This window comes from Triticum aestivum, chromosome 3B, assembly GCF_018294505.1.
Source record: "Triticum aestivum cultivar Chinese Spring chromosome 3B, IWGSC CS RefSeq v2.1, whole genome shotgun sequence".
NCBI lineage: Eukaryota > Viridiplantae > Streptophyta > Magnoliopsida > Poales > Poaceae > Triticum > Triticum aestivum.
The window spans coordinates 564,131,582-564,203,670 of record NC_057801.1 but is presented as its reverse complement, the minus strand read 5'-3'; positions in this window follow the sequence as shown (position 1 = coordinate 564,203,670).

Genomic DNA, 72,089 nt, shown 5'->3' with positions numbered 1-72,089 from the left:
CCGCTCCGACCGCATCCGTGTCGCGCAATACTACCGCTCCTCTGGGGCGGTACTACCGCTCGGGGCACGGAAGTAAAATTTTACTTCCGCTCCGAGCATGGTACTACCATGTCATCACGGCGCGGTACTACCACGGCTGGAGCAGAAGTAAATTTTTACTTCCGCTGTGTGGTGAGGTACTCCTGTTGACCTCAAAGCTACCTTGTTGCAACTTCCCTATCTTATGTCTACTTGTTTCGCTTGTTTTGGGTGTGGTCTTTGCATTAATCCTTATTGTTTCTCTTGTGTGTTCTTGTGTTGTGTGTCATAGGTGGTGGCTCCAATGTCCGTTGCTCGAACCCAAGCCGTGACACGAGCTCGAAGCGTCTGCGCAATCGAGAGACACCAGAGTGTTCCAATACCCAACACCGCAATGTTAAGAAGACCGCCAACCAGTACAAGGAGCTAGCTCTTGGCATGGATGAGATGCCACTGTCTGAGTTAATCATTCAAGAATCAATCCCTATGTGAACCCTCGTGAGAATGTCAGAGGGAATGATTTGTTCTGGACCAAGCAGCAGAATCTCATATACATTGATGTGATCAAGTCCAAGCACAATCTCTATGTCCCAATGCAGTGGATTGACATGACTCATCTGAGGAAGAACCATGACTACTTTGGTGAGGCACTGGACTTGGTGGAGCAGTTTGGCATTGAGGACCTCATCACTTTCCATATGGACTTTGACCCGGAGCTCGTGGCACAGTTCTTTGCCTCCGTCCACTTTCACACGGATGGGGAGCAATCTTTGTATTTCGATGACCAATGGGAAGAAGTTGTCTGCCACTTGGAAGGAGTTCATGACGCTGTTGAATGTCTGTAATGATGGACCTGATGTGCCTGTTGGCGCCCGCCATCACGGCAATGCCGAGTCAGCCAACAAGGACAAGCTTTTGCCTTTCATGGTGGAGAAGAAGCATCCCAATGGCACTCAGACTTGGGTGCTCAACCCCTTCCTGGATGTCATGCACCGAATCTTCCACAACACTCTCATTCCTCGCGTCGGTGACAAAGATAAGGTGCGTGCTTACCTTGCGGATATGATGCTTCTATGTGAGGAGGCGCGTCAGCATGCTGCCCAGCCCCTGGACGTTTCTCATGTCATGTGGAATGAGCTCAGGTTTGTGGTCTTCAATCGCAAAGTTCCCATCTATGGTCCTTACCTGCACCATCTGATCTTGAAGACTTGGGACAAGATGTTTCCAGAGGAAGACTTCTCTGCACTCAACTGGATTCGCCACGAGCCTATTAAGCTGCGTCTGAAGAACAAGTGGGCCAATAACACCACCAGAGCTGAGGATGAGGCTACTAGGATGAATATGGATGAGGACGAGGTTGAGGAGGAGGAGGAGGAGGCTAAGGACAGTTCTGCTGGGTATGCTCCTCCATCTTCTGAGCCCTCTTGGGCTAAGAAGCTGAAGGCCAAGATGCAGACCCTATTCTGTATGCAGGCCAATGGCAGTACATGACCCATGTTGCTTCAAAGGAGAGTCGCCAGCGCGATAATAAGATCTTGAGGACCTTTGGCGAGATTGTGGAGAGTGGGTCTGAGGTGAACATCAGTCTGGAGGCTGACTGGATAGCCAAGCAGGGATATCAGTGGACCGAGTCTGAGGAAGAGACCATTCAAGCTGCAGAGTCTGATGAGGAGCATGTGGAGTGACCTTTGCAGCGGGTGCTACCACCTATGTTGTAGGTGTCCTCTCTGCCCTTTTGGTGTCTCGATGTCAAAGGGGAGAGAGTGTAGGATTTGCTTTTGTTCGTGTCTTTGCTTTCGTTTCGTTGGAACTTCATTTGTGTTGCTTTGGTTTGGATTGTGCTTGTGAGACCTGCTATTCTATCATATGGTGTAAGACATATGCACTCAAACTTAACTTATTGTCTATCCACTACAAAAAAAAGACACATCCGTGACATTTTGGGCCGAACGAATTTTTTTCTGTCATACATATGACACTTCTATGACGATAATTGTGACAAAACCAGGTATCATCATAGATGTGGTGGGCTCCTACTTCTATGACAAAAAATCATGACAGAAAATGGGCTTTTCGTCTTGGGCGGGTTGGAGATGCAGCTGCATGACATTCTTTGGGCCGTCCATGATGGAAAAAACCATGGTAGAAGCGAGGGGGAGGAAAATTTTGGGCAGTTCCCGATTACGGTGGAGGTCGGGGGCTGAGCAATGCACATTTCTCTCGTACACGTACGCACATGTGTGCGAGGCGTTGGCTCTAACAGAACCCGAGTGAGGTGTTGGGCTCTAACTGAACCCGAGCGATTGCACTGCAGGCTACGCGTTACTGAACCCGAGCGATTGATTCCTTCGCTATTGCTGCTGACTGAAGCCGATCGATGCTACCTCTCTGGATGAACAGTGAGCGTTGCGGGGGGGGGGGGGGGGGGTTGGATGAACAGTGAGCGGTGGGAGTGGATGAACAGGACCCGTGGTGTTGCCTCTGGATGAACAAGACCCCGTGGTGTGGAGGGCTGGATGAACAGGATGACCCCGTGGAGGGCTAGATGAACAGTAGACAGTGGAGGGGTGGATGAACAGTAGCCCATGGAGGGGTGGTTGAACAGGAGCCCGTGGAGAGGGGTGGTTGAACAGTAGCCGGTGGAGTAGCGCGCGGTGGAGGCTGGATGAACAGGAGCCCGTGGATGAACAATCACAGGTGGAGGCTAGAGGAGGTCGACGGTGGATGAACAGTAGCCCGTGGAGGCTGGATGAGGTCGACGATGGCGATGAACAGTATCCCATGGAGTCCCGTTTTGCGGTACGCCACACCCCTCCCGATGAACAGGACCCCCGTTTCGACCGTAGCGCTCCAACACAAGTCCGTTTCGTCCGTTTTGCGGTACGCCACACCCCTCCCGATCAATAGGAACCCCGTTTCGACCGTAGGAGGTCCGTTTCCTCCATTTTGCGGTACGCCACACCCCTCCCGATCAACAGGACCCCCTTTTCGACCGTAGGAGGTCCGTTTCGTCCGTTTTGTGGTACGCCACACCCCTCCCGATCAACAGGACCCCCGTTTCGACCGTAGGAGGTCCGTTTCCTCCGTTTTGCGGTACGCCAGACCCCTCCCGATGAACATGATCCTATTTCGAACGTGGCCGGTCGAACACAAGGCCGTTTCCTCTGCTCTGCGGTACGCCAGGCCTCGCTTCCATCGCCTGTTCCGTCCAAGCCCTCCCGATGAACACGACGGTGCATTCTGTTCCGACCCAGCCGGTCGGCTCCCCATGAACACGACGACGACGCTGTTTCTCCGTTCCGACCCAGCCAATGTACACGAGCCCTGGCCATACGTATATATGCGCGAGTAGGCGTTCGAGACCTCGCCCGTATGTACACATACGTGGCCGTATTTTCTTTCTTGCACACTGGCCGTTGTACGTACGTGTACGTGCTACGTGCGCGCCTCTACTACGACACGTTCACGCCTCTACTACGACACGTACGCGCCTCTACTACAACACGTGCGCGCCTCTACATCCACCAGTATATATGTGCGTACACGTTCGCGACCAGAATGACAATGCTACATACGCTTCGACCAGGTGGGTCCCGATTGTCAGGCACTTCCTTGCGTGCTAAGATGTAGCTGGTGGGTCCCAGCAGTTAGGGGGGCGAATCGTTTTTTTTCGGACGCACTTCCTTGCGTGCGAAGATGTAGCTGGTGTGTCCCAGCAGTCAGGGGGAAATGTTTTTTTCGCGAAATATGGTGGCCCGTCCGGTGGGTCCCCGCTGTCAGGTGGAGGAATAATTATTTTGCACGTAATAAGGAGGCACTTCCTTGTTGCGGTCGTGGACCCAGCTGTCAGCCTCTCCACGTACAGTCCACGTCCGATGGAAGCCATTCTTTGACCATGTTGACCATAACCACGTACTGTTTTTAATCCCGAAATTTCGAATCACATTCAAACTGATTTTAAAAATAAATGTATATCAATATAAAATCCAACAAATTCTCAACGCATAAAAATTAATGTAATTTAAAATCTCGAAATGAAAAAAATATATTTGAAACTAATTGTCGGTTTGATGTGTTTAAAAAATGTACAACCCATTTCTCATTACTGATGGGCCATTTTCCCGGCCAGCCGAATGAAAGCTCTCCTCGCCTTGAAAGATTTGCAGCCCAACAGGCCTGACAAAGCGACTTACTTGGCAAGTCACAAAAAAACTGGGCTGTGGCCGTGGACCCAGCTGTCGGCCTCTCCGCGTACAGTACTCTTTCGATGGAATGTCGTTGACCACATTGACCACGCCGCGCCGAGAGCACCAAGGCGGTGGACGACGGCGAGGCCTAGGAAGGGGACGACGCAGAGCCGGGGAAGACGCGGTAGTGGATGCCCATGTGAAGAGGAGTACGAGGGTTCACTGGTTCGGCTGCAGTGTGAGGCTGCCGTCGCCGCAGGGCTTGGCTAGCGGTGGGAGTAGTAGGGGGCGATGAGGCCTCAATGGCAGCACAGCCGACCACTAGAGGCAGGAGCAGGCGGTCTCCCCAGCGCTGGTTTGGGCGGCTGGTGCAAGAAGAGTAGCGATTGAAGAAGCAGTAGGACCGTTCAATTCAAATCCAACAGTTACTGCTGTGAGAATTGTTTGTTGACTAAGTTGACAAGCCCTGCATACGCGTCAATTTAGTAGGCCCACAGGTCAGCCTCCCAACCGGTGCGCCCTAGATGTCAGTGGGAGGAATCATTTTTTCGCGTAATAAGGAGGCAGTTGATTGCGTGCAGCCAGGCCAGCGGAGGGAGTAGGGTGGGCCGGGGAAGCTTGCACGGCATCATAGCGGGCCACAAGAGGAGGGAGCGGGCAGTCCCGCCGACGCTAGTTTAGGCGGCTGGAGTAGGAAGATCAGAGATTGAAGAAGCACGTCGGCCGTTGGATGGTCATCCAACAGTCACTGCTGCTAGAATCGTGTGTTCACTGACAAAGCCTTGCGTAAACAAGTCAACCTCAAAATCCGTGGCGTGTAAAGCCCATTTGCTATTATTTTTATAATTTTTACTCATTTTCTAATTCATATGGAATTTATTGCAGCCCGTTTTCCATTTTTAGAATTGCTGGCCATTTTCTGGTCAGTACCAGGGTAAAAAAATCAACTAAATATGTGGGAAATTTTGAGAATTCACAAATTTTTGCTGGGGAACGAAATATTCTTAATCCAAAAATTAATAGCCATACTAAAACAAATTTAAAAATAAATTAGTACTATGTCATGTTAAATCCAATGAAATACGTATAAGATATCAATGAAGAACAAAAACAAAAAAAGAAATTAATATCCCATTTGCTATAATTTTTTTTGGAATTTTCAACCCCTTTTGATATTACTTTTAACAGACATTGACCATACTCTTTGGCCAGGACGGAATGCATCCCTACTCGTCTTGAAAGATTTGCAGCCCAGTAATTCGGAGAAAACAAATAGGCCTAGCTTGGGTATACTTCAAAAAGAAATACTGGGTTACCTATTTTCCCAAAGAACTGGTGCATGAGCATTTAGCTTTATTTATTTATTTATTTATTTATTTATGTTTAGGGGACCATGAGCATGTACCTGGGCCGGATTTATGTGAGATCCTCCCTTCCAGTTAATTATGGGCTTCTCTATTGGGCCTTCATCAGTGGGCTGCATGTTATCAACAAGTGGAAAATGTGTTCTGTACGAAAAATAGTATGAGCTACGTACGGTACGGGGCACTAAAGGATCGAACCATGCAACGACTTCCAAAACATTGTGTTTTTCGTTCTAACAACACATTTATCCAATGAACAAACAAAATATACTACTGATTGTACATTGAAAACAGGAGCAACAACAACCAGGGCTGGGGGTGCAATAGAAGCAGTAAGCAGGCCAGAAGAGTGAAGACGCAGCTCTCTCTTCCAAACCAAACATCAGCCATCATTACAAAAGGGCTACCAAAAAAGAACAAGGGTATGCATCAAACTAAATAAAGATCCTACTACACAAGTGTACGCATCTAACTAACTGGCTCAGTTAGACGTTACTATTTATTAAGCTGTGGAGATTGGCTGACGGCTTGAACCAGATAGATGCCTGACGAGGGAAACTCCAGCCAGCAGGTCGAAGTCTGATACTTGCGACCCTCTCTCCTACTTTGGGCTGCAGAGCATGGCGGCACATATCAGGATATGATGCATGCAGAGACGCATGGTACGCTGTGTACACATATTTTGCCTGATGAACGAAACTGCGCTGCCATCATGATCCTTGCCGTCGGTTATCTCCTGGTTAATCGGATAATTCAGTCCGACAAAAAGAGAGCGTGTACCAAGGCTACTTACCAGCCTCCAGTCAAAAATTCCTGAAGGCCCAGAGAAGCTGGGATCCTCCTCAAAGACCTTGCAGTGAATGTGATTGTATTCCATGAAACAACACATCTGGTACGTGCGAACGATCATCAATCTTTCACCGTCGTCTGATCGAGCCAGGAACCACCTGCAACTGCCATGCCGCTTTTCTTTGAAAGGTTCTGGGATTAGGAAGGGTAGGGACACCAGGCGGCCTACAACATCATATCAAGTTGGAGTCAAATAAAAAGGGCTCTTGATTTAGTCAATCTTAAGAACAACATGTTATGAGCATGAATATTTTTTCAGTAAATGTTGGCAATAATATAAGCAAGCCATCATGATATCATAGGAAAGTAACATACTGCTGTAATAGCCGTTTGTAGCGATGACTGGAGTAGGCCAGCAATATGTCCAACCATAGAAGGAGTCAACAGCATAAATGAAGTCGTTGTGTTCAATGGCATCAGAGAACCATGGAGGATGTATGATCCTGCGATGGACGTGCAGATTTATCCACGTACCGCAGTGAGCTATCAGATAGGCGAGACCGCGGTTGAAGAACGCAATTAGCCTGAAGTCTTTATAATTCACAAATCTTGTGGGCACTCGGCAGATTACAACCTTGAGCAAATCAAACTTGGTATCATGTTGGCTACTGTAAGATTCCGAGTATTTCGGGCCGCGGTGCCAAAGCAGTGCAGTGTTAATCGAAGGAAGGGGGATCAATCGCCGGGTGTAGACCTCCACGAGCATCCAGCTGCCGCGACCGTCGACGAGCACCATCCAAGACGTGTTCATGCCGACCCAGTACATACCGTTAATGTAGTTGAGGCTGACGGGGATCGGATCGCAGTCAAGGGGGTTGATGCTCGCCACCCTACGATCGTTATGCTGCGTGACACGCCATTTCTGAAGATCAGGCGGCATCAACAAGCAAGGAGCTGGCTTAAATAGCTCCGGCCTGAGGGCTTTGAGTAAACTGTACAGCCCCGACGAGCACGCGGCGAGCGGCATGGTACTGAGATTGTCCACACGCGAAACAATGAGCTTGATTACCTTTGTGGGGAGCAAATTCCAGCCACTCTTTCGGCGGACGCTGCTCGGTTCTGCCATTGTTAGTGCTTGGGTTTCGGACAAGGGGGGGAGGCGCCTTGGCGGGGATGGAAGATTGGACGAGATTATGTGCGGACAAAGATGGAGAAGCGAATATGTGCTATGGGAAGTGGACAGGTGATGATGACTACAACACGCCTCTTGACTTACGAGACACATACCAGCAGCGTAGGGTCATGTCGATGCCAGATAACTTGCTTGAGTGATCACAGTACTGGTACTCCCTACAGTACCTACTACAGTACTATGCCCTAACTTGCTTGAGTGGAGTAGTAGAGTAGGACTCTGCTCTACTACTAGCACCGGAGGAGTAGTATATTCTAATCTAAAATAGTTACAAACTTCAATGCCTGAGCATGGAACGACTACAAACCGTGCTCAAAGACCGTGTCTACGTGGTGTTTGGACTTATATGCAAAAAAATAGCAAGATGCCCGTGCATTGCACGCCACACCATCATCACCAACTCGGTTTTTTCTCTACTCCTACTCCTATAAAAGACTCAGGGGTTGTTTAGATTGTGACTATCTTTTCCATATATTGCCACATGATTTTTGCCACAATTGCCACACTTGCCTTAGTTGAGTTGCTCAAATTGTTAGCCACACTTTGGCTTGCCTAAGGGAATCTTGCCACACTTTTTGTGTCTATAACATGTGGGGCTCACTGCTCATAAAAAAAATCTTTGCCTTAGGTGTGGCTAGAACCAAACACCTATCTAACTTGGCCAAACTTGCCTAAGATTAGGTGTGGCAAAGTGTGGCAAGGTGTGGCTAGGAACCAAACAACCCCTCAGTTGGTGATGATGGAGGCGAGGAGGCGTGTTCAGCCAGGCGTGCAGCGGACGGCGCAACACTATTCGATTTGTTATAAAAAACAAAGAAGAGTAGTAGATATAGAGACATAGGGAGGAGCACGAGGTTGTGGGAGATAAGGATGAACGAGGCAAGGCCTTATCTGTAAATGTGGAGAGAGGTGCGGGTATCTTTTGTAAAATTGTCATAGTTGGCTTTCTATCCGTCAGATATAGATCGGACGGTCTATATTACAAGATGGCAGGCATACCATCATCACCAACTCGGTTTTCTATAAGAGTATAAATAATATAGATATAGATATAGATAGATAGAGACTAGGGAGTACTAGTAAGGACACCATCTACTGCTTCGTGCACTACTCCTGCGCTCCATTCCGCGGCCGCAACGTCCCCTACAGCCACTCCCTCCTGCGCTACATTCGGCGGGCACTGTTGAAATTTGGGGAGCGCACTCTCGCGACTACTGGCAGCGACGACTTCACCGACGACGACTTCTTCCCCGACCTCGGAAACCTCTTCCTCAATGACATGGGCGACAACCTCAACGCCAACGGTGCTGCTCCCGTTGCACCGTATGTGTTTCTGTCCTTCCTGTTCAAAATCGTGGTAGAATTCATGTTTCTACTCTGTATCCTACTACTATGCTAGTCCACATGATTAGTTTCATCTCTGTTATAGCCGTCATGATTTATTTTGTGCTTATTAGGATTAAATCTTGTAGTAACTTGCTCATATATTCAACTGGCACAACGTCCCCTACAGCCACTCCCATTTCATGGACGGCCTGGTCGATGCCTCCAAGGAGCCCTTCGTCCACTGCTATGAGTGCCCGATGCCGTTTTCTGGCTCACCGGTGGACATGGTGCATCACCTCACGGATGCGTGCAGAGGTCACTACTGGCCCTTGGCGGAGAACATCAAGTATGAGACATGCTACCCATTCACCATGCCGGAGTCGCTGGAGGATCACCGCCGCCTGCTAGTCTCGGAGGAGGACGGCAGCGTCTTCCTCTTGATCGTGGGCACCGGCGAGGCCCGCGCAGGCTGCCGCCCCATCTCTGTAATGTGCGTCAGGGACGACGCCGCTGACGCTGACACTGACATGAGGCCGATGTACGGGTGCGTGGTCAGTGTTACTACCCCTCCGGGTCGCGTGGGCGGCGACACCGGCCTCATCGAACGGACTTGGACTCTGGGGAGCTGGGACTATCCCGCCAATGTGGACTTGGAAAACCCATGGCATCCTTTACCCGCCGACGCGGTGCACGGGGACTCCAAGGAGGTTTACCTGGACATAGGCATTATCAAGTTAAGTGTTGATCATTAGTCTTCGCTCAATGTAATCCGCTGTCTAAGCATGTGGAGACTTCCATGCAGGATCTTGCTCTATTGGAGTATCGCGCATGAATAAAAGTGCATTTGTTTATGGTTTAGTCTAGAATCTTCCATGTATGAATTTTTACTACAGTACTGGTGAAAGACTTACGATGAACCATTTCTTACATCTCCTCTGCCCCCTTGCAAGTCATCCTGATTTAATCCCTCCGTCTAGGTGTATAAGGGCATGGTTAATATAACTTAATAGTATAGCCAACTGTTGACTATAAGAAAGTGCCATGTCATCTGTAGCCAACATGTATAACAATCGATACTCAAAAACTAATTCTTAAAGATCATTTCTTGCAAAGCACAATAAGTGTTATTTCTTCACAAGTTTTGGATGCAGGTTGAACAGTTGAACGCTTTTGTTTGCAAAAGATACCTTTTTATCTATTTCACCCGGATGTTTGTGAGCTCTAGAGATGAAATAATATCCGAAGAAACCTATCAATACCCGTTACACATGAGATGACCCCCACATCCTTTGTCAAAATAAACAACTCCCCGATCAATGCATTTCACTCTTCGGTGCAACGCACGGGCACCTTACTACTATAGATTAGTACGACCAAAAATTGAACTAACATTATATATAGTATGATAAATGCTGATGCATGTCACCTAAAATTATATCATTCAAAACTATGTTCAAATATGAATCCAACGATATCGTTTTTGTTGACATGCACTAACATTTTGTCAGTTAAATCTTCAGTCAAATACAATGGGGGACTAATAAACCACGACCGATGTAGGCCCTATTTGGATCCATGGGTTAGAGTTAGTTTGGGTTAGTTTGGACTCAATTAACCCAAAAGTATCCAAACAGGAGGGTTAGTTTGGGTTAGATGCATCTAACTCATCCAAAAAATCTAACCCACCCAAGAGGTGCTTATTCGGGTTAGTTCTTCTCGGCGCCATTAAAAAACAGATTTTCTCTCGCTCTTCCTGCAGCATATCCTTCCCCACTTCCTCGAAGCTTCTCGTCCTTTCCCTCCCTCCCTCTCACACCGCCCGTGAAGGCGCCTCGCCGTATCCGTGCTCCATCTAACCCTGCCATCCAAACACCTCTTTCGTTAGAGTTAGTTCAGGGTTAGTACAAGTGTAGAGGGCGGTGCTGCATGGGAGTCTCAGCTCTCACCCCGCTCGTGGTGCGGCAGTAAAGCCATCATATCACAAAACCCAACCACTCCCAGTAATAAGTGGCCTCGTAAAATAAACGGACAAGCAACCATCACATACCTCCATCTTTTTTGCATTTCATCTCTCTGCATTTACTTTCTCCGGTTCATCTCGCACACTTGATCCCTAGCTACTACTCCTAGGGCCGGTTCTTTTGGCAGCTTCCCCGACTTTTCCCACAAGACTAGTCACAGTGGAGAGTAACAATAAGGCGCCTCACTCATTTATTTGGGCTTCTAAACTACTACTCAGTCCTGGTTTATTCCTCACCATTGTAATTTGTGCTAAATTTTGACCAAAGATTTAACTGATAAAATGTTACTCCCTCCGTCTAGGTGTGTAAGTCATCTTACGAAAACCAAATAATCCCAAAACACTTAGGCGCGGTGCATTAACTTCTACCTCGTTTCTTGTTTCTTGACATATCAACCAATAAGAGATAAAGAGTTTGCATGCTTTTAATGACTTGAGATATCAAACACGACATGCAGTGGTTAGTTAATTGCATGCAATACTATTAATTAGCAAATAAACATTAACTTTTCTCGTTTTCTCCTCCTTGGTCATGGTGCACAGCCTAAGATGACTTACTCACCTAGACAGATGGAGTAGTGCATGTGACCTGCACTAACATTTCATTAGTTAAATTTATGATCAAAATTTGACACGGATTACAATGGGGGCCAATAAACCAGGACGGAGGTAGTAGTTATGGGATTACTAATCTAGAAGCCTAAGGCTAGTTCCAATGCATTGGTGCTTACATAAGGTGCTAAGCACATTAAAACCTTTAGCAACTAAAGCCCCCAATGCACAAGTGCTTAACTTGTTGGTGCTAAGCATCCTTCATTTAATGATTTTGCAACTAAAGTTCTTCATGCATTGGTGGGATCCTTCCAATTTAAGTGTTTTTCCTAGGTGCTCACGCTTGGCATTGTTTCTTCCTGGGGTCACCACACTCATCTCTCTCCTCTTAATTACCTTGCCACATCAAACTTTTTGCCTACATGGCAGCCTTAGCACCTATACAAGGTGGAGAATTGGGAGGGGCCTAAAAGAACTGGCCCCTGGTACTCCTATTACTAGTAGTACTCAAGTTGGAATTCCAATTGCACGACATAACTTGTTAGGCAAAAAAATCGATACTGGGTGTAGGAAGCGGTTTGGGAATCTGCATGCCTTTCCAACCAGTGAGATACTTCGTACAAAGTACGACAGAGAAGTAACCACAGAGAAGGAAGCTAAAAGTAAACAATCAAACGAGCATTTTTGCATTTGTTTTGCATTGAATTGTTTCACAAGCTTGACTAGTGCTGTTTTTCTACTTCTACAAAAACCGCATCGTAATGTTAAAACGTCCATTTGCACGTACATAAGTAATAGTAGTACTCCCTCCGTCTAGGTGTACAAGTCTTGCCTCCTTCTTGGTCATGGTGCACAACCAAAGATGACTTATTGACCTGGACGGAGGGAGTAGCACAGTCTGCAAGCATATATCGAGAGAGACATGTAGTCCGATAGTATATAGTAAAGTTTGTGCTATATGCACGTACTTACAAAATGTGTACGAATACACAAGGTTTCGAAACTTTCCATTTTACATACTTAATTAAGGACGCTAATAATTCTTGAACGTTCGGGATTTATCATTTGCGTCCCAAAACTAATGAGATCGCCTTACGAAACAAAAATTATACTCCTCCTAAAAGCCACGACGCTCGCAGGAGCGCTTGCGGCGCGCCACGAGTGCCCTGATGTGCGGTCGTTTCCCAACGCACCGACACAACGCCTCTTCCTCAGCCTCGCAACTCGCGAGGTGCTGATTGGCGGCTTGCCGGCGGGCGAGCGCGATCTCACCGGTGTGGTGATCTGGCGCCAACAGGTACTCCTCCTCACTGGAAGCGTGCACCCGATCCACGTACCGCCAAGCATAGATGAGGCGCTTGGGCCCAACTACACTTAGGGTGTCGGCACGGGCGTCCTCCGCCACCCTCACGGCCCTCGCACGAGCCTTCTGCCAAAGAGCCAATTGCCTGACTCTCCCGAACGCGACATACGCCTCCCAGGCAGCTTGTTCCGCGGTCGGCTTCTCTTCCTCGGCCTTCTTCTCCGCCTCTATTTTGGCGCGCTCTGCTAGAGGCAAAGCCTCCCACATGGTGACATCCATTTCTTTCCAAAGCTCCTCAAGGCTGGGGGGGCTCAGCGGGCGGCGCGATGTTCTCCTCATAGCAGGGAGCCGACGCGTCCTCTGACGCGCGTGCTGGTGAGATTGGGAACGCTGACGCGTCCACCTCGACGCGTCATGGCGAGGAGCGGAACACCGACGCGTCCTCCTCGACTAGTGGAGGCAAGGAACGAAACGGCGACGCGTCGCGTCGTCGCGAGGAGCGGAACACCGATGCGTCCTCCTCGACTAGTGGCGGCGAGGAACGGAACGGCGATGCGTCACGTAGCGGCGAGGAGCGGAACACCGACGCATCCTCCTCGACTAGTGGCGGCGAGGAACGGAACAGCGACGCGTGACCGTCCGCGCGGCGCAGCAAGGGGCTCCTAGGGCTTGGGAGGGGCGATGCCATGGTGGTCGATGTGAGAGGGAGGGGGAGGAGATAGCGAGGAACATGAACGTGAGGGAGAGGAGATAGCGATGTCGTGGGAGGCGTAGTATTTATAGCGAGCAATGGCACACCTACATAAGATATGGACTGAGCTGCACTGACTTAACTGCAGGTCCAGTTGCGTCACTGACATGTGGGCCAGTCCCCTGTTGGGCCCATATGTCAGTGACTCAATGCACCTAAAGTTAAGTAAAAGCTACATGGGCATATTTGTTGGAGTAAATTATGGGGGAGCGAAGGGGTGGAAATATTGCTGGTCACAACAGATTGGACGAGCGTGGGGGGAGGAGAGTCAAGCATGCAGATTTTTTCACACGGGGTGGAGTGGTGGGACCGTCGGAGGGAGAAGGAGAGTTTGGCAGGCATATTATTTCCACACATGGAGAGGAAAAGATTTGGAGACGAACGGGCTTCCTGCAGGTATGGGGAATGGTGCATAATAAGTCATCTTGCATGCCGGGCTAGCTATAGTCTCAAGTCATTAAAAACATACACGCCCCACACATGTTCATATTTCAAGGTGCACTAAATTATTGCATGTGATGATTAAGGCTGGCCATAATGGTGGTATCTTAGCTGGTATCATGCACACGGGAATAGCAAACATGTTGATGTGGCAAAGAATTAAAGAAGAGAGGGGGGTTGGAGTAACTAGTGTTCATGCATGCATTGGTAAACACATTTTTTTGTGAAGAACGACAACATTAGTTGAGTACTTTTGCAGACTTCAAAAACTATTCCACCGCCTCTACTATCTTGCTAAGAGTAGGTGAAATTTTTGAATCGAGCCCTTTAAACTAGAAGGGAGGTAGTGGTACTCTAATAGCTAACCTTGTTGTGATGACAAGATAGGACATGGCACGCACCTGGATGGAGGAACTATTCTGCATTGTGCATTCAAGTTTTTTCTGAAGTCAATGTACCTCTACTTTCACCAGACTTATAGAAAAATGTACTACTCATTATAATCAGCATTCACAATGTCAACATTCACAATGTCAAATCAATATTTTTACACTCATTATAAAACGTAGTTCTTATACTCATTATAATCAGTATTGTAGATATTGATATTTTTAGTATAAATTTGGTCGTGGGATTTCATTGATGCCTGTCAAAGCATGGAGGAAGCGGACCTTAGGGCTTGCATTGCCGGTCTCTACATATGTATTTCTCTTCATATTCCTGTAATTTTAGAGACTGATTGCGCTTTTGTGGTAGCATCTCTTGCATCGGGGGACTATGACAGGTCTGCTATGCGTGACCTGAAGATGAAAGCGTTAAACATCTCGAAGTTGATCAACAATCTTCAATTGTCAAAGATTAGCTGTTCGGCCAATAAGGTGGCACACTTAATCGCTAAGTATAGCTTTGATAATAGATTAGATGGTATTCTTGTAAATAACGTACCGCCCTGTGTGGTGAATATTGTATTGAATGAGTGTACTGGTGTGGCTGGTTAATTAATATAAGGTGGTGTTAAAAAGTATAAATTTGGTCAAACACTTTGCAAACGGTTGAGGGGAGTAAAAAGGACCAGAGGGAGTATCATGCATGCGGAGTAGGCAAAACAAATTGCTCATTTATAGCCGGTTGAAGTCTCAAAGGGCGTGACCGTGTGAGGGATGCGAAGGTCGTGGGAGGCGCGACGATGAAGTTACATCCACGCACCGGCATGGCGTGCGAACACGCAGAAGCTATACCGTCAGGCCTACGATATGGGTCTAGTAGACATGACATCTAGTGTGTCCCGCATAGTTCTCGAGAACTCTTTGGGGGCTTGCAGCCGTTTATCCACCGGGCAAGCCAGCAACCCCACACAGTTCGCACGCCCTACTCGTCCCCGTCTTCTACCTCACAACAGTTCGCTCCCAGTCGTCCCGTCCTTTCACATTAGTTCACTCCCAGTTTTTGCAGGGTACAACAGTTCAAGTTCTCCTAACCCTCCTCCAAAATCCATGGCCTCCCAAATCTCCATGGTCGCCACTAAGTACCAGGTTAGAGCCATCACCGACGATCAGTTCATCTTCATCTACACACGTGGATCCACGATGGTGAAAGCATGGCTTGCTCGCTTCCTACGCATGTTCAATAGTTCAACCGATGAGTGGGTCACTGGGCTAGATGTTGAGTACACCACAGTCCTGGGACGAGAGAAGGATCTAAAGGACGAAGAGAGGAAAAAGCACGCCGTGATCCAGGTTTGCGTACATAACATTTGCTTGGTCTACCACATATGCCATGCCGACGTTGAGTGCCAGGATTTTAAGAACTTCCTCAAGGACAAAAGAGTGAAATTCTTTATTGTAGGCTTTAAGAACGACAGGGATGTCCTGCGTCGGATAGGTCTCGTTGTAGGCCAGCCTTCGATCTCCAGAAGGCAAGCCTGGAGTCCTCCTCTCAACCTTCAATGCTGACCCTGGCAGCAGCCATGATTGATCCTCCGTACGCTAAACTGAAGAAACCTCATCACGAGTTTCATCATGCATGGGATTCAAAGACATTAGATGAAGATCACATCTTGTACGCGGCAATGGATGACTACCTTTGTTTAAATATCTACAAGGGTTGGATGAAGAAGCAGAGCCCAGTGTCCGGTTCAAGCAAAGAAGCGTCGGCAAAGAGGAAGAGGCAGAGGGACGAGGACGAAGTCGAGGACGTGGACTCGGACTCCGAGTAGGTGGCAGTGCCGTCGCTCATGCTGGTTCTACTGCAGTGTCAAGCGGACTAGTTGCTTAGTTTATTTTCAAGGGTATGTTGTGCTGAGGCCCCAGCAGAACTATGTTTATGTTCTTTCTCGTTATCTTAACTCTTTAGTACGTATAGTAGTACTAGTACTATGTCTTACTACTGTTCTTCTTGCAGTTGGTACTACTGCTCATATCTTCGTGTTCCTACTGTAATTAATATGTCCGTACTAGTAGTATAATTTGGGTCAGTCGATTTGTGAAAGAAGTTCGACGGAGTGAAGGAAGAAGACGGCAGAAGAGGTGGAAGAATCCCTTCTAGCCATCCATGTTGCATCAAACGGCTCACATGAGTCGACTGACCCAAATTGCTCCTTCAGATTGCAGGATCCACGTGGCATTCAAGGTCTCGAAGGTAGATTCCGTGTCCGCACCCGGTTTGTGGGCTCAATGCGCGCACGACCGGCTTCCGCCGTGATAGCCACCATGCGCGCCTCCTCCGCGTGGGCGGAGACGACAATGACACGCTAGTTCCTCCTCGCCGGCGTGCTGGAGCACACGCTCATCCTCCTCTTCGTACGCTGCATGCATAGACGCGGCTCCACTAGCTACTCACGTACTTGGAAGCGCGGCGGCATGTCGAGGAGGGACTGCAGACGACATGAGCGGGCGAGCCTTCGGCTTCATGGCACAGGGATGGCGGCGACACGGCGGTGATGGGCGAGAAATTGTTGGCCGGAGCAGGCGGGCGCCGGCATGCGTAATGGCGGCGGCAACATATTGATGAGTGCGCGTGTGGGAGCTTACTTTAGTTTTATATAAGGTTGGTCAAACTTAAAAGAAAACCATACTAGTACACGTAAACATTAGACTTAGGCAACACTTTTTTTTAAGTTAGTACCACAGCCACGATACGGAATCCTGTGCAAGCGCGTGAACCACGACCGCGCGGTCGATCGAACGGCGCGTCATCGTGTCGTGCTCGAAGGACATCCATCGAACTTTTTGTGTGTGTGAAAACAATCCTCGAATATTACTCAACTTTTTTTTCCCGGGAAAGTTCTTGACGCTGCAATATTTCCATATATTTGAATTTAGCTCCAGTTCGTGTTTATTTGGATTTAGACATTTTAGGTGCGCCCTAGTTTTTTTAATACTTATTTTGTGTGTGTGACTGAGAGAGAACGTGTGTATGTGTCCATATGTGTGTTGTGGTGGAAGGGCAATGTGGATACGGTGTGCGTGTGATACAGACATAGAGAGGTGTGAATGTGCAAATGATCATGCATGAGTGAGGCATAGACAGATGCTGATACGTTGTGTATACATGAGAGAACGGTCTTCTAGTTTACTTGTGTGTGTGTGTGTGAGAGAGAGAGAGGAGCATCCGTAACACAACAACCATCTCTCTCGATTCGTCCGTCCCTCGCACGATCGCATGCAACACATGCATCAACGCGCACAATTTGACACCCTCACCCGGCCCCTGCCCACCTCAAGGCCCGCACAATCTCTTCGTGAATACCCATTTCTCTCCTTAGGTTTGTTTTCTCTCAATATCTGACACACACACACACACACACACACACACACACACAGAACAACACTCACACACACACACACAAACTCCCTTGAGCACACAATTCATCCCCATCCAAGGTTATACGATGACCACTCTCGCTTGTGCTTCTTTGCACCCCAACATGCACAATAACTCAATCTTCAAAGAGGGCATCGAGCAGATCAAAGACGGCGACCACACCGCGCTAGAGAATGCGGGGTCATTTGGAAGGAGGGTGATGTGACGACGGCTGACTGACTCCTCCCCCCACCCTCTCTCTCTCTTGCACAAAATTACCAATCCCTCTCTCCCCCGCACAAAATTGTCAATCCCTCAACCCACGAGATCCTTCCCCTCTCGTCCATGTTTTTCCAGCTCTATCATCAAACATGTTGTCTCTTCTCCTTCCACGTATACAGAATCCGGATGCACACGCATCTCACGTATATTACATGTCTCCATCTTTCTCACAAACCTAAGTTCTTCCTCTCTCTTTCTCTTTCTATCTCTCTCTCTCTCTGCCTGTCTCGTTAGGTTGTCTCCTACTCTCTCGTCCACATACATACAATCTTTCCCGCCCTATCTGCTCCATCTTCAAAAACTCTCTCTGCACGTTTCATTCACACATTGGGATATGTCAAAATGTTGCTCCTATAATGGCTGATGTAGAGTTATAGTTGTTTTTGTTGCATCCTACAAAGTAATAACTATGAAATGCATTTAGATTCTCATTTGACTGCGATTATGTGAGTTTGAGCATGTTGTGAAGTACTATAGACCGTGTATACATCTTGGGATTCAACAATGATTGTAACTATTGAATTGTATAGACCATTACATTCGAAGTCAATAGCCTCATATATTTATTTCACAATTTCAACAAATGATTAGTTCACTACAAACTAAGAAAACAAATGTGCACTCCCTCCGTTTTTATTTAAGTCTGCGTATAGCATTGGTCAAAGTCAATTTTTGTAAACTCTCAAAAAGCTTATAACAAAAAATATTAACATATACAATAACAAATAAATACCATTAGATTCATTATTGAATGTACTTTCACATCATACATATTTGTTATGGTAAATGTTTATATTTTTCTATAAACTTGGTCAAACTTTAGGAAGTTTGACTTCGGTCAAACCTAATATGCAGAGTTTACTACTACTACTCGCTAGTTGCTTAGCCAAATCACTCAACACGCCACACGAGGAGTCCAGTGTCACAAAATTTTGAGGTCGGAGGGAAAATCTCCCGCGACCCTGATTCAAGCAGTGGGAAGTTACCGTCATAGCCTTTGGAACAGGCCTATGGATGACGCTTGGTAGGGGGCTGTTTTCGTAACTTCAGGTTCACCCTACCCAGCCAACCCCACCCCGGCACCCAGAGTAGTACACCTGAATACTCCCCATTTTCTATCCCCGCCACAAAATAGACTTCTCCACGGCACCGCAGCCTTCGTGCTCCTCCCCTTTACATCGGCGCACTCGTCCACCACAGCGCATCTGCCTAATCGACGACCTCGTACGCCGCACTGGAGCCGGTCCACCATCATCGTCGTTGTACACGGAGCCTCTTCCCCGGCATCGTCTTCCACGGTCTCGGATCTGCTTCCCGGAAGCCGACGCCAAGCGCAGAAGTACCACCGTCGTGGACAATGAACTGACTCCCGTTGCCGACCATGACTCACAGAGGCCGCCGCGACCATCATTCTCTTCCTTGATTGGTAATGTGTGTATTGAATCACTTAGCAGTACATGTGCAGTTCCAATTTTGTTCATACCTACCCTTCAAATTTCCTGGGTGCTATTGTTCCCGTAAAAGTAATTGGTTATAACCTCCATTGTCCAACAGAATATCAGCTTGTTATTGTGCGTCGCTCCTGTATCGCGCTGTGCTTGGGTAGGTTTTTCATCTGCAACCAGTAGTGCGGCAAATGATGGAAATGTTTTTAGAACTAGCCAGATGCCCATGCGTTGCACACATCAAGATGCATTTTTATGAGTAGTTTATCTTGTGGGAGAAAAGGATGAACGAGGGAAGGCCTTATTTGCAAATCTGGAGAGGGGTATGGGTATCTTTTTGCAAAATTCCCATTTGTTTCCTTCCTATTTGTCAGATATAAATCAGACGGCCTATATTGCAAGAAAAAAAAGTATAGAGAAAAAAAGTAGACAGTAAAAGAAGTAGAGATAAACATTAAATATTAAATATTAAATAAATATAACAGTAGAGAAGAGAGTAAAGATAGCAGAGACGTTGGGAAAGGATCGCGCGCGCGGGAAAAAGCGGCCGGACATGCGCTAGTTTTGGCGCGCGGCGTCCGGCGCGCTTCATAAAATCCAACGCCCTCCCACCGCTCTATGCCTTGCCACCGCTCTCTCCCCTCTCTGTGCCTCGCCAGCCCTCTCTCCCCGCTCTTTTTTCGCCTAGCCGCCTCCGCGCCACCATGCCGGTGCGTCGTCGGGAAACTTGGGGATACCGTGGCTTCTCTGTCGAGATTTGGTTCCGCAGGCTGCGCCTCGGCTGTGACGCCCGAATAATTAAGCTACAGTGAACCTTTGTTAATGATGCCACATCACCTCGCTTACTATTGTTAACCTCATGTTAGTTCAAAACCGGTTCGGAATTAAACTTCAAAATAAAGTCGATCGGTGAAAGTTTTGAAACATTAAAACTAAAATGTTCGGTTTGTGTCAATTAATCCATACTAAATTTATAAAATTCTAAAATACTCTAAAGTGATTAAAACAGTAGCAACAACAATTATTTAAATACCTTTTATAATTAATAAAATGTGAAACTAAGTTATTTGGGGCCTAGACTTTTTGTGACTGTGGACTAGGTTGAAATACTAATTTAGATGCTAAGTTTATATTTTACTAGGACTAAAATAAATGGCAACTAAAAAGAAAAACAAGAACAAAAGTAAAAAAAGAAAAACAAAAAGACCTTCCCCTCCCCTGGGCCTTGACCCACTAGGCCACCAGGCCAGCCCACCTTGCCCCTGCTTCCCCGCTCCCTGTTCACGGGAGGGCGTGGCCGCGCCGATGCCTGCCATGGCACCGGCCATCGCCGTGTCGTCCATCCGGCGGCCCTCCTCGGCGACCACCTCGCCTATAAGACCGGCGCCCTCTTCCCACGGCGCCTGAACCCTAATCCCCATTTGCCCTCCCTCTCACACGAGTCGCCGCCCGTGCATTGCCGTCATCGCGTCTTCGTCGTCACCGCGCACCGGGGCCTCCCCGAGCTTTGTCCAAGAGCACCGCGTCCCTCCTCTACTTCGACTACATCTAAGGGCTCGAGCTGGGCGCCTCTACTTCGCCAAGGTCGAATGCCTCTTCCTCTTCGGCCACCGACGCCTCTCCGTCGAATACACTACGGCTGCTGCTCGTAAACTTCCAACGGGCCCTCGTGCGCCTACTAGGTGAGCCTCATCGTGGTTTCCCCTTTGTCTGATGCTCAATCCGCTGCTATTGCTTGCTGTTGCCGGTGGTGTTACTCCGGCCGCCGTGTTTACCTCGTCTCATCGCGCATCGCCTTATTCTTGGCCGGAACCGCCGTCGCACGCCCGCTCACCCGCGTCCCTACTGGCCGCTGCGCCCGGGAGGCCCCTGCTCGTGCCCACGCGCGCCAGGCCGCGCCCGGCGCCCCCCATGTCCGGGCCCTCTTACGCCCGCGTCCGCGCGAGGCCTTGCTGCCGCCTGCAACCTGCATCCCGCTGTTCGCCTCTGTCTGAACCCCCGTGCGTGTGCGTACGCCCAGGGCCGCGACCTGCAAACTGCTGCTGCTACTGCCGCGCTCCTCCCCTCCTGCCGCTGCAATTCGCTTCTCTGCTGCCGCTGCTACAGTAACTGAATGTTACTGTAGCGCTGGCTAGCTTTTGCTATTTCTACCTTCTTAGCTCTCTAGATGGCAACAAAACTATGGTCAAACAAAGTCTAACTTCGTTGAAATTAATTTTTGTTGGGAGTACACATTACAACCTCTAAATTATTCCATTGGACCAAATTCAAATACGGCATGGATTAATTCCTATAAAAATGACAAAAGTCTATGTTCTGTTGAGAGAGAAAACTGAAAAACAGATTTACTGTCTTAACTACTTCGGAGCTGTGGACCTGTTATAGGAGTTGTTCAGGCTATCTAATGGCATGGCCTTGTAGTGCCGTTGATGTAGAGTAAAACACTTATATGTAGTGTCTTCATTAGAACTACATAACATTAGTTATAGCCTTCGGAAAACAGCCAAGTGAAGTTTTTTAAAAAAAGAACAATTCTCAGACTTAGCCAATTTCCAGGAATTCCATAATATTGTTTAAACTTCGAAAAATCATAGAAAATAAACCGTAGGTCAGATGAAAAAACTTTGTACATGAAAGTTGCTCAGAACGACGAGACGAATCCGTATACGCAGCCCGTTCGTCCGCCACACATCCCTAGCATAGCAAACACACAACTTTCCCTCTCCGATTCATCTGTCCAAAAACGCGAAACACCGGGAATACTTTCCCGGATGTTTCCCCCCTTCGCCAGTGTCACCTATCCCTGCGTTAGATCACCCCTGGCACCGCGCATTGCCTTGTTATATTTTGTGATGCTTTGTTGCTCTGTATTCATTGTTTCTTCCCCCTCTTCTCTCCGGTAGACTACGAGACGGACGTCACTGCTGCCTCGATCAACTACGGTGTTGACGACCCCTCCTTCTTGCCAGAGCAACCAGGCAAGCCCCCCCTTGATCTCCAGATATCGCCTATTCTTCTCTATACTGCTTGCATTAGAGTAGTGTAGCATGTTACTGTTCGGTTACTCCTATTTTGTTGCATAGCCTGTCATTGTTGCTACAGTCGTTGATACCTTACCCGCAATCCTAAATGCTTAGTATAGGATGCTAGTTTACCATTAGTGGCCCTACATTCTTGTTAGTCTGCCATGCTATACTATTGGGCCGTGATCACTCGGGAGGTGATCACGGGTATATACTATACATACATACTATTCAGGTGGTGACTAAAGTCGGGTCAGCTCGTTGAGTACCCGCACGTGATTCTGATGTGGGGGCTGGAAGGACAGGTGGCTCCATCCCGGTAGAGGTGGGCCTGGGTTCCCGACGGCCCCCGACTGTTACTTTGTGGCGGAGCGACAGGGCAGGTTGACACCACCTAGGCGAGAGGTGGGCCTGGCCCTGGTCGGCGTTCGCGGTTGCATCATAATAACACGCTTAACGAGATCTTGGTATTTGATCTGAGTCTAGCCACTGGCCTATACACACTAACCAACTACACAGGAAATATATGGGCACTCGACGTCGTGGTATCAGCCGAAGCCTTCGTGACGTCAGCGGCTGAGCGGCGCGCGCCGGGTTGGACTGCGTTAACGCAACTTCCTTTGTAATGCAGGTTGCTAGGTCTGCTCACCGGCCGCGCACGCAATGTGCAGGTGTGCAATGGGCGATGGGCCCAGACCCCTGCGTGCATAGGATTTAGACTGGCGTGCTGACCTCTCTGTTGTGCCTAGGTGGGGCTGCGACGTGTTGATCTTCCGAGGCCGGGCATGACCCATGAAAGTGTGTCCGGCCAAATGGGGTCGAGCGTGTTGGGTTATGTGGTGCACCCCTGCAGGGAAGTTTATCTATTCGAATAGCAGTGTCCCTCGGTAAAAGGACGACCCTGAGTTGTACCTTAACCTTATGACAGCTAGAACCGGATACTTAATTAAACACACCCAGACAAGTTCCACAGACAACCCGGCGACCGCTTTTCCACACGGCGACGAGGGAAGGATCGCCGGGTAGGATTATGCTATGCAATGCTACTTGTAGGACTTCAATCTACTCTCTTCTACATGCTGCAAGACGGAGGCTGCCAGAAGCGTAGTCTTCGATAGGACTAGCTATCCCCCTCTTATTCTGGCATTCTGCAGTTCAGTCCACCGATATTGCCTCTTTACACATATACCCATGCATATGTAGTGTAGATCCTTGCTTGCGAGTACTTTGGATGAGTACTCACGGTTGCTTTTCTCCCTCTTTTCCATCTTTCCATTCTACCTGGTTGTCGCAACCAGATGCTGGAGCCCAGGAGCTTGACGCCACCGTTGACGACGACTCTTACTACACCGTAGGTGCCTACTACTATGTGCAGGCCGCTGACGACGATCGGGAGTAGTTTAGGAGGATCCCAGGTAGGAGGCCTGCGCCTCTTTCGATCTGTATCCCAGTTTGTGCTAGCCTTCTTAAGGCAAACTTGTTTAACTTATGTCTGTACTCAGATATTGTTGCTTCCGCTGACTCATCTATGATCGAGCACTTGTATTCGAGCCCTCGATGCCCCTGGCTTGTATTATGATGCTTGTATGACTTATTTTATTTGTAGAGTTGTGTTGTGATATCTTCCCGTGAGTCCCTCATCTTGGTCGTACATGTTTGTGTGTATGATTAGTGTATGATTGAATCGAGGGAATTACAAGTTGGTATCAGAGCCGACTGCCTGTAGGAATCCCCCTTCCACACTCCTTGGCCGAAGTCGAGTCTAGACTTTACAAAACTTTTACTAACATGGCTGTGCGGCTTACGGCCCCATGTTGCCATTGGGTGGTAGTAGGATCTTTTATTCCTCGACCTATACTCTGGGACTCTGACATCTCTTCTATTCGGGTTAAATGATTTTACTAGCTCTGACTCTAGGTTCTCGATAATACTTTCTCCCGGAGCGCCTTACATTCCAAATGATCGCCTGCTGCACCAGAAGATTCTGAAGACACTCTCTGATGCTTTCCCGAGAACCTTGTGCCCTTCGCCATTGCGATCCCTACCACCGATAAATCTTTATGGCTAACTACCTACTTTTGTCATTCATACCTTCATCCCCAGTTGCCCTTGTTATTACAAGATGCCCTCAAATACTCTCCGATGTTCCAAGCATCCTTTATGCTTACTACCCCGCGGTTCCTTGCCGCATGAATACCCCTATGGGTATTCTTTGCACTTACCGAGTATCCGTTCATCCCCAATTGTTTATGTGTTTCACAAAATTCTTTGGAATGCTATTCGATCTTCCGATATCCTCGGTAGCCTAATTGCTCCTGATCTTCCTTACCTGTTTGCAATATGGTTAATTCCATATGACTAGCGATATTCATTAGCATCCTTTGACATCGTCATAATGAGCATTTGATTCAATATGTTTGCGAATGCCCGCAATCATCGTTGATCCTTATAAATTACCTTTCCGGCTGAGCTGCCATTCTTTTAACTGGAATTGGTTCTCGACCAATCTATTTGCCATCAATTGTACCCTTAGGTCTATTGAACTTATCCACCCTTGATCAGAGCGTCTGCTTCTGATCCTTCGATTTGGAAATCATAATTCCTTTGATACCTAAGCATTGAATCATTCAGATGTTCTATGATCTGATGCCCTTGCATTCTTTCTTCAACTGGTTGTGTGCTGATGCTCACATCAGCTCCGCTATGGACCGTCAGATCCTTTTTTGGATTATTATTTGATAGTGTCCTTCATATTTAATCGCCTTGTGAATTCTTCCCTGATACATAATGCCATTAGTAAATCCTATTATCTGATTTGGCAAACCATGCTCTGCTTTCGAGCTGGTGATATTTACTATTGAAGCTTGTGGTATATGTTTCCATGATGCCCCGATGGGTTGACCTATGCCTTCCTTAATATGTGTGAACGCGAATGTTTTCACTAGTCATACTCTTCTGGTATTTTGCCAGATAAAATTTCAACACTACAACTTCATCGAACACGAGAAGTGAATGAAAGGTTATGCATCGGAGAAGTGGGAGTTGACCTTGAACTTTGTGTCCATGCCCATGGAAACGAAGTAGATCGTATCATTAAAGCTTCTCTTCGAATAAATATTTCCTTGGTATAAGTTTATCTTATATCTGGGATCTGGCATTTTTGCAATCGTTGTTCCGTCCATGTTCTCCTTTTAAATACCATTTCTCGGACAAGTTGAAGTACTTGTCTTCTGCAGATCATTGCACCTGCCCAACCTCTATTTTGATCTACCTTCGAGTATTACCCCCGGTATCTCGAGGATATCACCCCATTGCACTACATGTTACGAATTTCTGATGAAGTAGTACCTTCGCTGTCATAGTGACTCCACGGGTTCTGGGTTGTCGTCAACCGAGAACATCCATAAGTGAATTGATTCCGCGCTCCGATTCGATGACTCTAAGTAATTTTCGTTGCTTATGAGTTTAATAATCCTTGAAGTCATTCCTAGCCTGATTGGCTATATCCTTATCGTGCTAAATTTTATCTGTGCTACCTGGTTCTTTTTCCCGGAGCACAATTTTCAATGATGAGCAAATCATGCGTTGATCTTCCTCGTCATATCAATTCTCCTCGAACAGGAAACTTGATTTCAAGTTTGTGACGTACCTGTGGTTCCAATAATCTTTCGCTTCAGCATTCCTTTGACTTGATGTCATCGTCGATCGGTTACATTTTCTTGAAACCTCTCGACAAATTTGCCTTGATCATCCTTAACATTTTGAATCCTTCCAAGGTATCAATTGACTTCATGATGGTAAGTGTCGTCCTCATTCCCCCTTGGTAATTTGAGTTACCATCGACAACATCTTTACCTTACTTTCATCGCAAACTTGTTCATGTTAAGGATGAAACATGTTATGCAGTTTGTGTTTTGTTCTACCTTGAAGTATTATTGTCCTTTATGTCAAGGATGTTGTGAGGATTGCTCCACCTCTTAAGAATTCTTGGTATGATGATACTTCTCACCATCACCATTCTTCCTTGGTCCCCGTGTTGTCTTTAACCAGGATACCAATATGCTAACGATGCTGCTTGAGTTCTAGACTTCTAGCAACCCTATTGCTTTGAAGTTAACGATCGACAGTTCATTCTTAGACTGTTGGTTATTGAATCATCACTCTAACATTGATCTTGCTGCCTAAGGTCATATTTCGGGCACACCTTTCAACTAGTGATTGATGGTCTATGTTTTCCTGGAGCATACAACATTAAATCATTTGAATTGACAAGTGTCATCTTCTTGTTCACATTATTGTGGAAATCCATCCGTTTGGAATTCTCGATGAATTGTCGCTGAGCCCATCAGCCACCTCCTCACCTCTCCTTGATTTAATGGTGAACCCTTGTTCAGAACTCGCTTCCATAGTTCATTTCCTGAGAATCATATAATGTCGTCTCATCAATTGTGTTGCACCTCTTCTTCTTAGGCATCCTGAGTCTGAGGTATCCTGACACCAATCAGATTTGAAACTCGTCAGATATGATGGTTGGAACATTTTTCAAGAATCCTAGCATTGATCTTTATATAACCCAGAAGGTGATATCATGCCTAGCACACCTGATCGAAGGACATATTATTATAGTTTCCTTTTAGCAAGGTTAGCCATTCTTCTATGAGGAAATTGTAAGACTTATTCTATAATTTGTTCCTGATGGATCCTTTGTGCATCCAAATTCTGACCCTTACTTGATGATGATATCAATGCTATCTCGAAGCATGTTTGTGGTACACTGATCATCGATAAGAACATTTGAAGCACCATGCTTAATTTCCTTCATCAATTATTCAAACACCATTGTTTGGGAAATGTCATTCTTCTCCCCTTACCTAAATGGTTTCCTACGTTATATCCTGTCATGGATATCATGCTCTGCTTATCCTTGGGAAGGATATACCCCTAAAATATGTGTTTAAACACATTTTTCTTTCCATTGTTTTGATTAAATCTGATAGATGCTTTTCCCTTTCCATTGGTTTGTTTAAACCCTTATTGTGATCCATATGATATAGCAGTAATAATTCCCTGCTTGTGCAAACACCTCAGTGTGCAATTCTGTCAGCAAGACCCTGTTACTATAGTTGATGAAATTTCAGTAGTCACTGATGGAAGAGAACTTTGCCTATTGGTCCGCCTCATTCAACGAGCAGGAATATGGTTCTCTTCGTCCCTCGCCCTTGGTACCGACATTGTTGGCGACATAGCTGACAGTCTCTTATCTGACATGCCTTGCTATCATGATCGTGCAAGAAGACAACGCCCTCCCTACTTTTAAACCCCATGGTGGGCCCATAACCCACAGTTCCACAGGATCGAAACCTGACTCTCCTGTACACCCCCTGTTCCCAAGGTTGTTCCTCGCGCTTGACTTCGTATGTAATTCATGGACCACCTGTCTAGTGATCTATTCTGGTATGGGACACAATACCTATTCTCGTTGCCCTGAAACCCTTTCACCTTCTGATTAGGAATCGAACGGTTGCCTATCCGTTTGAAACTTCTCATGGTACCTTCTTACTTTGCTCTTGTTATCTTCTTCAGTTTCAAATCGAGAGATACTTATGCTTCTTCCCTGAGTTAACCGTTTGATGCTCGATCTTGTTAGAATCCATCCTTATAGAGTGTTCCCTTCTTACCTTTCGTAAGTACAGTGAAGATCCTGAAGGAAGGACGACAACTTCATCATGATGACCTGAAGCAAAGAAATGAATACATCAGCGCCATGGATCGACTACTTCGACAAGAGCAACCAAGACCGAGAAGATTCGTTAGGATTTCGTAACCAGACATTTCCCCCTTATTCCACCTCTTAAATCTCGGGACGAGATTTCTTGTAGTGGAGGAGTATTGTGACGCCGAATAATTAAGCTACAGTGAACCTCTGTTAATGATGCCACATCACCTCGCTTACTGTTGTTAACCTCACGTTAGTTCAAAACCGGTTTGGAATTAAACTTCAAAATAAAGTCGATCGGTGAAAGTTTTGAAACATTAAAACTAAAATGTTTGGTTTGTGTCAATTAATCCATACTAAATTTATAAAATTCTAAAATACTCTAAAGTGATTAAAACAGTAGCAACAACAATTATTTAAATACCTTTTATAATTAATAAAATGTCAAACTAACTTATTTGGGGCCTAGACTTTTTGTGACTGTGGAATAGGTTGAAATACTAATTTAGATGCTAAGTTTATATTTTACTAGGACTAAAATAAATGGCAGCTAAAAAGAAAAACAAGAACAAAAGTAAAAAAACAGAAAAACAAAAAGACCTTCCCCTCCCCTGGGCCTTGACCCACTAGGCCACCAGGCCAGGCCACCTTGCCCCTGCTTCCCCGCTCCCTGTTCACAGGAGGGCGTGGCCGCGCCGATGCCTGCCACGGCACCGGCCATCGCCGTGTCGGCCATCCGGCGGCCCTCCTCGGCGACCACCTCGCCTATAAGACCGACGCCCTCTTCCCATGGCGCCTGGAACCCTAATCCCCATTTGCCCTCCCTCTCGCACGAGTCGCCTCCTGTGCGTTGCCGTCATTGCGTCTTCGTCGTCACCGTGCACCGGGGCCTCCCCGAGCTTCACGGCGGTGTCCAAGAGCACCGCCTCCCTCCTCTACTTCGACTACATCTAAGGGCTCAAACTGGGCGCCTCTTCTTCGCCAGGGTCGAATGCCTCTTCCTCTTCGGCCACTAACGCCTCTCCGTCGAATACACTACGACTGCTACTCCTAAACTTCCAACAGGCCCTCGTGCGCCTACTAGGTGAGCCTCATCGTGGTTTCCCCTTTGTCTGATGCTCAATCCACTGCTATTGCTTGCTGTTGCCAGTGGTGTTACTCCGGCCTCCATGTTTACCTCATCTCATCGTGCACCGCCTTGTCCCTAGCCGGAACCGCCATCGCGCGCCCGCTCACCCGCGTCCCTACTGGCCGCTGCGCCCGCGAGCCCCCTGCGCGCGCCCACGCGCCCCAGGCCGCGCCCGGCGCCCCCCATGTATGGGCCCTCTTACGCCCGCGTCCGCGCGAGGCCTTGCTACCGCCTGCAACTTGCATCCCGCTGTCTGCCTCTGTCTGAACCCCCGCGTGTGCGTGTAGCCCAGGGCCGCGACCTGCAAACTGCTGCTGCTACTGCCGCGCTCCTCCCCTCCCGCCGCTGCAATTCGCTTCTCTGCTGCCGCTGCTAAAGTAATTGAATGTTACTGTAGCGCTGGCTAGCTTTTTCTATTTCTACCTTCTTAGCTCTCCGGATGGCAACAAAACTATGGTCAAACAAAGTCTAACTTCGTTGAAATTAATTTTGTTGGGAGTACACATGACAACCTCCAAATTATACCATTGGACCAAATTCAAATACGGCATGGATTAATTCCTATTAAAATGACAAAAGTCTATGTTCTGTTGAGAGAGAAAATTGAAAACCAGATTTACTGTCTTAACTACTTTGGAGTTGTAAATGGACCTGTTACAGGAGTTGTTCAGGCTATCTAATGGCATGGCCTTGTAGTGCTGTTGATGTAGAGTAAAACACTTATATGTAGTGTCTTCATTAGAACTACATAACATTAGTTATAGCCTTCGGAAAACAGCCAAGTGAAGATAAAAAAAAACGAACAATTTCAGACTTAGCCAATTTCCACGAATTCAATAATATTGTTTAAACTTCGAAAAATCATAGAAAATAAACCGTAGGTCGGATGAAAAAACTTTGTACATGAAAGTTGCTCAGAACGATGAGACGAATCCATATACGCAGCCCGTTCGTTCGCCACACATCACTAGCATAGCAAACACACAACTTTCCCTCTCCGGTTCATCTGTCCGAAAACGCGAAACACCGGGAATACTTTCCCGGATGTTTTCCACCTTCGCCAGTGTCACCTATCCCCGCGTTAGATCACCCCTGGCACCGCGTATTGCATTGTTATATTTTGTGATGCTTTGTTTGCTCTGTATTCATTGTTTCTTCCCCCTCTTCTCTCCGGTAGACTACGAGACGGACGTCACTGCTGCCACGATCGACTATGGTGTTGACGACCTCTCCTTCTTGCCAGAGCAACCAGGCAAGCCCCCCCTTGATCACCAGATATCGCCTATTCTTCTCTATACTGCTTGCATTAGAGTAGTGTAGCATGTTACTGTTCGGTTACTCCTATTTTGTTGCATAGCCTGTCATTGTTGCTACAGTCGTTGATACCTTACCCGCAATCCTAAATGCTTAGTATAGGATGCTAGTTTACCATTAGTGGCCCTACATTCTTGTTAGTCTGCCATGCTATACTATTGGGCCGTGATCACTCGGGAGGTGATCACGGGTATATACTATACATACATACTATTCAGGTGGTGACTAAAGTTGGGTCAGCTCGTTGAGTACCCGCACGTGATTCTGATGTGGGGGCTGGAAGGACAGGTGGCTCCATCCTGGTAGAGGTGGGCCTGGGTTCCCGAAGCCCCCCAACTGTTACTTTGCGGCGGAGCGACAGGGCAGGTTGACACCACCTAGGCGAGAGGTGGGCCTGGCCCTGGTCGGCGTTCGTGGTTGCATCATAATAACACGCTTAACGAGATCTTGGTATTTGATCTGAGTCTGGCCACTGGCCTATACGCACTAACCAACTACACGGGAAAGATATGGGCACTCGACGTCGTGGTATCAGCCGAAGCCTTCGTGACGTCAGCGACTGAGCGGCGCGCGCCGGGTTGGACTGTGTTAACGCAACTTCCTTTGTAATGGAGGTTGCTAGGTCTGCTCACCGGCCGCGTACGCAACATGCAGGTGTGCAATGGGCGATGGGCCCAGACCCCTGCGTGCATAGGATTTAGACCGGCGTGCTGACCTCTCTGTTGTGCCTAGGTGGGGCTGCGACATGTTGATCTTCCGAGGCCGAGCATGACCCAGGGAAGTGTGTCCGGCCAAATGGGATCGAGCGTGTTGGGTTATGTGGTGCACCCCTGCAGGGAAGTTTATCTATTCGAATAGCCGTGTCACTCGGTAAAAGGACGACCCGGAGTTGTACCTTGACCTTATGACAACTAGAACCAGATACTTAATAAAACACACCCAGACAAGTTCCACAGACAACCAGGTGATCGCTTTTCCACAGGGCGACGAGGGGAAGATCGCCGGGTAGGATTATGCTATGCGATGCTACTTTGAGGACTTCAATCTACTCTCTTCTACATGCTGCAAGACGGAGGCTGCTAGAAGCGTAGTCTTCGATAGGACTAGCTACCCCCCTCTTATTCTGGCATTCTACAGTTCAGTCCACCGATATTGCCTCTTTACACATATACCCATGCATATGTAGTGTAGATCCTTGCTTGCGAGTACTTTGGATGAGTACTCACGGTTGCTTTTCTCCCTCTTTTCCATCTTTGCATTCTACCTGGTTGTCGCAACCAAATGCTGGAGCCCAGGAGCTTGACGCCACCATTGACGACGACTCTTACTACACCGGAGGTGCCTACTACTATGTGCAGGCCGCTGACGACGACCGGGAGTAGTTTAGGAGGATCCCAGGCAGGAGGCTTGCGCCTCTTTCGATCTGTATCCCAATTTGTGCTAGCCTTCTTAAGGAAAACTTGTTTAACTTATGTCTGTACTTAGATATTGTTGCTTCCGCTGACTCGTCTATGATCGAGCACTTGTATTCGAGCCCTCGATGCCCCTGGCTTGTATTATGATGCTTGTATGACTTATTTTATTTGTAGAGTTGTGTTGTGATATCTTCCCGTGAGTCCCTGATCTTGATCGTACACGTTTGCGTGTATGATTAGTGTACGATTGAATCGGGGGCGTTACATCGGCCTCGGCAATTTCGACACCGCCAACGAGGCCACTCGCGTGTACGACACGGCGGCGTGGCGCCTCCGATGGCCTCATAGAACATTGAACTTCCCCAATGTGCCGACGTGGGAGCAGGCGCAGGAGCTCGCGCCTCTGCCGCGGCTTAGCATCGACGAGGATCGTCGCGATAACCGGAGGCGGGAGCACCGTCTTGGCATCGCCGAGATGGACGAGGAAGCCATGGCGCTGTGGCACCAACACTTCCCGCAGGACATCATCAATGAGCGCGAGTTCTACGCGCAAAGGAGGGCGGAGAGGGATAAGAGGAGGGCGGAGCGAGCCACCTATCGCGAGGACAAGTGTAGGCGAAAAGTGGACACTCAGTTCAACATGAGCCTAGGAGCAGCGTCGCCCTGGGAATCCGATGACGCTCGGTATCTTCACGTTTACAGTCAGACGTTGGAGGAGGACATCACCGAGGAGGAGTCGGACGACGAGGAGTAGTTGAATTATCTTTTTTTATCTATCTATGCTGAGAACTATCCTCTACTCTCTAGTATCTACTTCTCGATCTCAGCACTGTAAACGCTTTTTGAAAGCGCCGCACGTTGCGATTCTGTTGGAGATGCTCTAACATGGCAGACGAGTGCTTTAATGTTGCCCACAAGATGCCCGAGTATTACTAGTAGTATATTTTTCTTGCCATGTTGAGATTTTAAAACCACGAGTGCGAACAAGCAGAGGAGCAATGAAGACCAAACACGGGATATTTGGGACATCTTCAAGGAGTGTGGCAAGTTAAAGAGGAGCTGCACCGAACCTGTAAAACAAGCTTTGGTAAGTAACACCCTTTCAATTACTTCCGTTTAGCCTCGTGTTCTTCGATGTGTATATGTTGTAGTTTCTGTTTCTCTTAAGCGTGGTGTTCTTCGATGTGTAATAAGAAGAGTCTTAGTCGTCCTAATGCTTTCATTTTTAGCTTGATGTGGGAAGTGGGTGTTCTCACCTTGTAGTCTGTTTTTATATTTCTTTTCCTTTTGAATTCACTTCTCTGAGTTCTGTTTATCTCGCTTCTACTAAATGGATCTAGGTTGCTCTGAGTATTGATCTAAAAAAGAAGTAAGTTCATGTCAGGATGCAGTTCCTGCGAGGAGGGAAGTATGGTCAACCTCGATATCATGTTTCCAAAATGAGGCTGGATTACACACAAGGTGCCAGTTCCCTAATGATGCTGGATTAGACACAAGGTGCAAATTCCCAGATGATGCTGGATTACACACAAGCCAGGTGGAGTCGTCAGTTGTCCGTGTCCTCATGGCATTAGTAAAGGCTGAAAGAAAGCGTGCAAAATCCCTTGAGAATGTAGCTGAGTTCCTGAAGAAGCGAAAAGAGCAATCAGATGCTCTCTTCACCCAAGCCAAAGAAGAGATGGAAGAAGCCAGAAATAAGCTAGCAGAGGCAGAGCAGGCTAGGCGTCTCCTGCTATCTAAAATTGTTGTCAATACAAAATTTCCTTCATAATAGCTAGGTTCAAATGTTTATCCAGTCAGCATGCCTGTTGTGATGTCTGTGCATCTACTGATGTGGCACAAAATGTTTTTTTGGGTCATGTAATAACAGAAATTACTTTCCAAACAATAACAGACGAAGCATTGGACATGGTATAGTTCACGCGCAAGCCCGACATTCCAAGTTCAACTTCCACATCAAACTCATGTTCACAGATATCTGTCCACAACCATGATTCACTTCAAAGCCAAAAAAAATGTGAGGAGAGTTATAAATAAAGAAAAACCTCCACTAGTTCCTACTACCAGTGCGAGCACAACAAGTCAAGACCATGCGTAAATTAATTATATTTTAGTCATTTTTTGTGTTCTAAAATGCCTGCCGGCTCGCAGAAGGACGTGTTGCCGGCACACGCGCGGATTCAATGAAGGCAGGCGGGGCAGTCTTAAGCTGGTTGCACACGGCGAGGAGGCGTGCTCAGCCGGGCCTACAGCGAGTGCGGCCCTCTTGGCCGGCGCGCCGGTTCAATGCCTGCGCTATGAGAGGTCGCATCCATGTCAGAGCAATCACTCCCTCTAGTCCTTTTTTGTTTGGGTATAACAAAATCTCATTTTCCATTCACATTTTACAAGAAAAATTCATGGACAAACTTTGACCCAAAGTACGATGGGGACTAGTAAACCAGAATGGAGGTAGTAGTTTTTTTTAATCAAAGAAGGGTTTTCCCTTCCGATTTTCATTACTGAAAACCAGCATCTAAATCTAAACCATAGTATTTGCCCTAGAACTACCAGGTTCAACATCTCGCAACATAAACCCATACAACCATACGCCAAGGAGGTACGTAGTACTATGAATTCCATTTTCGCTATACCAATCATTCTAGAAGCTACTTACTACTTATAATGTGCCATTGAAAATTGGAAACATTAACCCCGCTAAAAACGATATTTTAAATGTGGCTACTCGATCTATGGCAACCGGCGAGCCACCACGCTCCAAGTCGTTCACCTGTGGTCCCGACCATCAACTCCTACGGATCAAATTATCACGCGAGCTAGCTATTCCTACAAAGGTGCTCCACCACGTATCAGGTACTCGCGAATGCAGCAATCGTGCACCTAGGGTTTTAGGGTATATTTGTTAACGTTGCCTTTACGTAACACTCATGTGTGTGAGACAGCGAGAGGCCGACTGCGTGCATGCGCCTCTTCTCTTCGTATATGTACTCCACCGTTTGTCTGGTGTCCAAAAAATTATAATAACTACTAGCAATGTGCCAATGCGTTGCCACACGATCAAAGTAGATTAATACATATTCACCGATTTGATAGAAAAAAAAAGTCTAGTTTTGAAATACGTATATCACTAAAAAATATGTTATGTTTCACTCATAATATATTCCTTTGGCGGTTTTGATGAGATAAGGGAGGAATGTTGTTGGTTTCAAGATTCAAGAAGTGTTATATGTCTAATTTCTACTCTTACTAGCAAGATGCCCGTGCATTGCATGGAACATCATCTTGTGGGAGAAAAGGATGAACGAGGGAAGGCCTTATGTGCAAATGTGGTGAAGAGTGCGGGTAAATTGCCATATTTTCCTTCCTATCCGTCAGATATAAATCGGACGACCTACATTGCAAGATGGCAGGCCCACCATCATCACCAACTCTATTTTTTATCCCTACTCTTATAAAAAGCATTGTCGGTGATGATCGTGTGCCTGCCATCCTGCAATATAGGCCATCCGATCTACATCTGACGGATAGGAAGGAAACTATGGCAATTTTGCAAAAAGATACCCACACCCCTCTCCACATTTGCAAATAAGGCCTTTCCTCGTTCATCCTTTTCCCCCACAAGATAAACTACTCATACAAATGAATCTTGCTGTTCCGTGCAACGCATGGGCATCTTGCTAGTTGTTGCAAAAAGCCCATGTGTGTGAGAGAGAGAGGGAGAGTGGAGGAGGATGGAGTGCATGTGTGACAAAGACACAAGGAGTGTGTGTGCGATAGGTATCAGCTTAAAATGAGGCGATAGTGTGTGTGTGTGCACGATCGAGAGGGCGTGTCTCAAGAAGGGAAGAAAAAGCTACATAGATACAAGGAGCGGGAGAGAGCCATGTATGCGATGGTGGAAGCACGAGTGTGCGGGTGTATAAACCTATCTAGAGGCTAGCTAGTCGATAAATGTTTGTGAGAGAAATATGAGTCGGGGTGAGAAAGCGAGAGTTTTGTGTGTGTGTGAGAGAGACGGTAGTCGGGAAGGGGAGTGGAAGCAGGAGTTGTGTGTGTGTGTCTGTGTGAGAGAGAGAGAGGAGACGGTAGTCGGGGTTGTCTGATCGGTAAACAAATGAATAATGTCAGTCTGGGATGGAGACGAAAAGGAGACCGCAACAAATGTTGTGTCTACAGGAGAGAGAGAGAGTAATTTTAGTGGTATGGGTCGTATGTAGAGACATATAGGGTGTGTGAGAGAATCCCATAGAGAGAAAGACAAAGTGAAAGACGAGTGGAGACTGTGTGTGTGGCGGTGAAAAAGAAAGCTTAGGTACCGAGTGATACCAGAGAACAGTAGAGACGTGAGAGGTAATGAAAACCATGTAATGTATAATGATAGGGAGAGTGTGACACTTCTCAAGGGAGACGTCGAGAGACCATGTTTGCGAGGATAGGAGAAACATGAAGTGAGCGTGCGGGTGAGCTGGAGAAAAGAGAGTGATAGCTACCTGAAGGAGCATGCATGCGAGAGAGATGGGCGTGAAAGGAGTAAACAAAAAAGGGATTCAAATATTTTAATTCGAGATGATGATACATGTAATCCATACTCGAACCAAAATTGATCTATCAAACATGCATACTCATATGAATTCACGCACATCGATGTTATTTAATATGTAGATATTATTGATCCATACATTTTAGTAGACCATAATTTGGTTAAAAAAATCGAATTCAACCTTAAGATTTCGAGATCGTTGTATTTGTAAATCATACTATACATATAAAGGAGCAGAATTCTTTGTTGTGCTTTTGAAAGTATATATAAAAATGATGTATATAGAATGTAATTTCAATTGAAAATGGATCTCGCCCAAAAAAATAGAATACAAACGGGTTTCGAATTGAGTTAGCACGAGCGTAAACGTGCATTGTGCAAAATTTGAACAAAGCGGGGAAAGTCGCAGTAACCGTCCGAAACCAAAATCTGCATGATGGAAATTACTACTGCCTATCCCTACCACGCAAAGCCTATCTGCTGGATTTCTATAGGTTTCGATAGGGGTAGGTTTGTAATTTCACCCAAATGTGATGTAACCGCCTCTCACCCTGATTCATACACGGTGGGCGCCAAAACACAGTGTGTCCTCGGCCGAAATCGACTCCCTCCCCGGTTCATATTCATATACATGGTGGGCGCCAAAAACAAACTCTCGTCGGCAAATATTTGGTGTATGCGAGATTACTGTCCTATCCCCAACTGACTAATGTTGCCGTGATGTAGTAGAAATTTGAAACGGGGGCTAAGTTTGTAAATTTCCTCGCATTTGAGACAAGCGCGCCCTAAATACATGTTTCCCCCTTCCTCTCTAGCTCCCTTTTCCCCATTCGTACTCCGTGGGCGCCAAAACACCCTCTCCACCCCACCCTCCTCCGTCCGCCGCCGCCCGCCACCCCATCCACCGCCGTCCTCCTCCACCATGTCGGAGCTGATACGCCGACGCCACCGTCCATTACAAGAGATCGACCTCTCTCATCCACGGCTTCGGACCGGGATCCTTGCATCCCGTCCTCTCGCTTCATCCCCGTTGTCGTCCGCCTTGCCGGCGCCACTCCTATGACTGTCTCGTCCACTGTGCCCTGCTGCCACCGTCTACCCTCCTAGATCTAGTTCCATGCTGCCGACAGCCATCGCTACCGTAGCACCGTCAAATTCTCAGCATATGCATACACGGCGCCGCACCAGAGGCGACACTCTTTCATATCTGCTCAACTTATTTATCACAACAAGAAAATAGATCGCCACTGCTTTACTCTGATTTCTTGTCTTGGTTGCGAAGTTGCCTTTGTCCGGTTTGCACCTTCAGATCCGCCATGGCACACTCAACACTATACTCCCAATGCTTATGGTTTTCCCCTTTTATATTCCACACTAGTTAAATCACAGTAGACTAAATTTTTCGGAGCTCGCCGGAGTTCGCCAGTGCGAACGAAGGGGCTCGGGTGGTTGTGGGGCCTCGCCGAACGAAGAAAACTCAATGCGGGTGGGGGTGGGGGTGGCGGAGGAACACGGGTGGTGGGTGCCGGTGGTCCGGCCGGCGGCAGTGCGGTGTTCTGTATGGGAAGAATGAGAGACGAGGAAGAAGATGGGTTAGGAGACGTAGGATCTTCATCCAACTGCCTGAAATGGTCGAGAGACAGCTGGGAGTTGCATTCTTAATGCGCTCTGGTTCATCATGTGTGGGCACTGCGCAACCAACATTTTATTATCCAAAATCTTCTTGCTCTTCTTTACCATGTTCCTCTTTCGTTCTTCTTTAATATGTACTCTCTCCGTTCCTAAATACAAGTCTTTGTATAGATTCCACCATGGACTACATATGGAGCAAAATGAGTGAATCTACACTCTAAAATGTATCTGGATACATCTGTATGTGATCCATAGTGGAAATCTCTACCAAGACTTATATTTTGGAACGGAGGGAGTTTGATAGTAGTACAGTATGTTCCTTGTACTGAAGATGAGTAGGGACATTTGCAGTGTAGAGGTCTATACGATCGGTTGTGATGGACACTTTGAGCCTCTTTGATTCGTAGGATCTTGTAAACATAGTAATAGGATTTGTATTGGCCTGCCCACTTGAATCCTATAAGAATAGCAAGGAAATGCGGGGAGCTGTGTCGCCTTTGAGAGTTACACTGATATTAATAGTACCGCACCTTCACTTGAAGAGAGCTGGTATCTGAAACCTTTCTAGCCGTACCGGCAAACTAGCACATATATTCCAGCAAGTTCCACTTTGCTGATTTTACTCTGATGCTTAAGGTTTTCCTGTTATATCTACACTATGATTTGTGTAGCTGCTTTGTGTCGCACTAGCAGCAGTCCACTCTTGAAGCTAAACACTGCAATGACTCACAAAATTGGCACCAAGGCATTGGGTGCCATTCTGGATGCAATGAAACTCATACGCTCCACACCTATTGACTCTTGTTCAGAATATGATCCTAATGACTCTTTTTCAAAATTGCCAAATATAGCGAGACAGCATGGAATTGCATTTCTTTGGGCGCTGTGATTCATCATGAGTGGGCAACCAACATTGTATGCAATGAAGCGGAACCTCAAGAATATGCTTCCTCTTCTGTTCTTTAACATGTTCCTCTTTGTTTATTCTGTATTTAGTACATACAGTATTTTCCTTGTCAGGAAGGGGCGCAGGGACATCTGCAGTCAATAGCTGATAGAGCTGGCCTGTACATGATCGATAGGCTTTCAATTACTAGCGGCAATACAACACCGTATTTTCAAGCCAGATCCACTTTCCCGATTTATATATCATGGTTATGGTGTACCCCTGTTATGTACACTATGATCTGCCTAGTTGCTGTGTGCTCTTGTTATCATGGTTTGGCAATAAACTCTCTATACAATATATTATGAACATGTCATCTGCCAGCTATCCTTACTTCTGGAGCCTATTTTTTGTGTACTTGTGCCATATTATATAAATGCACGCACCATATTACAGCACACATGAGCTCTCTCATCAGAATCCAGTGATAGCACACAAGTGTTTACAGGGGCGCCCCTATATTAGAATATCATCTGCATTACAAAGATAATCTCACAACTATTTATGTTTTCATGGTTCTCAGCTATTATACGCAATTACAGTGAATATTAGAATCCGTGCATCAGAAGAATATTGTGGAACACTGCAATGACTTACAAAATTGGCACCAAGGCATTGAGTGCCATTCTGGAAGCAATGAAACTCATATGCTCCCCACTTACTCCAGCAAGTAATGACTATTATAACCTCGAGGAGTCAAAGGCAGATGGCCTGTCCTGTTCACCCATCATGGTGCCTATTCTAATTTGGCAAGGTTTTATTGATTGCGCGTATCTTGCATATGTTGTCTTGCATTTCTTCTACTTTGTTGCACCGCCATCTGCTTAGTTTACTCATCATATAACTCGAGATGCCATGCCCATCCATTATCAATACATATTCCATCTGTCATCATACCATGTTTTTCCACTCAAATGATGTTCTTGTGCATCAGACATCAAAAAGGAAGAGGGTGATTTCCGAACCCGAAGGAGCACCAGCAAAGTCCTTGAAAAACGTGGTGGTGCCGGAGAAATCAGACAGCGCCCCACTTATATTGGTTGTACAACCAGTGACACAAAACGTAGGACCGATTCCAGCAGACTATACCCATACTTCACTGGCCACACCACTAGCCCCACCACCCAGGACCTGCACTCCAGCAAAAGGTATACCGATTTCATTTGCCATAGCACCAGCCGTACCATAGAAAAATCCCACTCCAGCAAAAAGTACAGCAAGTCCACCGACCGAAGACCTATCCCGACTACAGAGATAGCCAATTCCTGCAGATTGGAACCCCATTCCATTTATTCCCAGTTTAAAAGACAATGCTTTCAATGTTGTTAGGGACTACGTGCATATATTCCCATCATGGGAAGATCATAGTGAAGACAAACACCATTTTCACATCTTCCTGTCCAACTTATGTGTAAGTGCTATTATTCATGGTTATTATTTTCCTGTTTTCTGCTGATCGAACACATTAATGATTTACATTACATTGTTGTAACTAGGCGAGGGTCAATCTAGATAGTCATGACGAGCAAAGCTTGCTTGTGCTTTTCAAGGAAGCATTGCAGCAGTATTGGTGTTATCTGAGGAAATCACACTTTGATGGCAAGTCTATAAACGAATTTCCGGTGAAGTCCCCTCTGCTAAATTTAGAAGACATTGAATGGAAAAACCTTGTTATGCACTGGTCTCGTTCCCAGGATGAGGTACTGTCTATGAAATCACATGACAATTTGAACTTCTACTTTTCCGCATGTGCCTTACGGATCTTTTTTTGCAGGAAATCTGCTCGAAGAAGAATTTCGGTTTGAAAAGAACGACAGGATATCGCAAATATGCTGCCCGCTGCTTTGCTCTTGTTAGTACCTGTTGTCCTGTATCACTGTACTTGCATACATACCTGGTTCATTATGTGACAGCAGTATGCATGATAGCTTGCTTATCAATTGTTCACTCCAAATTATTTGATCTGTATGAATGGTTACATTAGTGTAGAATATATCCAATGCCAATGAATTTTTTTAGCTCTGCATTGTTCTTGTAAGTACATGATGTCCTTTATCAGTGTACTTATATTGACAGGTAGTTGTTCATGTACCATCACTCTGCAGCTTATTTTCCTTTTCCCTCCATTTTCTACACATCAGATCTATATTTACTCTTACCATAAGGTTGGTACTGAAGAAGTTTAGCTGTGCATTGCTCTTGGCTGTGCCTTTTGCCTGTATCGCTGCACATACATTTATAGCTACTTGGTTATGTAGCATCACTCTTCATCTTATCTTAAACATTCTCCATTTTTTCGTATATTATCACATCTATATATACTCTTAACAAAATGTAGAATAAAGGAAATGCTTATGAAGAAGATTTGTTGTGAACTTCTTGAATTGCCCCCCCCCCCCATCAGCATGGACAAGGGCTTTATAGAGCTTGTCTTCACTAGTAATGTAAGTTTGTCCTTCTCAAGCCTTTAAACTTTGTTGGAATTTACCCTTTGAAATTATGTGTGATGCCAGTGATTATGCTGTAGGTGTTGTTCTAGGGCAAAGAGTTGATAAGAAATTAAATGTTATTCAATATGCTAGTAAAACTCTAGACACTGCCCAGAGAAATTATGCTACCACTGAAAAAGAGTTCTTAGCAGTTGTATTTGCATGTGATAAGTTCAGACCTTATGTTGTTGATTCTAAAGTAACTATTCACACTGATCATGCTACTATTAAATATCTCATGGAAAAGAAAGATGCTAAACCTAGACTTATTATATGGGTTCTCTTGCTCCAAGAATTTGATTTGCATATTATTGATAGAAAGGGAGCTGAGAACCCCGTTGCAGACAACTTGTCTAGGTTAGAGAATGTTCTTGATGACCCACTACCTATTGATGATAGTTTTCCTGATGAACAATTAGCGGTCATAAATGCTTCTCGTACTTCTCCATGGTATGATGATTATGCTAATTACATTGTTGCTAAATTTATACCACCTAGTCTCACATACCAGCAAAATAAAAAGTTCTTTTATGATTTAAGAAATTACTTCTGGGATGACCCACACATTTATAAAGAAGGAGTAGATGGTGTTATTAGACGTTGTGTACCTGAGCATGAACATGAACAAATCCTGCGCAAGTGTCACTCCGAGGCATATGGAGGACACCATGATGGAGATAGAACTGCACATAATTAAGGTATTGCAATCCGGTTTTTATTGGCCTACTCTCTTCAAAGATGCCCGTAAGTTTGTATTGTCTTGTGATGAATGTCAAAGAATTGGTAATATTAGTAGACGTCAAGAAATACCCATGAATTAGTCTCTTGTTATTGAACCATTTGATGTTTGGGGCTTTGATTATATGGGACCTTTTCCTGCCTCTAATGGATACACACATTTTTTAGTTGTTGTTGATTACGTTACTAAGTGGGTAGAAGCTATTCCAACTAGTAGTGCTGATCATAACACCTCTATTAAGATGCTTAAAGAAGTTATTTTTCCAAGGTTTGGAGTCCCTAGATACTTAATGACTGATGATGGTTCACATTTTATTCATGGTGCTTTTCATAAAATGCTTGCTAAGTATGATGTTAATCATAGAATTGCATCTCCTTGTCACCCATAGTCTAGTGGTCAAGTAGAATTGAGTAATAGAGAGCTCAAATTAATTTTGCAAAAGACTGTTAATAGATCTAGAAATAATTGGTCCAAGAAACTTGATGATGCATTATGGGCCTATAGAACTGCATATAAAAATCCTATGGGTCTATCTCCATATAAAGTGGTTTATGGAAAAGCTTGTCACTTACCACTCGAACTTGAACATAAGGCATACTGGGCTATTAAAGAGCTCAATTATGATTTCAAACTCGCCAGTGAGAAGAGGTTATTTGACATTAGCTCACTTGATGAATGGAGAACCCAAGCCTATGAGAATGCCAAGCTGTTTAAAGCAAAAGTTAAAAGATGGCATGACAAAAGGATACAAAAGCGTGAGTTTAACGTAGGTGAGTATGTGTTGATATTCAACTCACGTTTAAGATTTTTTGCAGGAAAACTTCTCTCTAAATGGTAAGGCCCTTACGTTATCGAGGAGGTCTATCGTTCCGGTGCCATAAAAATCAACAACTTCGAAGGCACAAGTCCGAGGGTGGTGAACGGTCAAAGAATCAAACATTATATCTCAGGTAATCCTATAAATGTTGAAACTAATATTATTGAAACCATAACCCCGGAGGAATACATAAGGGACACTTTCTAGAACGTTTCAGACTCCGAAAAGGAATAGGTATGTTGTACGGTAAATAAACCGACTCCAAAACAATTCTAATAGCAATTTTTCTCCGTTTTGGAATATTTAAGAAAATAGGAAAATAAGAAGTAGTCAGGGAAGGACACGAGGCGTCCACGAGGGTGGAGGGCGCGCCCACCCTTACTGGGCGCGCCCCTGCCTCGTGGGCTCCTCGTGTGCCCTCCGGACTCCGTTTTCTTGCACGTTACTTCTTTTGGTTGGTAAAAATTCATTATATAATCTCCCGGAGGTTTTGACCACCGTATCACGCAAATATCTTCTGTCTTTGTTTCGAGTTGTTTTTTTGACAGATCTAGAGCACCATGACGTCTCCAAGCGCTTCCAAGGACAAGTTTTTCGAGAGGGTCATCAACCCCTACCTCGCGGAGGTGCTGCATCACCCTCAAACCATTGAGATGCGTGATGGGGTGCTGCACATCCGCGATGTTGAGGGACTAGGAAGTACCGGAAGTGTGGAGGCAAGGCTCGAAGCGATGGAACAACAAGTTTTCAAGTGCCAAGGGATGGTGGAGCGCGGACTTAACGCCAACCAGATGATGATCACGGAGTTCACCAACAACCATAATCTGGACGCCAAGAACATTGGGGAGACCATCTTCAAGCTTCATGAGAAAATCGAGCACCTCCAAGCCCAGATCTATGACCTATAAAACCAAATCTGTGAGTATGAATATAGATTCAAGAGGATGAGTTTGGCTGCAGATTTGAGTATCCCGGAGACTCGATCATCCTTCTATAATGGTGATCCTATGCCGTGGAAGATGGACGACAAGCCTACATCATCAACAACTCCTTCTTCACCACCTCCGAGGACATAACCACATGCGTATGGGCACTCCCCTTGGCAACTGCCAAGTTGGGGGAGTTGCCCCGGTATCATATCACCGTCACACTCCTATCTTTACCGTTTTACTTAGTTCGATCCTTTTGGTAATATCTTGATCTAGTAGAATAAAGTTTTGGTATGAATTAGTTTTGAGTTTTGCTTTGTGATCCCTCTATGTAATTGAGTCCGTGAGTTATATATAATAAAGATTAATGTTGAGTCAAGGGCTTTGCTATCCTGCTATGATCTTGAGAAAATAGAAAGAACAAAAAGAAATAGAAGAGTTCATATTGATCTTATGGATAGTAATGACTTCACATAGAGAGTATGAGGCTTTAAAGTTGTTGAGAGTTAGAAACATAGTTTTGGTCATCATTGCAATTAATAGGAAGTAATAAAGAAAGAGAGGTATTCACATATAAATATACTATCTTGGACATCTTTTATGATTGTGAGCACTCATTAAATTATGACATGCTAAAGAGTTGATGTTGGACAAGGAAGACAACGTAATGGGTTATGTTTTCTCACATCTCAGTTAAAGTATATTATCATGGATCGTCCAACATGTTGAGCTTGCCTTTCCCTCTCATGCTAGCCAAATTCCTTGCACCAAGTAGAGATACTACTTGTGCTTCCAAATATCCTTAAACCCAGTTTTGCCATGAGAGTCCACCAAACCTACCTATGGATTGAGTAAGATCCTTCAAGTAAGTTGTCATGTTGCAAGCAATAAAAATTGCTCTTTAAATATGTATGACTTATTAGTGCGGAGAAAATAAGCTTTATACGATCGTGTGATATGGAAGTAATAAAAGGGACGGACTGCACAATAAAGGTTCATATCACAAGTGGCAATATAAAGTGACGTTCTTTTGCATTAAGATTTCGTGCATTCAACCCTAAAAGCACATGACAACCTCTGCTTCCCTCTGTGAAAGGCCTATCTTTTACTTTATGTCTTTTACATTATGCAAGAGTCAAGGTGATCCTCACCTTTCCCTTTTTCATTTTATCCTTTGGCAAGCACCTCGTGTTGGAAAGATCCTAATATATATATATATATATATATATATATATATATATATCCAATTGGATGTAAGTTAGCATGAACTATTATTGTTGACATTACCCTTGAGGTAAAACATTGGGAGGCAACGCAATAAGCCCCTATCTTTCTCTGTGTCCGATTAATACTCCAGAACCATAAGTATTGCATGAGTGTTAGCAATTGTGGAAGACTAAATGATAGTTGAGTATGTGGACTTGCTGAAAAGCTCTTATTGGCTCTTTCCTATGTTATGATAAATTGCAATTGCTTCAATGACTAAGATTATAGTTTGTTAGTTCCCAATGAAGTTTATGAATCATACTTGACATTGTGAATAGATTGTTACTTGAGCATAAGAAATCATATGACAAAATATATATATGTTATTGTTATAAGAATTAGCATGATGCCCTCATGTCCGTATTTTATTTTTATTGACACCTCTATCTCTAAACATGTGGACATATTTTTCATATCAGCTTCCGCTTGAGGACAAACGAGGTCTAAGCTTGGGGGAGTTGATGCGTCCATTTTGCATCATGCTTTTATATCGATATTTATTGCATTGTGGGATGTTATTACACGTTACGTCACAATACTTATGGCTATTCTCTCTTATTTTACAAGGTTTAACATTAAGAAGGAGAATGCCAACAGCTGGGATTTTGGGCTGGAAAAGGAGCAAATATTGGAAACCTATTCTGCACAGCTCCAAAAGTCCTGAAACTCCACAAAAGTCATTTTTGGAATTAATAAGAATTATTGAGTGAAAGAACTACCAGAGGGGGCCCACACCCTGGCCATGAGGGTGGGGGCGTGCCCACCCCGACTGGGCGCGCCCCCTGCCTCGTGGCCCTCCGGTGCCCATCTTCTGCTATATGAAGTCTTTTACCCTGGAAAAAAATCATAAGCAAGCTTACGGGACGAAACTCCACCGCCACGAGGCAGAACCTTGGTAGAACCAATCTAGGGCTCCGGCGAAGCTGTTCTGCCGAGGAAACTTCCCTCCGAGAAGGGGGAATCATCACCATCCTCATCACCAACGATCCTCTCATCGGGAGGGGGTCAATCTCCATCAATATCTTCACCAGCACCATCTCCTCTCAAACCCTAGTTCATCTCTTGTATCCAATCTTTGTACAAAAACCTTAGATTGGTACATGTGGGTTGCTAGTAGTGTTGATTACTCCTTGTAGTTGATGCTAGTTGGTTTATTTGGTGGAAGATCATATGTTCAGATCCTTAATGCATATTAATACCCCTCTGATTATGAACATGAATATGTTTTGTGAGTAGTTACGTTTGTTCCTGAGGACATGGGTGAAGTCTTGCTATTAGTAGTCATGTGAATTTGGTATCCGTTCGATATTTTGATGAGATGTATGTTGTCTCTCCTCTAGTGGTGTTATGTGAACGTCGACTACATGACACTTCACCATTATTTAGGCCTAGAGGAAGGCATTGGGAAGTAATAAGTAGATGATGGGTTGCTAGAGTGACAGAAGCTTAAACCCTAGTTTATGTGTTGCTTCGTAAGGGGCTGATTTGAATCCACTTGTTTCATGCTATGGTTAGGTTTACCTTAATACTTCTTCTGTAGTTGTGGATGCTTGCAATAGGGGTTAATCATAAGTGGGATGCTTGTCCAAGAAAGGGCAGTACCCAAGCACCGGTCCACCCACATATCGAATTATCAAAGTAACGAACATGAATCATATGAGCGTGATTAAAACTAGCTTGACGATAATTCCCATGTGTCTTCGGGAGCGCTTTTCCATTATAAGAATTTGTCCAGGCTTGTCCTTTGCTACAAAAAGGATTGGGACACCTTGCTGCACTTTATTTACTTTCATTGCTTGTTACCCATTACAAATTATCTTACCACAAAACTATTTGTTACCTATAATTTTTGTGCTTGCAGAGAATACCTTACTGAAAACCGCTTGTCATTTCCTTCTGCTCCTTGTTGGGTTCGACACTCTTACTTATCGAAAGGACTACGATAGATCCCCTATACTTGTGGATCATCACATACCTCCTTCATTGTAAGTGTGTGACCACTTTTCTTTATCCGGCTCGTGCCTAAGCAAGAATTCTTTCCCCCCTTTGTTCTTCCCCAAAGCCTTGAAGAGTTTATCATATCATCTTTTGAATGTGTCAGTGTTGAAAGACACACAAACAAGGGTAAGGTCTTTGCAAAACTCCTTGCTCTTGCATGCCTGGTAAAAGTTTGCAACAGTGTCTCATGCACCAACCGTGTTGAAGCTTTGGAAGACCGGGAATGTCAACGTCTATTGCTTTGAGAATCCCATGATGGAGATCCGATATAATGCATACCTCTCACTTGCCTATCACCTTGGTTCTCACATGCCCCATGAACCACTCCCAATTATCATCGTGCTCCAAAGGCACCAAGGCAAATGCCACTGGAAACACGTTATCATTTGAAGAGTGGGCCATCGCCACCATTAATGTGCCCTTGTATGTGCCGGTCAAGAATGTACCATCTATAGACAAGACCGGCCGACAATACATGAATGCCTTGATGCATTGTCCAAAGCTCCAGAAGGCACGACGAAACACTCCGTCAATTGACTCCACCGGATGGCGCATGCCCGTTTCGATGAGCAATGGCTGCCAACATCTTGGGCAGAATGTTATATGCGGCCTCATAATCACCATGCAACATCCTAATAGAGTTTGCCTTGGCCATCCATGCCTTCCCATACTTGACCGGGTATCCGAATAGTTCCTCAATCAAAGTCATGAGAAACTTGACCTTCACGGTTGGATCATGTGGTATTTGATTCAACAATTTGTAGCCTAGATACTCAGACGTGAGTTGATGGTGTCCTTTGCTTCGGTCGACCTTGTCTGGGGGTACGCACGTGTGAGTGCCAACACAACTCTTCAACACCCATTTCTCGGTTTCTTTGATTTTTCTACCGCGGACCTTCCATTTGCAACCTTCTTGGTCACATATGACTGTGTACCAAACTTTTTGATTTGAATGACCAACAACAAACGGCCTATGGTTCCTAATGCGTAGTAACACAACCATATCTTGAAATCTACCAAAGAACCAAACTTGATGCCTTTCTTCAAATGAGCATTCTCATCCTCATTTTCTAGTCGCGGATCACTGAATTTGGGGCACGATGTTGGCTCAAACAACCCGAATATCAACCCACCATCAACAACGACATTGTCCGCAAGACTCACATCCCTAAACAATGGCGGCCCTCCTTCCTTGTCGGTCACATTATTGTAGATTTGATTTTCTTGCACAGTCAACCCATCCTCATCCAATTCTTCCTCTGGACCCTCGTTATCCGAGTTATACCCACACATACGGTTATAAGGGAAGGTACGGTCCATGTCTTGTTGCCGCACAATGACATCCAAGTTACCAATGGGATTGTAATGAATCTCTTCATTCTCCGCATAAGCATCCTTTTGAGCAACAATAGCATCATCATCAACATGACCACTAGCATCTTATTGAACAAGAGGAATAGCATCAACTCAGAGTACTATGGCGCTAGCATTGATATGATCCTCATTGGGTTGGCTACTTGGTGGTTGGCTAGAACAATTGGGAATATACACCTCGGCACTATCATCATGTATTGGGGAGGATGCATTGCGGTTCAAATCAATTTGCAAGGGAGGAGGGGGGTCAACCTTTGTGGCAAATATCTCAAGTGACTTGCCTTGTGATGCGTCTACTTTGTCCTTATACACATTCCAATGCAATTGGGAGGTGATGGGCATACTCTTTAATCGGGACTTTACTCCCAATCCAACGTCATACCTCCCAATAAGCTTAACCTCGGCATTTGGGTCAGTCCAAGATGTAAGACGCTTCTCACTTTAACTACAAGATCATCAAAGTTTGGACTTGTGTCAAAAACCATAGCCTCTTCCCCTTCATCATCATTTCCAAGCATAAATGTCGTCTTGTCCAAATAATGAACATTTACAAGCTTATGCATCTAAGAAAATTGGAAACAGTAAAATCAATCCATATATGTCATCCAACCAACTCAAATGGACAAATAAACTAAATTATGCACAAATTGGACAAATAACTACTATTGATACTCAAGTTAACCTAACCATTAACCCTAACCCTAACCCTAACCCCCAACATAACCACTATAACCCTAACACTAACCCCTAACATAACCCTAACCCTTGCCATAAATGAGCCATAACTGCATCATAAATGCATCATAAATGCACGCAACAAGATCAACACCTAGGGTTTGCAATAAATTGACCAAATCCACACAAAACAAAGATCACAACCAATCAAAAGGAGGGGAAATGGGGGATGTAGCTTGGGTGATGAAAATGCTCCGGATCCACTAGTGAGATCTCAAGCAAATGGAGGGGATCTAGGGGGGTTTGTGAGAGGGAGAGAGGAGGGAGAGGGGCTGAGCACAGGGAAGAAGATGAGTGGGGAAGAAAATTGGTGGTGGGGCCCACAAACCAGCCCCTCCCAACATTATCCACCTCCTAGGACCCTACCGCCATGGGTGCTGGCGGTAGGCTTCAGTACCCTACCACCAGGGACCATGGCGGTAGGCCCTTTTCCATGTCAGCATGAGCCGACGGCCGTCAGTCGCCGTTCAGGGACCTACCGCCAGAGCCCATGGCGGTAGGGCGTGCAAGCCTACCGCCACATCCCCTGGCGGTAGGCAAAAGGGTCAGATCCCGAAATTTTTCCAGAGGGGGTCAGATCCTGAATTTGTTAGCCAAAAGGGTCAAAACACGAAATTTTGCCGCCCATTTACCTTAGCCAGTGTAACACCTTCTAAAAGATTCTGGTCAATTTTATACAGTTTTTACCGGCTTTATTTTGTTTTTGTTTTATTTCTAAAACATATTCAAATTTTCAAAAAAATGAATGTGTTAAAAGTTGTTCATATTTTTTTAGTGAGCAAAATTTCAAAAAATGTTCATAATTTTTAAGAAATATTCAATTTAAAAGCACTTCTAAAAAGTCCCAAATTTCAAAAAAAAATTAGTTCTCTAAAAAATCAAAAAATATTTTTAATGTTAGAAAAATTGTTTGTGTCTAAAAAACTTCATTTTAAAAAAATAAGTTTTATCTCCCTAAAAAACCGTAATACAACCTAAAGAAAAAAACATCTGAGCACTTGCTATACAGTAGCTTCGCTACTTGGGCAGGCCTAGTTGGGAGGGGGTCGCCTGTGCGACAAATAGGAGCACCCGAAATGACAGAGAGAAACCCATCGGATGCATGTGTGTCATGTGGATGGGTTGCAGTATTTCTTGTTTAGGTCGTATGTGGGTGAGCTCTTACTCTATTCCTTCAACAAAGAATTGCTTGTAAAACGAGTGGCCTAGAATGGCTCCTAGACGCCGCGCTAGATATTGTAATTATCTAGTACACTGCCAAATACATCCATATAGAGTTTATTTCATGTTCATAGTATGAGCCATGTTTATATTGAGTTAAATCTAAGAAATATGTATTGATCATTGTTGTAAAGTGTAAGTGCATCAAGTGCCCCTTAGTGATTTTGGAGTATTGAAGACAAGGTTGAGGGACTAATGTGTTTGTGAGTGTACATATGAGTTATAGTCCCTGAAGATTTGGTTTAACCCATGGAAGACAACCCCTAAAAATATATTTCTTCAAGTGAAGAATTTGGTGATGAAAATAATACTTCTTTTGATGAAATTGATGTGAAGACTTTGAAGCTTGAAGCCTTTTTTTCGTAGTTTCTTTCTTCTTAATTGAATCATAGGAAAATCAGTAAAAGGTGTCCGATGTTGGGTTCTGGCAGACCCTTAAGGTTCGAACTCTGGGGTGCGCACGAAGATCTTCCCCCTACCAATCCACGTCCGATTGCCTCCCGATGATCTAAGCTAAACGATGAACAACTCAAGGGACACAAGATTTATACTGGTTCGGGCCACCGTTGTGGTGTAATACCCTACTCTAGTGTGTGGTGTGGTGGATTGCCTCAAGGGGCTGAAGATGAACAATACAAGGGGAAGAACAGCCTCGCGAGAGGTGTTCTTGCGGTGGTGGTTTGCTTGAGAAGGATTCGATCCTCTCGTAGCCCTAGATGATATTCTCGATGCCTTCTACTATGGTGGCTATCCCTATATATAGAGGCCCTGGTCCTCTTCCCAAATATTAAGCAGGAAGGGCGTCAACAACGGCCATTTTGAAGGGGAACATCTAGTACAAGTTATCCTGACTAAAGTTGGTCTTCGGCTGCCAAAGGCACTGGCGATGACGCTGCCTTAGGCTCCACGGTGACCTCCATCCTGCCGCTTTGCTGGTCTTGGTCTCGTTGCACCGAAATGGTAACATTTGCCTGATGCCTCGATACTCCACACCTGTGCTTTCCCCTTTGCACCAAAGAGGAAACAAGGACACTGCGCAGGCCGGCGCCCACCTGGCGCCCGCTTGGTCTTGATTGTCACGGCTTGCGTCACGAGCACCTCGCGAGGTACCCTTGCCTTGATCTCTCCGCCTCCTCGTGAGCCTGTCTGGCGAGGCTGCTCCTGAGGAAGCCTTGCATCGTCCGCCCCGCGAGGCTTGGCCCCTCACGAGGGTCTTGAGTTTGAGCTGATGAAGATGGGCCGTACTGGGCCACCACTCGAGCCACGCCACAGGCTGCAGGCAGGCAAGTCTGGGGACCCCGTTCCCAGAACGCCGACAAAAGGGGGTCTAGGTGAAACATATTTCACATTTCCAAAGTGATGCTCAAACCTATACATACACAAGCCACTTCGAGTGAAGCCTTTGGAAACCTCCGGAATAGTTGACAAATCTGCTAGTGATAGTGACGAAGTTCATCTCATTGCTGATGAATTTAGTCACGCTGAGGAGTTACGATTTCTCTAGTGTGATCTGCCTATCGTGAGGAAATTGAGTGCCAGACGAAATAGAGAGTTCGATTTCCAACCATTGCTACGCCGCATGCCAGCTGTCGAGCGGATCATTATCCTGACAATAGTCATGTCTGAGAAGGGCATTTATAACAATTCATGTCGGGTTGCCCCTGGCTATAAATAGTCGTCCCCCACAACCACTTGTTGGTTGGCTGCTCTAGAGAGAAGTTGACACTTTTCATTTGAGAGCAACCCATTGATGACCCACAAGTATAGGGGATCTATCATAGTCCTTTAGATAAGTAGGAGTGTTGAACCCAATGAGGAGCAGAAGGAAATGACAAGCGGTTTTTAGTAAGGTATTCTCTGCAAGCACTGAAATTATCGGTAACAGATAGTTTTGTGATAAGGTAATTCATAACGGGTAACAAGTAACAAAAGTAAGCAAGGTGCAGCAAGGTGTCCCAATCCTTTTTGTAGAATAGGACAAGCCTAGACAAAATCTTATATAAAGCAAAGTGCTCCCGAGGACACATGGGAATTATCGTCAAGCTAGTTTTCATCATGCTCATATGATTCGCGTTCGTTACTTTGATAATTTGATATGTGGGTGGACCGGTGCTTGGGTGTTGTCCTTACTTGGAGAAGCCTCCCACCTATGATTAACCCCTCTCGCAAGCATACACAACTACGAAAGAAGAATTAAGGTAAACCTAACCATAGCATGAAACATATGGATCCGAATCAGTCCCTTATGAAGCAACGCACAAACTAGGGTTTAAGCTTCTGTCACTCTAGCAACCTATCATCTACATATTATTTCCCGATGCCTTCCCCTAGGCCCAAATCATGGTGAAGTTTCATGTAGTCGACGTTCACATAACACCACTAGAGGAGAGACAACATACATCTGATCAAAATATCAAACGAATACCAAATTCACATGATTACTTATAACAAGACTTCTCCCATGTCCTCAGGAACAAACGTAACTACTCACAAAGCATATTCATGTTCATAATTACAGGGGTATTGAATAGCATTAAGGATATGAACATATGATCTTCCATCGAATAAACCAACTAGCATCAACTACAAGGAGTAATCAACACTACTAACAACCCACATGTACCAATATGAGGTTTTGAGACAAAGATCGGATACAAGAGATGAACTAGGGTTTGAGAGGAGATGGTGTTGGTGAAGATGTTGATGGAGTAACCCCCTCTCGATGAGAGGATCGATGGTGATGACGATGGCGGTGATTTCCCCCTCCCAGAGGGATGTTTCCCCGGCAGAACAGCTCCACCGGAGCCCTAGATTGGTCCTGCCCAGGTTCCGCCTCAAGACGGCGGCGCTTCATCCTGAAAGCTTCTGTATGTTTTTCAGGGAAAAAAGACACCATATAGCAGAAGATGGACGTCGAGGGCCTGCCAGGGGGCCCACGAGGCAGGGGCGCGCCCAGGGGGTAGGGTGCGCCCTCCGCCCTCGTGGCTGACTGGTGGGCCCCCTCTCATGCTTTCTTCACCCAATATTTTTAATATATTCCAAAACTGATCTCCATGAAGTTTTAGGACTTTTGAAGTTGTGCAGAATAGGTCTCTAATATTTGCTCCTTTCCAGTCCAAAATTCCAGCTACCGGCATTGTCCCTCTTCATGTAAACCTTATAAAATAAGAGAGAAAAGGCATAAGTATTGTGATATAATGTGTAGTAACAGCCCAAATTGCAATAAATAATGATATAAAAGCATGATGCAAAATGGACTTATCAACTCCCCCAAGCTTAGACCTCACTTGTCCTCAAGCGAAAGCCGATATCGAAAAATATGTCCACATGTTTAGAGATAGAGGTGTTGATAAAATAAAATACGGACATGAGGGCATCATGATCATCTTTCGAACAACAATGTATATTTTGTCATATGGTTTCTTATGTTAAAGTAACAATCTATTCACAAGGTAAAGTATGAATCAGAAACTTCATTGAATACTAACAAACTATGGTCTCAGTCATTGAAGCAATTGCAATTTGTCATAACATCGGAAAGAGTCAGAGCTTTTTAGCAAGTCCACATACTCAACTATCATTTAGTCTTTCATAATTGCTAACACTCACGCGGTACTTATGGGTACAAAGGTTCAATCAGACACAGAGAAAGATAGGGGCTTATAGTTTCACCTCCCAACCTTTTACCTCAAGGGTAATGTCAACAATAATACTTTATGAAACCATACATCCAAGTGGATATATATATATATATATATCAGGATCTTTCCAACACACAGTGCTTGCCAAAGGATAAAATGTAAAAAGGAAAGGTGAAGATCACCATGACTCTTGTATGGGCGTAGAAGGTAAAAATAAAAGATAGGCCCTTCGCAAAGGGAAGCAGAGGTTGTCAAGCGCTTTTATGGTTGGATGCACAAAATCTTAATGCAAAAGAATGTCACTTTATATTGCCGCTTGTGATAGGGACCTTTATTATGCAGTCCATCGCTTTTATTTCTTCCATATCACAAGCTCGTATAAAGATTATTTTCTTCACACTAATAGATCATACATATTTAGAGAGCAATTTTTATTGCTTGCACCGATGACAACTTACTTGAAGGATACTCAATCCATAGGTAGGTATGGTGTACTCTCATAGCAAAACTGGGTTTAGGGATGTTTGGAGGCACAAGTAGTATCTCTACTTGGTGCAAAGATTTTGGATAGCATGAGGGAGAAAAGCAAGCTCAACATGTTGGATGATCCATGACAATATAACTCTTTCGGATATAAGAAAACATAACCCATTACATTGTCTTCCTTGTCCAACATCAACTTTTTAGCATGTCATATTTTAATGAGTGCTCACAATCACAAAAGATGTCCAAGATAGTATATTTATATGTGAAAACCTCTCTTTCTTTATTACTTCCTATTAATTGCAACGATGACCAAAACTATGCTTGTCAACTCTCAACAACTTTTATTCATCATACTCTTCATATGCGAACTCATTACTCTCCATAAGATCAATATGATCTTTTTATTTCTTTTTATTATTTCTTTAATTCCCTCAAGATCATATCAAGGTAGCAAAGCCCTCAACTCAAAACTACTCTTTATTATATATAACTCATGGACTCGATTACATAGATATAGATCAAAACAAAACTCAAAGCTAGATCATACTAAAACTTTATTCTACTAGATCAAGATATAACCAAAAGGATCAAACTAAGAAAAACAATAAAGATAGAAGTGTGATGGTGATACGATACCGGGGCACCTCCCCCAAGCTTGGCAGTTGCCAAGGGGAGTGCCCATACCCATGTATTTATGTCTCTTTCTTCGGAGGTGGTGATGATGGAGTTGTTGATGAAGTAGTGCCACACATCGAGCGTAGGAGATGCTCCAACTTGCATTAATGCCCTTGAGTGTGGTGATGTGCTCTTGCAACAAAATATTTTCATGAGTGGGATACTTGTTTTGCACATGAATTATTTCAATGATCTTGAAAGCTTCAATTTCACTAGGGGTAAGATGATTGTAGTAAGGTTGAAGGATGTCTTCTTTTTCTACTGCTGGAACTTGATCTTCTGTGGCCTTCTTGATCTTGTCACCCTCGTTGATTCCCCCAAGTTCTTCTCTCTTCATCTCTATCTTCATTAGCCAAGCATCGTCGCCCACGTTGTTGGAGGGGGGCGACATGATGCCTGGCCTAGAAAACCCTGGCAGAAAACAACTCGAAACAAAAATAGGAGATATTGTCGTGGTACGGTAATCAAAACCTTCGGAAGATTATATATTGAATTTTTCGACCAAAAGAAGTATCGTGCAAGAAAACATAGTCCAGAGGGCACATGAGGTGGCCACGAGGCAGGGGGCGTGCCCAGGGGGTAGGGCGCGCCCTCCACCCTCGTGGATGCCTCGTGTCTCTTTCAGACTACTTTTAATGTCCCTATTTTTTTAAATATTCCAAAACGGAGAGAAATTGCTATTAGAATAGTTTTGGAGTCGGTTTACTTACCGTAGCACATACATATTCCTTTTCGGAGTCTGAAATGTTCTGGAAAGTGTCCCTTATGTACTCCTCCGGGGTTACGGTGTTAATAACATTGGTTTCAACATTTATGGGATTACCTGAGATATAATGTTTGATTCTTTGACCGTTTACCACCTTCGGATTTGTGCCTTCGGCGTTGTTGATTTTGATGGCGCCGAAACAATAGACCTCCTCGATAGTGTAAGGACCTTCCCATTTAGAGAGAAGTTTTCCTGCAAAAAATCTTAAACGAGAGTTGTATAGCAAAACATAATCACCTACATTAAACTCACGCTTTTGTATCCTTTTTTCATGCTATCTTTTAACTTTTTTTAAACAATTTGTCATTCTCATAGGCTTGGGTTCTCCATTCATCAAGCGAGCTAATTTCAAATAACCTCTTCTCACCGGCAAGTTTGAAATCATAATTGAGCTCTTTAATAGCCCAATATGCCTTATGTTCTAGTTCAAGAGGTAAGTGACATGCTTTTCCATAAACCATGTTATACAGAGACATACCCATAGGATTTTTCTAAGCAGTTCTATAGGCCCATAATGCATCATCAAGTTTCTTGGACCAATTCTTTCTAGATCTGTTAACAGTCTTTTGCAAAATCAATTTAATCTCTCTATTACTCAATTCTACTTGACCACTAGACGGAGGATGATAAGGAGATGCAATTATATGATTAACATCATACTTAGCAAGCATTTTACGAAAAGCACCATGAATAAAATGTGAACCACCATCAGTCATTAAATATCTAGGGACTCCAAACCTCAGAAAAATAACTTCTTTAAGCATCTTAATAGAAGTGTTATGATCAGCACTACTAGTTGGAATAGCTTCTACCCACTTAGTAAAATAATCAACAGCAACTAAATTATGTGTATACCCATTTAGAGGAAGGAAAAGGTCCCATATAGTGAAAGCCCCAAACATCAAATGGTTCAATAACAAGTGAATAGTTCATAGGCATTTACTGACGTCTACTAATATTACCAACTCTCTGGCATTCATCACAAGACAAGACAAACTTACGGGCATCTTTGAAAAGAGTAGGACAATAAAAACCGGATTGCAATACCTTATGTGCAGTTCTATCTCCAGTGTGGTCTCCTCCGTAAGCCTCGGAGTGACACTTGCATAGGATCTATTCCTGTTCATGCTCAGGTACACAGTGTCTAATAACACCATCTACTCCTTTATAAAGCTGTGTGTCATCCCAAAAGTAATGTCTTAAATCATGGAAAAACTTTTTATTTTGCTGGTATGTGAAACTAGGTGGTATAAATTTAGCAACAATGTAATTAGCATAATCAGCATATGATACGTCTCCACTGTATCTATAATTTTTGATTGTTTCATGCCAATATTATTAAACTTTTACATACTTTTGGCAACTTTTTATATGATTTATTTGGACTAACTTACTTATCCAGTGCCTAGTGTCAGTTCCTGTTTGTTGCATGTTTTTGTATCGCATAAAATCCATATCAAACAAAGTCCAAACGTGATAAAACTCTACTGAGAATTATTTTGGAATATTTGTGTATTTTAGGAGGTGGAATCAATATAAACGGAGGCCCGAGGCTACCACAACCCACCAGGGCGCGCCACCAGGCCCAAGCGTGCCCTGGTGTATCGTGCCCTCCTTGAACATCGGTTGGAGCTATACTTCAGGAGCAACGAAGCTTATATCCGAAAAAAAATCATGTAAAAAGATCAGCGCAATCGGAGTTACGGATCTCCAAAAATTTAAGAAACCGTGAAGGGACAGATCTAGGGAACGCGAAACAGAAGAGAACAGAGAGGGAGATCCAATCTCGGAGGGGCTCCTGCCTCTCCGCCGCCATGGAAACCATGGACCAGAGGGGGAACCCTCCTCCCATATAGGTGGGGGGGCAAGGGAGAAGAAGAAGGAGGGGGCTCTCTCCCCCTCTCTCCCGGTGGCACCGGAGTGCCATCGGGGCTAGGATCGTGACGGTGATCTACATCAACAACCTTGCTACTGTCAACACCAACTTTCTCCCCCTCTATGCGGCGGTGTAACACCTCTTCTCCCCGATGTAATCTCTACTTAAACATGGTGCTCAACTCCATATATTATTTCCCAATGATCTATGGTTATCCTATGATGTTTGAGTAGATCCGTTTTGTCCTTTGGGTTAATCATGATCTTGGTTGGTATGAATGCATATTTTATTTTTGGTGTTGTCCTACTATGCACTCTGTCCCGCGCAACCGTGAGGGGCCCCCGCTGTAGTGTGTTGCAATATGTTCATGGTTTGCTTATTGTCAGTGTTGCGAGGGTGATAACAGCCTAAACGCGGATAAGTGGGTTATGGCGTATGGGAGTAAAGAGGAATTGACACTTAATGCTATGGTTGGGTTTCACGACCTTAATGATCTTTAGTAGTTGCGGATGCTTGCTAGAGTTCCAATCATAAGTGCATATGATCCAAGTAGAGAAAGTATGTTAGCTCATGCCTCCCCCTCATATAAAATTGCAAGAATGATTACCGGTACTTGTTATCGATTACCTAGGGACAAATGACTTTCTTATTGACCAAAGCTATCCACTTTTATTACCTCGCAATTTATCCGTAGTTTTATTCTCGCAAAGTACTCATAGTTTTATTCTTGCAAAATAACTTCATACTTGTTCTAGGTAAAGCAAACGACAAGTGTGCGTAGAGTTGTATCGGTGGTCGATAGAACTTGAGGGAATATTTGTTCTGCCTTTAGCTCCTCGTTGGGTTCGACACTCTTATTTATCGAAGAAGACTACAAATGACCCCCTATACTTGCGAGTTATCAAGACCTCTTTCTAGCGCCGTTGCCGGGGAGCAATAGCGTGGGGTGAATATTCTCGTGTGTGCTTGTTTGCTTTACCACTAAATAGTTTTTATTTTCCGTTCTAAGCTGTTCTCTATCTTTAGTTATGGATATGGAACACAAAACACCAAAAAAATTAGTGGTACTTGCTACTCATGGAGATGGGGAACCTCCTGAAACCCTCGATGCTCGTTATGTGAAAAATATTATGCACTACTTTGATAATCCTGAGAAAACCCAATTCAACTTGATAATGGGAGTAACGTTGGGTCAACGTGAATACTTTAGGGATTATCGCTTGACACAAAAAGGGAAAGTTTTATGGGATCAAATTTATATGTTGCATTGGTATGCTCGGGGTCTATGCTTGAGATATGATTATACTTGTTGCTCCAGGATGAACGCTCCACACCTTCCCTTTTCATGCAAATTTAATGATAATGAAACCTTGGCTTCTTATGCTAATGGTATATATGATTATTATGATGTGGAACAAATAGAATAATTTGTTGCTTTTAAGGGTGCTTATGAAATTGAATCTTTGTTTGAAAAGTTTGAAGATTTTGATGATTCAGTTTATAGACCTAAAAAGTTTGCTATCTTTAAATGTTTCTATGATAACTATAAATACAATTCCGATATGATGCGTTTATTGAGAAAGTCTCCGCTGTCCAATAAGAGACTAATATTTTGCAGGAGTCTATGGAAGAAGGAATTGATGAAACTGTGAGCTCATTGGATGAAAAAGATGACGAGGAGAGTGAAGAACAAAAGGCGGAAGAGCGGATTAGCTACCTGTGCCCACCTTCTAATGAGAGTAACTCTTAAACTCATACATTGTTTAATGTCCCTTCGTTCTTACTGAAGGATGAATGCTATGATAATTGCTATGATCCTGTTGATTCATTTGAAATATCTCTTTTTGATGATGCTTGCTGTGCTTGTGGCTAAGATGCCAATATGAATTATGATATTGGAGATGAACTTGCTATTGTTCCTTATGTTAAACATGAATTTGTTGCTATTTCACCCACACTTGATAGTCCTATTATCTTTCCGAATTATCCAAACTACACTATACCGGAGAAGTTTGCGCTTATTAAGGATTATATTGATGGGTTGCCTTTTACCATTGCACGTGATAATTTTGATGAATATAATATGCATGTGCTTTCTGCTCCTACTTGCAATTATTATAAGATAGGAACTACATCTCCATCTCTCTATGTTTCCAACATGAAAAAATTGCAAGAAACTACTTATGCTATGTATTGGCCTTTACTTGATGTGCATGAACTGTTCTTGTATGACATGCTGATGCATAGGAAGAGAGTTAGACTTTGTCATTGCATGATATATGTTGCTTCGTGCTCACTACTAAATGCCAAATCATTGCTAATTCAAATTGACTTTAATATACCTTGGGATCCGGGTGGATCCATTACTTGAGCACTTTATGCCTAGCTTCATGGCTTTAAAGAAAGCGCTGCCAAGGAGACAACCCGGAAGTTTAGAGATTCATCTATTTCTGTTGAGTGCTTTTATATAGTTTAAAAACAAAAAAAAATATAGAGGGGAACTTAAAACTTTTCACGAAAGAGAAGCAATTGAAAGGTGATGCATTGCGGAAGTGAGGGTCGACCTTGAACACTTGTGTTCATGCTCATGGAAACAATGTAGAATTTTTCATGAAGATTCTCACAAAAATAATTATCCCCTTGTACAATTCCATTGTATTATAAAAATAAAGTTCCAAGATTTGCCTTTAGGATGAGTAGATTGCTTGTTGGTATGTGCAGTGCAAAAACAGAAACTTTGGTTGTAGCACGTGATTTTACATTTTTTTTACTGGAACGTCAAACGTTTATGAAACTTTTTGCACAGTCTTGCTATATTTTTTTTATTTTTTCATAATTTGTTCAGAATTTTTGGAGTACCATAAGTATGGTAGATGTTCAGATTACTATAGACTGTCCTGTTTAAGACATATTCTGTTTTTGATGCATTGTTTTGCTTGTTTTGATGAAACTATCAATTTTTATCGGTGGTATGAGCCATGGAAAAGTTATATTACAGTAGCTACAATGAAAAAACAAAATATGAATTGGTTTGCAACAGTACTTAGAGTAGTTATTTGCTTTATTATACTAACGGGTCTTACCGAGCTTTCTGTTGAGTTTTGTGTGGATGAAGTGATCAAAGATCGAGGAGGTCTCGATATGAGGAGAAGGAGGAGAGGCAAGAGCTCAAGCTTGGGGATGCATAAGGCACCAAAACTAAATATTCAAGGAGACTCAAGTGTCTAAGCTTGGGTATGCCCCGGAAGGCATCCCATCTTTCTTCAATAAGTATTGGTATGTTTTCGTCTTTGTTTCGTTCATGTGATATGTGCAAATCTTGGAGCGTCTTTTGCATTTAGTTTTCCTTTTTATTTTATGCACCATGCTGGTATGAGATACTCCATTGTTAATTTATAGAATGCTCATTGCACTTCACTTATATCTTTTGAGTATGGTTTTATAGAATGCTTCATGTGCTTCACTTATATCATTTGAAGTGTGGATTGCCTGTTTCTCTTTACATAGAAAACCGATGTTTGTAGAATGCTCTTTTGTTTCACTTATATTTGTTAGAGCATGATATTTTGTAGAAAGATTAAACTCTCATGCTTCACTTACATCTATTTAGAGAGACAAATGGAATTGATCATTTGCATGGTTAGTCATAAAAATCCTACATAAAACTTAGCGATCACTGAATATAATATGTTTGATTCCTTGCAATAGTTTTGTGATATAGAGATGGAATATGTGGGAAGTACTAGTAAACGGTTGTGGTTAGTAAGAATATTGGTGTTAAGGTTTGTGATTCCCGAAGCATGCACGTATAGTCTCTCATTATGCCGAGAAGTTGGAGAACAGTTTATCCTTGATTGTCTATCTTTGTGTGAAGGTCGGGGGCGCGCGATGGTTAACTCCTACCAACCTCCCCCTAGGAGCATGCGTAGTATTACTTTGCTTCGAGGGCTAATAAACTTTTGCAATAAGTATATGAGTTCTTTATGACTAATGTGAGTCCATGGATTATACGCACTCTCACCTTTCCGCAATTTGCTAGCCTCTACGGTACTGTGCATTGCTCTTTCTCACCTCGAGAGTCGGTGCAAACTTCTGAGGTGCATCCAAACCCCATGATATGATACGCTCTATCACACATAAGCCTTATTATATGTTCCTCAAAACAGCCACCATACCTACCTATTATGGCTTTTCCATGGCCATTCCGAGATATATTGCCATGCAACTTCCACCGCTTCCATTTGATGACTTGAGGATTCACTATCATATTTCTTTGCATGATCATATAGCTGACATGGTAGTTGTGGCTCAGCCATCATGCATCATTTTTGTACATGTTACGCTAGATCATTGCACCTCATGGTACACTTCGAGAGGCATTCATATAGAGTCATATTTTGTTATAGGTATCGAGTTGTAATTTTTTATTCCTTTTGAGTTATAAGTAAATAGAAGTGTGATGATCATCATTTTTAGAGTAGTGCCCTGGTAAGGAAAGGATGATGGAGACTAGGATTCCCCCACAAGTCGGGATGAGACTCCGGACAATGAGAGAATAAAAGAAAAAGAAAAAAAAGAAAAAAAAGAAAAAAGAGAAAGATAAGAAAAAGAAAAAAAAAACAAATAGAGAAGGGGCCATTGTTAGTATCCTTTACCACACTTTTGCTTCAAAGTAGCACCATGTTTTTTCATATGGAGAGTCTCATATGTTGTCACTTTCATATACTAGTGGGAATATTTCAATATAGGATTAGATGCACACCCACTTAGTTTCATATGGAGCTTTCATACACTTATAGCTCTTAGTACATTCGTTGCATGGCAATCCCTACTCCTCGCATTTATATCAATTGATCGGCATCTCCATAGCTCGTTGGTTAGCCGTGTCGATGTGAGGCTTTCTTACTTTTTTGTCTTCTTTATATTTACCCCTATCATCATACTCTATTCCACCTGTAGTGCTATATCCATGGCTTGCGCTCATATATTGCGTGAGGGTTGAAAAAGCTAAAGCGCGTTAAACAGTATGAACCAATTGCTTGGCTGACACCGGGATAGTACATGATTTATACTTTGTGTTAGGAAGACAGAGCATGACAAGACTATATGATTTTGTAGGGATAACGTTCTTTAGCATTGATATTTTGAAAGACATGATTGTTTGTTGGGATGCCTGAGTATTGATGTCTTTATGTCAAATTATAGATTATTGCTTTGAATCACTTATATCTTAATATTCATGCCATGACTAGATATATGATCAAGTTTATGCTAGGTAGCATTCCACATCAAAAATTATCATTTTTATCATTTAACACTCGAGGACGAGCAGGAATTAAGCTTTGGGATGCTAATACGTCTCCGTCGTATCTATAATTTTTGATTGTTTCATGCCAATATTATTAAAATTTTACATACTTTTGGCAACTTTTTATATGATTTATTTGGACTAACTTACTTATCCAGTGCCTAGTGCCAGTTCCTATTTGTTGCATGTTTTAGTATCACAGGAAATCCATATCAAACGAAGTCCAAACGTGATAAAACTCTATGGAGAATTATTTTGGAATATTTGTGAATTTTAGGAGGTGGAATCAACGTAAACGGAGGCCCGAGGCCACCACAACCTACCAGGGTGCGCCACCAGGCCCAGGCGCGCCCTGACATATCGTGCCCTCCTCGAACGTCGGTTGGAGCTATACTTCGGGCGCAAGGAAGCTTATACACGGAAAAAAAATGTGTAAAAAGATCAGCACAATCATAGTTATGGGTCTCCAGGAATTTAAGAAACCATGAAGGGCTAGATCTGGGGAACGTGAAACAGAAGAGAACAGAGAGGGAGATCCAATCTCGGAGGGGCTCTTGCCCCTCCGCCGCCATGGAGACCATGGACAAGAGGGGGAACCCTCCTCCCATCTAGGAGGGAGGCCAAGGAAGAAGAAGGAGGGGGGGGCTCTCTCCCCCACTCTCCTGGTGGCACTGGGGTGCCGCCAGGGCTAGGATCGTGATGGCGATCTACATCAACAACGTTGCTACCGTCAACACCAACTTTCTCCCCCTCTATGTAGTAGTGTAACACCTCTTCCCCCCACTATAATATCTACTTAAACATGGTGCTCAACTCCATATATTATTTTCCAATGATCTATGGTTATCCTATGATGTTTGAGTAGATCCGTTTTGTCCTATGGGTTAATCGTGATCTTGGTTGGTATGATTGCATATTTTATTTTTGGTGCTGCCCTACTATGCCCTCCGTACCATGCAACCGTGAGGGGCCCCCTCTGTAGGGTGTTGCAATATGTTCATGGTTTGCTTATTGTCAGTGTTGCGGGGGTGACAACAGCCTAAATGCAGATAAGTGGGTTATGGCGTATGGGAGTAAAGAGGACTTGATACTTAATGCTATGGTTGGGTTTCTGATACATCTCCAACGTATCTATAATTTTTGATGTATTCATGTCATGTTTATAATATTTTTACATGATTTTGGTATGATTTGGTTAGAACTAACCCAGACTGACGTTGTTTTTAGTAGAACTACCGCGGTGTTGTTTTTGTGCAGAAATAAAAGTTCTCGGAATGCGTTCAAAATCAACGGAGAATATTTTTAGAAAATGAAAAAAATACTAGAACAAAAAGTTACCAAAGAAGAGTCCCTAGGGCCCCACAATGGTGGAGGGCGTGCCCCTGCCTCATGGACTCCCTGTGGGGCCCCCTGACGTGAGACCGACGCCAAAAATTCCTATAAATACAGAAACCCCCAAAGAGAAACCTAGATCGTTAGTTCCGTTGCCGCAGGCCTCTATAGCCACCAAAAACCAATCGGGACCCTATTCTGGCACCCTGCCGGAGGGGGTATCCATCATCGGTGGCCATCTTCATCATCCTGGCGCTCTCCATGACGAGGAGGGAGTAGTTCACCCTCGGGGCTAAGGGTATGTACTAGTAGCTATGTGTTTGATCTCTCTCTCTCTCTCTCTCTCTCTCTCTCTCTCGCGTTCTTGATATGGCACGATCTTGATGTACCGCAAGCTTTGATATTATAGTTGGATCTTATGACGTTTCTCCCCCTCTACCTTCTTGTAATGGATTGAGTTGACCCTTTGAGGTTATCTTATCAGATTGAATCTTTAAGGATTTGAGAACACTTGATGTATGTCTTGCATGTGCTTATCTGTGGTGACAATGGGATATTCACGTGATCCACTTGATGTATGTTTTGGTTATCAATTTGCGGGTTTAGTGACCTTGTGAACTTATGCATAGGGGTTGGCACACGTTTTCGTCTTGACTCTCCGGTAGAAACTTGGGGGCACTGTTTGAAGTTCTTTGTGTTGGTTTGAATAGATGAATCTGAGATTGTGTGATGCATATCGTATAATCAAACCCACGGATACTTGAGGTGACATTGGAGTATCTAGGTGACATTAGGGTTTTGGTTGATGTGTGTCTTAAGGTGTTATTTTACTATGAACTCTAGGGCTATTTGTGACACTTATGGGAATAGCCCAATAGATTGATTGGAAATAATAACTTTGAGGTGGTTTCGCACGCTACAATAATCTATTCGTTTGTTCTTTGCTATTAGTGACTTTGGAGTGACTCTTTTCTTGCATGTTGAGGGATAGTTATATGATCCAATTATGTTATTATTGTTGAGAGAACTTGCACTAGTGAAAGTATGAACCCTAGGCCTTGTTTCAAAGCATTGCAATACCATTTTCTCTCACTTTTATTACTTGTTACCTTGCTGTTTTTATATTTTTCAGATTACAAAAACCTATATCTACCATCCATATTGCACTTGTATCACCATCTCTTTGCTGAACTAGTGCACCTATACAATTTACCATTGTATTGGGCATGTTGGGGACACAAGAGACTCTCTGTTATTTGGTTGCAGGATTGTATGAGAGAGACCATCTTCATCCTACGCCTCCCACGGATTGATAAATCTTAGGCCATCCACTTGAGGAAAATTTTCCACTGTCCTACAAACCTCTGCACTTGGAGGCCCAACAACGTCTACAAGAAGAAGGTTGTGTAGTAGACATCAAGCTCTTTTTTGCGCCGTTGCGGGGGGGGGGGGGTAGTGCTTGTTGAAGGTATATCTTTAGATCCTGCAATTGAATCTTTTAGTTTCTTGTTTTATTACTAGTTTAGTCTATAAAAGAAAACTACAAAAAAATGGAATTGAGGGTGCCTCATATGCTTCATCTTTTTAATGTCTTTCATGAAAAGGATGGAAAGGAAAATTGTGCTCAAGTGCTAGAAGAAGAATGCATTAGAATGTTTGGCATAAAATATTTGAATGATGAGCATGATTGCAATGTTGTTAGTATGAATTCTTTTAATATCCATGATGCTAATGATATGCAAAGCGACAAGCTTGGGAATGCTATGTTCGATGAATATGATATTTTTAGTCCCCCAAGTTTTGATTAGCAAATTTATTATGATGAAAGCATGCCTCCTATTTATGATGATTATATTGATGAAAGTGGGTTTGGAAGAGTGTCAACTTTAGGAAGTAATTATCCCACTATTTCAGAGGTTGTTGAATCTTATTGTGATAATTATGAAAGTGGATTTGGAGAGGTCATGACTTTATTTAGTGATGAATCCACTATTTTGGAAGAGGTTCCAATTGATTATGAGAACAAAGTTGCTATATATGATGATTATTTTGATGACATGTATGCTATAAAGAATAATGATAACCATGAAATTTGCCATCTTGATTTTAATTTTCAATTGGATTATGCCTCACATGATAGTTATTTTGTTGAGTTTGCTCCCACTATTATTCATGAGAAGAAATTTGCTTATGTGAAGAGTAATAAAATTTCTATGATTGTGACTCATGAAAAGAATGCTTTATGTGATGGTTATATTGTTGACTTCATTCATGATGCTACTGAAAATTATTATGAGGGAGGAATATATGCTTGTAGGAATTGCAATAATATCAAGTTTCCTCTCTATGTGTTGAAAATCTTGAAGCTATGCTTGTTTTGCTTTCCTATGCTAGTTGATTCTTGTTCCCATAAGTTGTTTTGCTCACAAAATCCTTATGCATAGGAAGTGGGTTATACTTAAATTTGCTAGTCATATTCTTCATGATGCTCTCTTTGTGTTTCAATTCTTATCTTTTATGTGAACATCATTGTCATCATCATGCCTAGCTAAAAAGGCATTAAAGAAAAGCGCTTGTTGGGAGATAACCCAACATTTACCCTTACTGTTTTTGTGTGTACACATTATTAAGCTACTGTATTAATCATGTTTCATAGCTTTTGTTTCAATAAAGTGCCAAGTAAAGCCTTTAGGATAGCTTGTGGTGATAGTTGTGTTGATCCTGCTGAAAATCAGAAACTATTGCTCTCAGTAAATAATTCCAGAATCTTATTGAAACGTGATTTTGACCTGATTCGTTTTGCTATGGATTGGTGCAAAAATTTCTCAGGTGGAACTAATTTTTTCAGAATTTTTGGAGTTACAGAAGTATTCGAGAGTTACAGATTACTACAGACTGTTCTGTTTTTGACAGATTCTGTTTTCTATGTGTTGTTTGCTTATTTTGATGAATCTATGAGTGGTATTGGAGGGTATGAACCATAGAGAAGTTGGAATACAGTAGATATTACACCAATATGAATAAAGAATGAATTCACAACAGTACCAAAAGTGGTGATTTATTTTCTTATACTAACGAAGCTTATGAGATTTTCTGTTGAGTTTTGTGTTGTGAAGTTTTCAAGTTTTGGGTAAAGATTTGATGGACTACGGAATAAGGAGTGGCAAGAGCCTAAGCTTCAGGATTCTCAAGGCACCCCAAGGTAATATTTAAGGACAACCAAGAGCCTAAGCTTGGGGATGCCCCGGATGGCATCCCCTCTTTCGTCTTCATTCATCAGTAACTTTACTTGGAGCTATATTTTATTCACCACATGATATGTGTTTTGCTTGGAACGTCATTTTCTTTTATTTTATTTTGCTTGCTGTTTGAATAATATCCCAAGATCTTAAATTCTTAAATGTTATAGAGTCTTCACATAGTTACATAATTATTGAACTACTCATTGATCTTCACTTATATCTTTTGGAGTAGTTTGTCGTTTGCTCTAGTGCTTCACTTATATCTTTTAGAGCACGGTGGTGGTTTTATTTTGAATAAATAGATGAACTCTCATGCTTCACTTATATTATTTTGAGAGTCTTTCAGAAAAGCATGGTAATTTGCTTGGGTTACAAAACTAGTCCTAATATGATAGGCATCCAAGGGGGATATAATAAAAACTTTCATATGAAGTGCATTGAATACTATTAGAAGTTTGATTCTTTATGATTGTTTTGAGATATGAGGATGGTGATATTAGAGTCATGCTAGTGAGTAGTTGTGAATTTGAGAGATACTTGTGTTAAAGTTTGTGATTCCCGTAGCATGCACGTATGGTGAACCGTTATGTGATGAAGTTGGAGCATGATTTATTTATTGATTGTCTTCCTTATGAGTGGTGGTCAGGGATGAGCGATGGTCTTTTCCTACCAATCTATCCCCCTAGGAGCATGCATGTAGTACTTTGTTTCGATAACTAGTAGATTTTTGCAATAAATATGTGAGTTCTTTATGACTAATGTTGAGTCCATGGATTATACGCACTCTCACCCTTCCACCATTGCTAGCCTCTCTAGTATCGCACAACTTTCGCCGGTACCATACACCCACCATTACCTTCCTCAAAACAGCCACCATACCTACTTATTATGGCATTTCCATAGCCATTCCGAGATATATTTCCATGCAACTTTCCACCATTCCGTTTATTATGACACGCTTCATCATTGTCATATTGCTTTGCATGATCATGTAGATGACATCGTATTTGTGGCAAATCCACCATTCATAATTCTTTCATACATGTCACTCTTGATTCATTGCACATGTCGGTACACCACCGGAGGCATTCATATAGAGTCATATTTTGTTCTAAGTATCGAGTTGTAATTTTTCAAGTTGTAAGTAAATAATAGTGTGATGATCTTCATTATTAGAGCATTGTCCCATGTGAGGAAAGTATGATGGAGACTATGATTGCCCCACAAGTCGGGATGAGACTCCGGACAAAAAAAAGAGAGATAAAATAAAAATGAGGCCATAAAAAAGTCCCAAATAAAAAAAATAAAAAAGAGAGAAAAAGAGAGAAGGGGCAATCTACTATCCTTTTACCACACTTGTGCTTCAAAGGAGAGCCATGATCTTCATGATAGAGAGTCTCCTATGTTGTCACTTTCATATACTAGTGGGAATTTTATTTACAGAACTTGGCTTGTATATTCCAATGATGGGCTTCCTCAAAATGCCCTAGGTCTTCGTGAGCAAGCAAGCTGGATGCACACCCACTTAGTTTCTTTTTGAGCTTTCATACACGTATAGCTCTAGTGCATCCGTTGCATGGTAATCCCTACTCACTCACATTGATATCTATTGACGGGCATCTCCATAGCCTGTTGATACGCCTAGTTGATGTGAGACTATCTTCTCCTTTTTGTCTTCTCCACAACCACCATTCTATTCCACCTATAGTGCTACATCCATGGCTCACGTTCATGTATTGCGTGAAGATTGAAAAAGTTTGAGAACATAAGTATGAAACAATTGCTTGGCTTGTCATCGGGGTTGTGCATGATTTAAATATTTTTTGTGTGATGAAGATAGAGCATAGCCAGACTATATGATTTTGTAGGGATAGCTTTCTTTGGCCTTGTTATTTTGAGAAGACATGATTGCTTTGTTAGTATGCTTGAAGTATTATTGTTCTTATGTCAATATTAAACTCTTGTTTTGAATCTTATGGATCTGAATATTCTTGCCACAATAAAGAAGATTACATAGATAAATATGTTAGGTAGCATTCCACATCAAAAATTCTATTTTTATCGTTTACATACTCGAGGACGAGCAACAATTAAGCTTGGGGATGCTTGATACGTGTCCAACATATCTTTAATTTTTGAGGTATTCATGCCATGTTTATAATATTTTGACATGACTTTGGTATGATTTGGTTAGAACTAACCCGGACTGACGCTATTTTCAGCAGAACTATCGTGGTGTTGTTTTTGTGCAGAAACAAAAGTTCTCGGAATGCGCTGAAAACCAACGGAGAATATTTTTGGAAAATATATAAAATACTGGAATGAAAATTTACCGTATAAGAGTCCCGAGGGCGCCCCCCTAGGGCGCGCCCCTACCTCTTGGACTCCCCGTGGGGCCCCTAGGGAGTTACGCCACCACAAGCCTCTGTAGTCACCAAAAACCAATCGGGACCCTATTCCGGCACCCTACCGGAGGGGGGGTCCATCACCGATGGCCATCTTGATCATCCCAGCGCTCCCCAAGACAAGGAGGGAGTAGTTCACACTCGGGGCTGAGGGTATGTACCAGTAGATATGTGTTTGATCTCCCTCTCTCTCTCTCTCTCTCTCTCTCTCTCTCTCGTGTTCTTGATATGGCACGATCTTGATGTACCGCGAGCTTTGCTATTATAGTTGGATCTTATGATGTTTCTCCCCCTCTACCTTCTTGTAATGGATTGAGTTTTCCCTTCGAAGTTATCTTATCGGATTGAGTCTTTTAGGATTGAGAACACTTGATGTATGTCTTGCATGTGCTTATCTGTGGTGACAGACAATGGGATATTCACGTGATCCACTTGATGTATGTTTTGGAGATCAACTTGCGGGTTCAGTGACCTTGTGAACTTATGCATAGGGGTTCGCACACGTTTCGTCTTGATTCTCCGGTAGAAACTTTGGGGCACTCTTTGAAGTTCTTTGTGTTGGTTTGAATAGATGAATCTGAGATTGTGTGATGCATATCATATAATCAAACCCGCGGATACTTGAGGTGACATTGGAGTATCTAGATGACATTATGGTTTTGGTTGATGTGTGTCTTAAGGTGTTATTTTACTACGAACTCTAGGGCTGTTTGTGACACTTATAGGAATAGCCCAATGGATTGATCGGAAAGAATAACTTTGAGGGGTTTCGTACCCTACAATAATCTCTTCGTTTGTTCTCCGCTATTAGTGACTTTGGAGTGACTCTTTGTGGCATGTGGAGGGATAGTTATATGATCCAGTTATGTTATTATTATTGAGAGAACTTGCACTAGTGAAAGTATGAACCCTAGGCCTTGTTTCGAAGCCTTGCAATGCCGTTTCCGCTCACTTTTATTGCTTGTTACCTTGCTGTTTTTATAGTTTCAGATTACACAAACCTATATCTACCATCCATATTGCACTTGTATCACCACCTCTTCGCTGAACTAGTGCACCTATACAATTTACCATTGTATTGGGTGTGTTGGGGACACAAGAGACTCTCCGTTATTTGGTTGCAGGGTTGTTGGAGAGAGAGCATCTTCATCCTATGCCTCCCACGGAATGATAAACCTTAGGTCATCCACTTGAGGGAAATTTGCTACTGTCCTACAAACCTCTGCACTTGGAGGCCCAACAACGTCTACAAGAAGAAGGTTGTGTAGTAGACATCAGTTTCACGACCCTAATGATCTTTAGTATTTGCGGATGCTTGCTAGAGTTCCAATCATAAGTGCATATGATCCAAGTAGATAAAGTATGTTATCTCATGCCTCTCCCTCATATAAAATTGCAAGAATGATTACCGGTACTTGTTATCGATTGCCTAGGGACAAATGACTTTCTTATTGACAAAAGCTATCCACTTTTGTTACGTTGCAATTTATCTGTAGTTTTATTCTCACAAAGTACTCATAGTTTTATTCTTGCAAAATAATTTCATACTTGTTCTAGGTAAAGCAAATGAAAAGTGTGCGTAGAGTTGTATCGCTGGTCGATAG